A 62,391-nucleotide genomic window follows, 5' to 3' on the forward strand; every position below is an offset into this window, starting at 1 on the left:
CTGTCTTCGGTGGCGGCAGCTGAGGAGAGCTGGACCCGGCCCGGTGCTCCCGGCGTCCGTCCCGGCGGTCCCGGCGTCCCAGTGCGCTCCCGGTTCTGCTCCCTTCGCTGGTCCCGGCGGCCCGGCAGTCCCGGCCCAGCGCGCTCCCGGTTCCGCCCACTTCGCTGGGCATCAGGTCACCCAAGGCCTGCCAGGCTGTTCTGAAGTCCGCCTGCCCCTCCTTCTCGTGGGACAGCAGCACTCCATCCCGCTCATACGCCCCCAGCCGATGGGCACCCCCTCCAGGTCGGGTTCTTGGCCACCACCGTCAAAGGGGCTAGGAGTAGTTTTGTGCACGCGGGCCCTCTTCCCTTTCTCATGATTGCTTTGGGATACAGAGCCGGTAGTGGTACTTCTGGATTAAAGAGCGGGCAGTTTCGTAGCCCTGCGGGGATACTTCCCAAGTGCCCTCGGGAATGGCTGGATCCGTTACTCTAAATTGACAATTTCTTCCGATGCCCCTCTAAGGTGGGGGGAGGGGGAGGGAATCAACCACTTCCGCCACACCCAATAGGGCCGCCTCTTACGGTGGCCCCGCCCCTTCCTGCCTTCTTCCACCACCCTCTGGGGAGGGGGCAGGCTTTCCGATTGCTCCTGTGGCGTTCGGCGCAGCCTGGCTTGCCCTGCTTTTCGTTGGCCGATGGTCTCCAGAGGGCAGTTCTTATAGGCGGTTCCGCTTTGATGGACAGTCGTGGGGATCGATGGTGGGAGACGATGGGCCCTAAGCCTAAGGCTGGAGCGGCTAAGAGATCCCACGCCTGGGAGGGCCCCGGCCTGGGGGCGGTACTCTCGGCGAAGTGGGGCGGAGCCGGAAGTTGGGGCGGGGGATGAGAACGAAACAGGAAGAGGAGCAGGGAAGAAGGAAGAAGGGGGAAGAGGAGGAGAGGGAGGAGGAAGAGGAGGAGGAAGAGGAGGAGGGTGGCTGTGGCGGCGGTGGAGGAGCAGGAGCCGGAGCCGGAGGGTGATGGAGAGGAGAAGGTTCCTGGGCGGCATGGCGCTCCTGCTCCTCCAGGCCCTGTCAGCCAGGGCCGAACCCCCTCAGGTAAGGGAAGGGGCTCCAGAGGGAGGGGGCCCTGGGCCGGAGTGGGAGAGCGGAGGTGGGCGCCGTGACGAGGGGGGAGGGGGTTCCCGGAGGGGCTCGGGTGTGTGTGCCCGGAGAGTGGACGCCAGGGGCCCGAGGAGCATCGTCGGAGTGGGGGAAGGGACCCCGAGGGGCGCTGGTGCCGGGGCTTCCGGGAAGGGGCTCTGGTGGGTTTGAATTCTAAATGGGGGGTGGGGGATGGGGGAGGGGCTCCTGGGACCCGAGTCGTGCCTCAGTTTGTCTCTCCCCTCCTCCCCGATCCCCATTTAACAGATGAGGAACTGAGGTCTAGCGAGGTTAAGTGGCCCGGCCCCGGTCCGCACAGCGTTAGTACGGGCTGCTGCCAGGATCCGAATCCGGTTCCTCTGACTCCGCATTTCCCATACTATTCGTGCTGGACCGCCCCATGGCCAAGACCCCGCAGGCGCTTTGGTGCTTTATCCAGTGGGAGGAGGTTCCGAAGCGGGTGTAAGTCCTGCTCTGTACAGGCCGTAGAGTATGCGGTGTATATGTGTGTATGTGTATATATATATATATGTATATGTATGTGTATATATGTATGTATATATATATATATATATGTATAGTAGCATATGCGGAGTAGTATACAGGGCATGCCCATGAGCGGCTGTGGCTGGTGTTTGAGGTGAAGAATCCTTGGAAGGTGGTCAGGTTGGACCCTTTAGGTAACAGGAATCCTGGGTGGCAACTTTGGGACATGAAAAAGCCCTTGCTGGATTTCCATTTGGCACTGAGCTCTGGGGCAGGGCTGCTGGTGCTGCAGGGTTTTGGGGGGAGAGGAAGTTGCTAAAGCTAGTGAGTGGGGTGCCCTAGCTTTTCTTGCTGGGTGACTTACTTGCTTTCCCAGGAGAGAAGTTGTTGGTTCTGATTTCAGCCAGGGATGGCATTGCGAAACTGATGGGAGGGGTGCTTGCTAGTGCCATCTTGGGTGGGGAGCAACAGGGGGAATCCTACTTTCTGTCCTTTACTTTTGTTACCTTGTGTGCTAGGCTAGTTTCTTCACTTTTTATGTTTTGGAAAGAGCATAATGGCAAACTTCATGGTCAAGACTATAGAATGGGAGATTTCTAGTAAATATACCAATTCTTTACCTACTTCTTTTAGGTATATTCAAACACATCTTTACTTGGGCTTTTCCTCTTTTTTTCCCCTCTTCCTCCTCATTTTCTGTCTATTGTGTCTTCTCTAGTGTAGACTACAGTGCTCTTCATGAAGTAGACCCTTACTAAATGTTTGAAATACATTGTTAAATGGGTGAAGAGATCAGAGAAGCCAATTTTTTTGACTTTGGGTCCCTCGACTGAGCCCCTCAATTAAGATTGGATTTTTGTTCAGTTAACACTTGGACTGTCTTAATATTATTGCTTGGTTGTTTCCATTATGGACCATCAACAGATAACGTCATACCCTACTTCATCTGGAAAAGTTAAATCTTAATTCATTTCAGCAGTAGAGAGGAATAAGAAAATTTTGAGATATAGGAGAGAGTCAAAGTGAACGGCCCTAATTATTGGAGTTTCCCTGACTATGCTAATACAAAAAAAGAACAAATAATTTTGCTTTTACTTTGTGACTTGTTTTTCTGGAAATTTCTAACATTTTGTTCCTAATATCCTAATACATTAAAGTTTTCAGAGAGTTGACTTGGGGGTGCACTGCCTTTGGGTCCCTATGAATCTCTAAGATATCAGGAACTCTGTTACCACCTGTTGGTTGTATCTCTCGGTGGTGTCTTGTTTTTGTTTGCAGATTGACAGTAAGAGCCAGTGGACCTGTTGTAGGTTCTGTACTTTTTAAAGCCCCTAATCATGACATTATAGATTAGGTAGCAATCTATCTGCATCTTGGTTTTGGTAACTCTAGGCAGCTGTCTTATGTTCCTGACAGTTTCAGAAGGTGTTTTGGGGATAGACTAGCTCTTGGACTTTGTTTCAAATGGATGGATTTTGGTTTCTGTCCAGTAACTATTATGTAGCTTCAGTGCTACCCTAGAAAAGATTGAGTTGTGTAGCAGGGGAATCTCTTCATTCCTTCTTCTCTGCAATCAAGTCTCTCAATGCATATATGTCACTGCAGCCCAGTTTTAGATATCTATATCCAAGACTCTATGTTTTTAGTTGTAACCTTTGGAATGAAAAGTGCTCAATAATTATTAACTGAATACATCACAATCTAGTTGATTTTGAATGCTGAGGGTTTTTTGTTTGTTTGTTTGGGTTTGTTTTTTTTTTTTGGTAGAAATCAGTAAACTAGAAAAAATGCCTCAAAGATAATTTTGGCAGACACTAATTTTCAGGTACTCTTTGTTCTCATTTTAACAAGTGACCTCCAGCTGACTGTCCAAGTTGAGAACTCACTGTACTGGTTGCATCATTGTTAAATGGTATGGGTATCTCATTGCCTTCTGCCTTATGTGTTCTTGTCTGATACAATCCTTGTTTGCAGATTCAGCATCAGAAACATGAAGAGTATTAGGAGACTTGTTTCCTCATTATCAGCTCTGCACTAGAACACTTATTTTCTCCCTTCCATCCTCAGAGAAATTGGTCATTATAGCATAACCTGCCTGGTTTCCTGTGACTGTAGGCCCAGCTCTCCCAAGAGTTGTCTGTGGCTCAGATCCATGATTTCTTTGAATCTATTAAGAATAAGAGTTGACTTTTTCTCCTTGGCATTTTGTCTTCTCCAGCTCAATTACTGTTAGGATATTTCTAGTTTTCCTTTTCCTGTTATTTAAAATTGTGCACTTAGCTTCCTAGATGTTAATTAAAGAATGTTTTAGTAGTACTTTCCCTTGCTTCATAGTGTGTGTTCGTCCTTCATTGCCAAGGAAGACCAATGCCATCATAATAGTGACCTAATAAGCATTGGAGACCACTGCTTCTAATTTTTCCCTCTGTCAAGTCAGGCCTTTGATTTGGATGAGTGACGGCAGCACCTCCTCTCCTTTCTTCTCTCCTGCTTCACAGCACAGTCTGTACTTGTTTTATCTTGCAGTTCCTGACCAGTGATTCCATTTCTATTTCTTGTGTGTTGTGTTGTCAGTTGGGTAACTCTTGGTGTGGTCCTTCAAAGAACTGTGAGTTGCAAAGCATCCAGATTCTAGACTATTCTCTTTACTCTCTTACTTAGTGGTCATCCACAAATCATCACCTTGTATTTGCATGAACCTTTCCGTACAGGAAAGCCTAAGAATAATAGCCCTCTAACTCATTTGCCTTTACAATATTCCTCGGTGGTAGACTGGTAGCATCTCCAATTCTCAGCTCAGAAAAACTGACATCTGAGACAATGAAAGTGACTTAATTCATTTGATTTCTGTTTTGTAATCTAGAGACCAAGTTTTTCTCTAATACTTGTCAATTTAGTAATATTTCTTAGGGGTATCTTTGTGTGTGGGGTACTTACTGCCTTCTTCATTCTAGTTCAAATAGAGAACTTTCTTCTTATATTGTCTTTAATGATTTCTCACATGTTGATTTCCCCCTGCCCCCCCCCCCCCCATCTCTTGTCTTAGGACAAACGAACCACTGTGACCAACAGGTTTCCTGTGTGATTGTTAAATGTCTTTAGTTATCCTGAATTTAGTTTACTCTTGGATTTGGTGATATTTGCCACTGGTCAATATTTTGTCAGCTAACAGTGACCGTTTTAGCTTTGAACAAAGCCCATTTGTACTCTGTAGTTTGATTTGCAAATTATCTTTCATCTTCTCCCTTCTAAGTGAATTTTGTCTGATTTTTCTTTTATGTTCTCATTTTCAGAAAAATCTATTGGTTTTTTTTGTTAATAGGAGAAAGAGGTTTTTCTTTATTCTATTTCTTTACCTTATTGGCTAATGAGTCTCTCTTCCTCTCTACTCTCTTTGATGCAGGGAAGTAGTTTACACTAACTAAAGAATGGTCTAGTTATTTTTATTTCTTTCTGCACTGTCACAGTGGACTGTCATAAATCTCAGCTTGTACATACTAAGTTCAAAGACACTTTTGAATGTTTTCAGATTTTGTAGTCCCAGGGAGAACTGGACTCTCCTGGATCTCAGTGACCCCAAAGTGCCATTTTGGGGGGATTATCTGCTTTTAGCAGAGAATTCTCATTTCCCATACCCTAGGGGTAGGTGTTACTCAGCAGCTGTAAGCATATAGTGTCGATTATTTTTTGAAGATCCCCACATCTCAGGTCCCTCAACTTCTCCATGCTTCTTATGGGTTTCCAGGAAGTACTTTCTAGTATCTTTCCCTCCCCACTCTTCTCCTGGACCAAGTCATGATGCTACATGGGGGTGATTTTCAGGTCCTTGAGTTACCATTTGTGGGTAACACTTGGAGTCATTGATCTCATTGTACCTCCTTCCTGTAACACCTCTCTATGTCCTTTACAAGTATCAGGGGACACGGACTTGGAAAGGATAGTTGAAGAGAGAAGTTAGGTCCCAGTCACTTGTCTGAATAGTGACATTCAGTCTGCCAAAGCTGCCTTCTCACTGTGGCCGTCTTCAGCAGTTCCACTAGGTGGAGCAAAGACTGGCCTTAACATTGAGAAGTGGGCTTAAGAGGTGGAAATGACAAAGAGACATACAAATATGCATATAAAACTTTGGAATATTAGACATGATAAATATTAAACTGCTTTTTGGAAACTCCTAAGTATTCTTAAGTTCTTATGACACTGTTGTCTCCTAGTTCTCCTCAGTCCAAGTAGAAGGTAAGGACTTTCTCATTTTTTTGTGTTTATATTTTCAATGCTTAGCACTCAGGCACATAGTGAGCTCTTCATAAATATTTATTTTTTACTTAGTCTTCCGTCATACCTGTCTCACCTCTGCTTGGTCTTGCGGGGTCATCATCCCTGTCCATACTCCCTCCATTTCACCCAGGTGTAGAAGGATCATATTGAATTCTTCCTTCTCCTTAACCTTGCTTCCCCATCCCAATGCCAAAATAGCCAATTAATTGCCAAACCTTAGGGACCCTACCTCTACAACATTTCCCATCTTTTTCCCACTACCACAATCACCACTTTAGTTAAGTCTATCATCATTACTTGCCTAGATTATTGCAGTAGTCTCCTAATTGGTCTCTTTTCTAGTCCCTCACTTTGAATCCATCCTCCATACCAAACTGACAATCCCGAATATCCATGATGACACCAAACACCTATTTAAGGAGCATCAATGACTTCCTATTACCTCAAGAATAAAAAAGCAAACTCCACTGTTTGGTCTTTCAAACCCTTCACAATCTGCTTTCAACCTCTCTTTCTTAGACTGATTTTACTTTTTTTTCAGCCAAAGAAAAAAAAGTTTATTTAAGATCTGCCATTTTGACCAGACTTAAGAAATCTGACCATTTGTGACACTTGTATTGATAAGCAGGCCAGATAGAATCTGAGCTAGATTGAATCTGACCATTTTCATGGAGGCAAGATGGGATCTTATGTACTCAAAGATTGTGGGAGGGATCTAGGATTGGTCAAGTTTAGACTGATTTTACATTACTCTACTTGATGCACTTTACATTTCAGCCTAGCTAGCCTACTTGATGATCCCTGTGTATGACATTCAGTCTTCTGTCTCCACGTTCTCCCTCCTTTCTTTGTCTCTGACAATTGTCTCTGACAATCCCTAGCTCAGTTCAAGTACCACCTCCTGCAGGAGGCCTTTACCTCTTCTTTCCAATGTTAGTGCTCCCTACTTCTCTGAAATGACTTTGGGTTCTATTTTGTGTGTTTTTTATTTACAGTGTACATGTTATTTCTCTCCAGTAAAATGAAAGGTGCTTGAGGACAGAGACTTTAATCTTTGTATCTCGATACTTAGCACCTAATGGGTTTATTTATTTTGTGGGACGCTAGATTCTCTTGTAGGTATACAAATTGGTGACATCATTCTAAGGCCAGGTTTGTTTAGGAAGTAGGCAAAAATGAAGGTTAGAACATTACATGTAAGAATGTTTGTGGTTTCAGAAGGTGGCTTCTAGAATGAGGAGTTGTGTCTGTTTTGATCTTTAACTATCAAACATCATAGATCTTGTGTTGTAATTCTTTTTATTACACATTTTCTTAGAGCAGCATGTGCTAGTATAGTTTAAAAAATATTCATGGTTTTCACAACACTGTGTTTTTTCATTCACAGTCTTCTTATCTGCTTCCCTTATTTAAGATTCTACCTGGCATTTCTACTCTAATTGGGAAAAAAAAAGGAAGACCTGTTTTGTGAGGTTTATATATTTATTATTTTCTTTATTAGTGGTCCAGTTGGGGGAAGAATTGCATGATTGGTTATCCCTAATGAGAAGTTGAAGAGAAATATAGTACCCTACAGAACTTGCTTACGGAGGCAAATGGAATGTGAAATCCATTTTGGGTACTTTTGTTTTCTTTTTCTTTCTTTTTTTACTTTTCAGCCTTTTGATTTCAGACCTAGAAATTGTTTTACCATAACTGGCTGGGCAGAATAGGGTGTACTGACAGATAGTTTCTTGTGTGAGAAGGTGAAGGAACAACATGACCTCATTGTTTTCTTATCTTGGGGCTATTTCTTGCTTCTCTTGCATAATATATTTCTATATTTCTTAGTCTACGGATTATACTTCAGGGTGAAAATTTTGTCTGTCAAGTTTTCCCTTATATCCCCATGTTCAGTTTAGAGGAAAAAAAAATCTGGTGCTTTGAAGCTTTCTTAGCCTCCAGTTATGAATGAAAGGGCCATCTCTCTGCTGTTGCCACCTCATCTGAAAGTCTGTTTATTCTCCTAAGAGAAGCAGGGCCAACTTAGGTCAGATGGGGCCTTTGACTAGAGAAGCTTAGGAAATGCCAGGGTGCTGAAGGAAGTGGTTTGTGACTACTCAGCAAGGTGTCAGGCAGCTGGCCTTCAGCTGTTGGAGAATTACAGGTTTGGACAAAGTCTCAGAGAGGAGCAGGACCGGTGGTTGTCATGAAAATAAAGATGTTGAGAGCTTCAGAAAGGTCTCCTGTTCTTCCGCTTCTTCAGTTTGACATAAAGTCTGTATCTGGAAGGAAATTTGGAATGCTATTCTGGTGTCCCCCAGAGTAGAGTGTATGCTAATGATTTTCTCTACTACATATAATCACATCCTTATTCTGCCAGCATTTTCATAATAGGTTTTTTCCACTAATGTGTGTTCTGTCCTAAAGAGTGGCTGGGTAGGTAGGTTTGTGAGGCATCAGTTTGGGATATAGTCTGTGGTTCTATAAATTAATATTGATCTTAACAGAGCCATCGTAATAACTCTCAGAGTTACTTCATCCCATACCTGAACAGGAATTCCCTTTTAGAATCTCATGCAAATAGTCACCTTTTACATGTTGGAAGACATTCCTTGTTAGGGAATTCTGGTCAAGGCTGACCAGAACTCTGTAGTACTTTTATAGATTATATAGATTATATTGGAGAAAATTTTTATTTTTGGCTATTATAAAATCTAGCCAATTGTTTTTTTTATCAGCTTTGACAAATTATTAGACTTCTTAAGTTATTTAATAAAAGTTCCACTGTAAGAATCTCCAAATTATGTAGTAATTTTCTCATTTTAAATTGAGTTTAGATGATACAGTTTTGTTATTTATGACAGTGCTTAGCACATAGTGTGTGCTTAATAAATGCTTATTGATTGATTAGTATCCTTATCCTCTGTACTTGGTACATATTTTTGTCTATTCACTTTCTTTTAATCACAGTGGAGGGGAAAGATTAACTTTGCATATCTCTCCTTATCTACTGCAGAGACCATTTATTGGTGGGGGAGAGGGGAGGGAAGTGGTAGAATGGATGTGTGAAGAACAACCAAAACCCAAACCTGCTTTTGTCAGGGGCTGCACAAATGTTTCAACTAGACATGAAAGAACAAGAAAGGCTTGGTAAGCACATCTCCAATGTCAAGCATCCAGATCACTCGAGCCTTCTTCAGTGTACCTGGATGACTAATGGCCTGAGTGGAATGTCAAAGCAGAGAGCATTCAAAGAGCTGAACTGCTGGGGCAGCTTCAGGGGAATAGTCTTCACGGAGTGAGGTATATTCTGGCTTAAAGGAAAGTCTACCCCGGTAGTACCTTAGAATGAGCTTTGAGTTAGAAGTTGTGGTTGTGGTTAGGCTTGGCTATGTCACTTGCTGGCTGTGTGACCTGACCCTTTGCTTAACTTCTCAGAGATTTTGTTCTTTCATCTGTAAGACTGAGATAATGATACTTGCCCAGTTTATTCACATGGTTGATTTGAAGACCACATGAGATACTGGATATAAAGTGCTTTGAAAACAAACATACTATGAAATAGCCGTGATTATTATTGAACTTTCTCCTCAGAAGTTCTCCAGTGGTTCATTGTGGGGTAGGAGTGATCCTGAGTTCTGGAAGACTGTGCCAGAGAATTACAAGCCCTAAGCCTCTCCTGCCAACCTGAAAAGGTTCCAAGGACAGGCCCAGTAACAGCTTGTCGAAGGACCAGCCTTGTTAAATTTGGAGGGGCTCATCATCAGAAGACTGGCAACTGAGGTACTGAAGGATTTGTTGGCAGCACCAATTCTTGGATTTGATTAAGGTGTAAAGGAGGGAAATGATATATCCTTGAAGTATTGAAATGTATAATGGCTCTCACTTCCTAGCACTTCTTATTCTTTGGAAGTATTGAAGTAGGTAGGGCCTGTACTTATTTCATTCTCTTTGGTGTCACCAGATCACTATACCAACTAAACAAGATTTTTGTCCTGAATAATTGGTGAAGGCTGATTATTAACCCTATCCCCACCCCCCATCTCTACCCCTGAGGGTGCTGACCTTGTTGTTTCTTGTACTGGGGAGGATGGCTGCCTCTTAGTCTCAGTAATAATAAATGGTTTTCTCTTTGCTCTGCTACTTTCTCTGTGATCCAGGCCTCATCTTGAGTTATTTATGGTGCAAATTTGCTTTCTATTGTCTCTCCTTGTACCTCTCCCTTGTGTAAGGATGGTTGGATGGGGAAAGATTAGTTGCCTTCAGACTGTGTACCCCATGGCACTGTTTGGAACCCTCTTGGTAGTCATTGTTAGCCTGGCTATGAGTTGCTCCGTGTCAAGAATGTCACTATATAGTTGCTGCCCATTTTCTTCTCTTACCCTCTTTTATGCCAAAAAGCTGTCTTGGTTTGGGCTGCCCGCCACTACATTGGGCAGCCTTGCCTGCTTGCTTTCCTGCTTACAGGTAACTTCCTGTCTTTTCCTCCAGCATAAAGTTTATTTTATTAATGCATTTTGTTGCTATCTTTAGTTTTTATATCACCTAAATTTCCTAATATATCTTTCCCTTTTCTCTCCCAGAGAGACATCTCTTATAACAAGAAAGGGGGAAAAAATCAGTTCAACAAAACTAACCAATGTGTTGAAAAAGACATTACATACAATGTGACATTCCACACTCATAATCTCCCCACTCTGCAAGTAGGAAGGGGGGTGCCTCCTTGCATTTCTTATTTGAGACAAATTTGGTCATTAAAATTCCACAGAATTAATTTTCATTTCATGATTATTTTTGTTGTTGTTTTGTCCTGTTTTTTTGTTTGACCCTTGTCATTTATATGGCCTGGTTTTGCTTTACTTTGCATCAGATCATATGAGACTTCCTTCCTTTTTTAATATCATATTTGTCATATCCTTTAGTGTAGTAATACTCTATTACATTCACATATCACATCTTTTTTAGCCATTCTCTAAACTCTATTTCCAGTTTTTTGCTACAGCAAAAAGTGTTGTTCTAAATATTTTGGTGTATGTAGTACCTTCATTTTTGTCATTGATCTCCTTGGAGTATATGTCTGGCACTGGGCATATACCCCAACGTATGTATAAAGGATATATGACCACTGTCTGCCCCAGTTTCTTTGACTGTAAAATGAGGGTAATAATTATACTTACCTCCCAGGGCTGTGAGGATTGAAGAAAATAATATTTGTAAAGTACTTAAGAAAGTACACGTAACAATCCCCCCCCTCCCCTCCCTGGCTTAAATGTATTGAGATTTTAGTTACTTTCTTAGCATAATTGATTTCTTGTGATTCTCTTCTGTTTTTTGTTTATCATATGACCTTTAATATTCAGATCATATATCCATTTGAGTATGTTGTAGCTATATGGTGCCCAGTGTTAGTCTGCTTCTAATTATTCTAGTAGTACAAAGTTTAAATAAAAGTGTGTGATGAAACAAGCCTTTGTAGTGACCCAGAGAACCAGCTCTTCTCATTTGAGCTTCCTGCCCAAGTAGTGCTTGGCTCTGATTAATGTGTCTGCTTGTTGATGAAACTTGCCTTTATCCTGTTCCCTTTGTCTAGTTTTTGGACTGTAGGACTTTTCATTAGGAGATCCAAAACTTGCCCATTGGAGATGATCCGACCCTGAAGCTTGCTGATCTTTATGGCATTATTGGACACATTATCCCATTTGATTTGAGTTAGATTATTTACACGGCAGGGAAAATGAACCAAATGTTTTGGTATAGAAACAAGGCTGCCTTTGTTGCAGCCAAAGTGGTAACTTTATGGAACAAGCTATTAATTATCTGTGATAGCTAACTCTCAGGGGCATCTTTTACAGTCCAGTGTTGTCTCTGAGAATAGAAACAAAAACTGGTTGTCAGAGTTATAAATTTTTGTGGACCGATCAGTTGTCACCAGCAGAAGGATTTTCAGTTCCATGGCATGTTAAAGTGGGAAGGAACGAAACAGAACAGGGCAGAGAACAAAGAGGTTGTCCTGGTTCAGTTTTGACTCTCTTTATTTCTCTTACTTAGTTCAGGCTTTTGTGGGTATGTCACTGACTAGGGGCCTCACAAATTCCACTTTCCTCCCTTCCAAAAAAGAGAAACAAAGCAATCCCAGACTTTATTATATACTATACAAATGGGAAGAATGATGTGGTAAGATACCTCACAAAGTAGAGGAATTCTCATATGTCCTTTTTGTGTTCTTATATCTCTCCTGCTCTTGAGAAGGGTCTTTATTCTGGTCAGGGGGGAAATGAAGCCAAACAGGTATTCTGTAAAATTAAATATATAATGGGAGGCAGCATGGCAGAATAGGCAGTCAGTATAACTTGGCCTCAAAGACTTCACATACTTATGGGTCCCTCTCAGTGGCCTAACTTTAAGACTAAGTTGCAGAGCAAAACAGGAGCCTATCTGCTTTGGTAGAGGGAGTTTACTCCCAAGAAGTTCCTCATACCAGTGAAATCACAAGTCATTCAGCCCATCCCCAAATATATTATCTATGTATGTATGTGAATCTACATATGTACGTGTCTGAAATGACAAGTTAGTTCTCTGCCTATCTTCAGTGCTCTTCTACCTTCTGGCTTCCATCTGTCTCTCAAACCATATCTCTCGGCACTCCCTAGTGTCTTAGGGACTATCTGCACTAGATAGGTTGATCTTTCTTCGCTGTCCCCCATATATGTGCTTTGATTAATACCTTGTCTGATCCCTCACAGCGCTTTCTCCCATTATTTAGCTTATCCATAGCTTATCTATTTGAGGCCTAGTTCAGATCTTGCTATGATGCTTTCTCTGCTTGTTCCAGGCCATAATGATTTTGTTTCTTTGACTTCCTATATGTAACACTTTTGCCTATGCTGCTCACTTAGTATTTAATCGTACTGTTTCAGAACATTTGGACTTTATGTTCATTTCACTTATCCCCCAAATATGTTGGAAACTACTTGAGGGGTAGGGGGTCATTATCTTGTTTCTTTTTTAATAAGATTTTATTGATGTCTATTGTTGAGTTTTTTTATATCACCAAATAGTTCCCCCTAGTATTCTTCACCTTTCTCTTCCTAGAGAACCATTTCATATAACATTATTTTTTTAGAATGAAGCAAAAGAAGAGGAAAAAAGCATAACTGATCAGTATATAAAGTCAGAAAATATGTACAGTGATAACACTTGCAGATCTCCCATTTCTGCAGAGTGGCATATTTACTTTTTTATGTCTCTTACAGAAGTGAGCTGAGGGCTACTCGTAGAATAGTAATTTTGAATGTTTCCTAGATGAATTAAAGGAATGAATAACTTTGTGTAGCTGAACTGGACTAAAGGGAACCCCCTCCCCCATCTGCTTTTACTTTGTCTTTTGTCTCTGTAATGTGGAGAGAGAGAAAGGAGTATCTCAGGAGAAGATTTTGACCAAGATTCCATCCCAGATTTCCCCTCCTTCCACTACTTCTCATTTTTCAGCTGTAAAAGAAAAGCTCTAATTGATGTGGAAATATTGTTTCTTAGTGTACATTCATTCTTTTCCGAAAAGCTTCTGTGTCTGCTTAGTGATGGGAAAGTTACAGTAGAATATAGAGCAGAGTGAATAGTGAAATGACAGCCGTAGGTGTTCCTTTTGGAAGTGGCATGTCACTTTCCCCATACTGCCCTGCACATGGGAGAGGTTTGCTTATTCTTGCATCAGCAAGCCTGGCTCACATCTGCATTGGCTCAACCCCAGTACACACATACTGCCAGTTTTTCTTAGTTTCTTGCAGCCAAGGAATTCTCAGCATCAAATGCCTTTCCAGTCACCAGACCTAAGTTTTGCAAATCTAGTCTTCCTGGGATTGGAAGAATCCCTTTGGCATTCCTGCAACCTGATTACTTAAGAGTTTGATGGTGCCCAAGTAAGGCTTAGTCTGCATTTATTGTCACACAGGTGGATTTAGTGTTTGCTCTTGAATAGGCCCAAATGAGAACATTTTCTGAGTGGTTTGAATCTCTAGCTAAGTTGTTAGCCATTTTAATTCATTTTTGCTTAGTTTTGTACATTGTGGTTTTAGGCTTGCTTTTAGTAAAAAATACTGACATGGTTCTGGAAAGTTTTGATAGAGACTTGTTGGTATTTTTTAATTTGAGAGTTTTCTGCTATTCATAGATGTTCCTTCCCTTCTAGTCTACACTCAAAGCCCTTGAAAAACTTAGGACAGGATGAACAGTCTTTCTTATTCAAAACCCTTGATTGCGAAATAAATCTCTCCAGTATTGAGTTATTACTTCCTTCAAACAATGTGTAAGCCAAATGTGTGTGGATGGAAAAAACTTAGTATTTCTATATTTGGGGGCAGGGGGAGGGGACATATCAAATTCCAGCTATTTAGGATCAGCAGATCTTCCACAGTCCTCTTTGGGGGGGGGGGGTGTCAAATGGGGAACTGTTTTTGTATATGGAACAAATTGATAGCTTGATATTCTTTAATCTCACTCATCTGTATTCAAGAATGGGGTCAGAATGGGAATTTTGGAAGCTGAGTGCCCTGGCATTGGCTAATTCTGATCCCTAAAACATCAAAGATTTCACAGATTAACAATTTTGGAACCCTGGTTCTAGACTGTTAAGAAGGTTTGTTCCCTTTCTTTTTTTCTGACCTCATTAACGTAATCCATTTTTGTGGGATTTTAAATTTTCCTTAGTGTTATGACCTCCAGACTCTTCAAATACTACATTTTTCCCCAGAGTTGGAGACAAAAACTGCCTATGTACATCACCCTCATACATTGTTGTTGTTTTTAACCAAAAGAGCCCTAGAGGAATATATACCATAATGAAAAGATAAGTGTGCCTCTCATAGGTAGTTGATCATAGTAAAAATTAGTTAACCTTTCTGCCACTGTTTTGTTTAGGGTTATATGAACTGGGGAAGAAGAAAAGCTGAACTGGATCACAAGAGTAAGACTTTGAAATATTTTAGGGGTGATGAGCAATTGTAAAATTGCTACACGTCAGTAGAACGTAATTCAACTTGATAATCCTGTGTGTATTTTCCTTTAAAAAGAGGTTAGTGAATTTAGCTTTGTTGCAGTTTGGTAGACTGCTGACTAAAGTTATTTGGGGAAAGATGTGACCTACCTTTGGCACATCATGGGTATGAGCCCAGATTTCTTACATAAAGGAACCTTTTTTCAGGAGATAAGAAATTGCTGATGTTTATCCTGTCTTGTGAATTCCAAAACTGACTCCATCTGTCACTAGATGGGGCATAGCAAAAGGTGAATCAGTGTTTGCTGTAACAAGGTATGTTTTCTGTTAGCCTGTCCTTTTCTGTCATAAGACTGTCACTGTCAAAAACCCTTTTTCTTTTCTTTTGTGTGTGTATAGAGTATTTTTTAAAAATAAAATTTAATTTTTTATCAGTCAGCAAAAATCTTCTGTCTCTCCAGTGACTCGTCCCCCATTGAGCAAGAAGGAAAAAACAAAACCCTGTTAGATACAGGGTCAGACAAACCAAATCCCCACGTACACACATACATACTACATGGATTTATGTGTATGTACATACATATACACACATGTGTATATGTTTGTATGTCTCTCTGTACTTTAAGTCCATCATCTCTCTGCCAAGAAGGTAAGTATCTTGTTTCATCATGAGCCTTTTAGAATCGCGGTTGGTCATTCTGATTAGAATTCCTAAATCTTTCAGAGTTGTTTGTCTTAGTGATATTATTGTAATTTTATACATTATTATCATGGTTCTGCTTACTTTGTTCTGTGTCAGTTCTTACAGGTATTCTCATATGTCTCTGAAATAATCCCCTTCATCATTTCTTATAGCACAACAGTACGATATCACATTTTTATGCTATAACTTGTTTGGCCAGTCCTCAATTGATAGAGATCCCCCCCTCAGTTTCCATGTCTTTGCTGCCACAAAACTATTGCAATAATTATTTTTTCACATCCATGTTTCCATAACTTTCTTTGATCTTTTTAACATAGAGATGATGTAATAGTGTTATTGTTAAATCAGAAGATATGCACAGTTTAATAACCTCTTGGGCAAGATTCCACATTGCTTTCTTGAAAGGCTGAGCCAGTTCACACTTTGTATAGAGTGACTATTAACTCTTTCGGTTCAGTTTTTCATCATTCCTGTAAGGGCAAAGAATTTATTTACTGAATCAAGTTTGGAGTGCTACATAAAGCAACTAACTGATTAGTATTCTTGGAAAATGAGAAATATTATATGATACTTAAGATTATCATCATGATTCATTTTGCTCGTAGGAGTATATGACACTGTATTAGGGCCTATGAATTTTCCACAATTTGTTAGATACGATTCATTTCCCCAGGGAGAGTTTGGGATAGCAGTATTCAAGTATCCTACTTTTACTTATATAGATCCTAGCACAGTGCTACTATCATGAAATCCTTCTTAAATATTCCTTGATATTTATTTACATATTATATATGAAACTATAATATAGAAATACTTTTGGCAGATGATAAAGGAAGATAAGACTTGTTCATAATGCAAAAGACAGCTTTTGGAGCTTGAAAGATTTTGAGAAAAGAAATTTAGGTTTTGTAAAGTGTATTTGGCTGTCTATCTGATACCTGCAGAAAGGGTCATGTCTACTAGTCCAAGCCAGACTGTAGGAACCCTTGTCTTATGCTACGGTTGCCACTGGGGGGGAGCTGGGGTTTTGGCAAAGCTTATGCGTCTTGAGCATTAACTGAGGTGGAAACGAGAGCAAAATTATGTAGTTGCCATGTAGGGCTGATGGTAGGTAGAGTGCTGTTCTCTCTCCATGGATGAGAAAAATTGCATTCAGGAGAGAAAGCACAGAAGTCTTTTAAGATGATGAATATTTCAGAAGCAACACAGTTTAAATTTAGTCTGTGTTTTTCTGGCCACTTGGAAGCTATGGTGGGACTTGCTGTACCTCTTATAAGGCAAGTGAAGAAAGACATTGGCATCTTGTACATGCTCAGTTTGTTTATGAAATAGGAGCTGCCTGGGGAAGAGAGGACCTTAGAAATCAGTGTACAGATGGAGCTCAGCTTTTAGGGGCTGGCTGTATAGACACTGTGGTGGAGATAAGGTACTTTCTAATTTCCTCGTGGCCATCTCTGTACCAGCCCTTTGGAAGGTTGGGGTAGGGATGATAGCAGTGAGGACTGCTATAAGAATACTGCATTTTTCTTCTTAGAAATATGATGAGAGAAGTTTTTGTGAAACTATTGCTTAACTTTTTTTTTTTTTTAGGAGAAACAATGACTCAAGTTATTCTTTTCCAGAGACATGATGGCTTTTTGTAGATTTGGGAACTTTATTTAAGGTATATCTTGATTTTTCCTAAGCTAAAGCTACTGAGACTAGAAGTAGCTCATGACTTTGTCATGTTGCAGACTTAAATTCTCCAGCAGGACCAGGGGCTGGCAGCTACCTGGGCATCTTCAATTTACAGCACATCCTCAGTGGTATTCTGCAGCAGCTGTCTGAAGTGTTTTTTTAATGTACTTGAACTGATGTCATTTCCCCTTTGGCAAATGGATTGAAGGCTTTGCTGTGTCTGAAAGATGTCACGAGAAGGTGGGGGGGGGGCAGCAGAGAAGGGGGAGTGAGGAAATCAGGAGGGTGGGAGGGAGTCTGCTTGGTTGGTCCCAGTACTGTTTACTTAATATTCTTTGCTAAGGAAGTCCAGTTCAAATAGGATTGCAACCACAGTCTGCGTGCATTAGATGAGACATAGTTGTTAAAGACTTTTTATTTTTAAGAGCCTTTTGTTCTTAAAGTTAAGTGTGTGGACGATGCTGTTGCAGAATGCCTTTCCTTTGGGGTCTTAGACAGGTAACTCAATTGGTTTTGTATTCTGTGTTTGGGGATGTAGTGAGGGAGGGAGCTTGTTACTGTTTTGGGTGGAACAAATGTTTTAGAAAATGTCTTCCAGTTTGTGACAGGCCAGCTACCACACAGCAATTCCTAATCTTCCCTTCTTTCCCCTACTTGGTACTCATTTCCTTATGTTAACTCTCAAATCTACTCTAGTCATGGACTGGTTTTAACTCTGCCATGTACCACCTCTTTTTGATATAGCTATGATAATGGTAGTCCTGCAGATCCCACACACACAAAAAAATAGCCTGTGAAATGAGTTTGTGTGGTTGAGGGAGAGAAATTAGTAATAAGGCTGACAGTGAAAGCCTTTCCTCCTCCATTTTTATTTGACTGACTACCAGAAATCACAGGGTCACAGTATGCATTTTGAGAAGAGGTTCTCTGTGACAGCGTCTTTCTTTATTATGTATTGGTTATGCATTGGTTCTTGTTTACAGCTTGTAGTGACAGACCTGGAGTTTAGTGGTCACAGGCAGATGTCAGAAAGGGGGAATGTGGAAGTGGACACGGAGCACTCACAGCACTGACTTTCTAAGCAATTGTTCCTCAGTTGCAGAGACCAGGAATGAACTGCTTTGTGAGTTGCTGTCTGAAGAAGCAGCCCAAAGTTATAGCTGGTAACCTAGCAGGGAATGAGCAAACTGACTGGCTACTGCTGTTGCCAAAAATTTGTCCAAGGGCCTTCTGAGAATTAGAATCCTTTGCAGGCCACCTCCCCTCCCCGCCTCACTCCCCTTTGGTCTGAGAAGCATGGCTTATAGGCATGTGTAACTCTAGCCATGCCCAGAACTATGAAGGGCAGGTCGGAACTGGACTTACAACTTGAGCTGTGTTCTTGCCTTTGCCTGTGATAAGGAATATCTGCAGAAAGGCCAAGCAGTAGGTACAAACCAGATGAGTTTAAAAGTGACGCAGTGAGGTTGGTTGGGTTTAATTTTTCAAAAAAAAAAAAAAAAAGTTTTGTCTGCACAGGTGTTGGTAGGATTACCTTTCATTCTTTATGGTTTTCGTGAGAAAGAATAAATTTTTGAGAAGCTTGAAATATGCCTTTGACGTTGTTGTTAATTCTTGGTAGTGTTCCTTCTGTGGCAGCCAACAGGCAAGTGGTGTTGTTGGCACTCTTCTGTACTCCCCAAAAAAAGATGCCTCTTTTTTTAAACCTGTAAGGGAGAGCAGAGAGGTCATTAGCAGGGCTGAGAACAGAATGTAGGTGTGGCCCAAGCCTTGCCCAAGCCTTGTTCAATCCACAGCAGATGAAACCCCACAGTAGTGTTTCTGTCTGATAGCCACTGTATTTAGGACACAAGTAAATGCACAAAGACAACGTGACTAAGAGGGCTGCTTCCTCTAGAGAGGGCAGGGAGGCTAGTGATCCAAAGCCTGCAGCCAGCTGGGGGAGATCTTGTGTTTTGTGACTTATGAAAACCATTTGGTATCAAATCTCAAAAGTTATTCTGAACTTCAGGGTAACTGTACAGAGAGTTAATTTATATCAACTGACCCTGGTGGCCAGGGAGTGGTAGGGGATTGATGGTAAGTTCTAGGAATAGCAGTATATGTGTATATGGAAGTTATTCCTGGTTTGTGAACTTGGCTTCAGATGAGACTGTATCTCCATGTAAAATCTAGGATCTTAGCTTTTTGGAAAAACGAAATTGAGAAACAGTTTCAATTCAGCACACATCTGGTTAAGAATGTTGTTTTATTTTTGACATAAATTTGAAGGAAAGCTGCCTCTTAATGATTCAAAGTAGAAAAAGGTCAGGTCAGTGTTAGATTTGTCAGGTCTTGGATAGTACCTTGCCTTCCTCTCTGTTGATAGATTTTATGGACTGAATGAAATAGAAAATTACTAAGGATAATCTATTTAATGTATGTCCTGTAGGTTCAGCATATATAAGGAAAAATAGGACATAAAACTTTTCTTCAAAGAGAGTCTGATGTTCCATCAAATTTGAATCTAGCCTTCTTCTTCTGGGACCTGGGTTGGCAATACATAAGGCTAGCAAAAGACCGGTTCTTCACTATGAATTTCATCCAATAAATATTTCTTGATTGTTTGCTATATGTAGAGCCCTGTGATAGGCGCTGTAATATATACAAAGATGATCAAGGCATGGTTTTTGCCTGCAAGGAATTTGCCATCCTGTACTATCTAGACAAGATACGGTACCATTTTCAGTAGAAAAAAATGTTTTAGAAAATGTCTCCCATTTTATCAAAGGCCTGTTTCCACACAACAATTCCTAGTCTTCTCTTCTTTCCTCTATTTGGTATTCAATTCCTTATCCTAACCCTCAAATCCACCCTCAGAAAAAGACATTCTTTGTACTTGTATCCTCAGCAACTGGCACATAGTAGGTACTTAATAAATGCTTGCTTGATAAGAATCACAGGCAAACAACTATGAGAATTAGAGGAAGGAGAGAACACTTCCAGCTGGAAGAATCAGGGAGGTCCTTGTAGAGGAGATGGAATTTGCGTCATGACATTAATATCAGTTGTTTTTGTATTTTTGTTGTATAGTGGCTCAGTTAAGTGAATTTCTATTGGTAGAATACTGGTTCAGCTAGATAGAATATCTTACACAGCTCACCTGTGAAATGTTTCCTTTCGCATTGAAACTGCCTCTCCCCTGCCAAAGTATCTAGATTGTTCACAATGGCCAGTTTCCTGAGGCCAGAGGTAAATAGGCAGTTAAGAGGCTAGAAGAACCAGGGAAGGCTGGCTATCATTGTCTGAGGTGTAACCTTCCCGAGAAAAAGACATTATTATATGCCTTTATCATAAAGAAGACTTGGGACTTTTTTGTGTGTCTGAAAAGGTATCTCTTGATGATTTGCTGCTCCTTTGGTCTTTTTCTCATTGATGACCAGGCTGATTCTAATTGGTGATCAGGGCAGCAGATCGTTCTAGATCACAAGTGAGCAAACTACAGGTTGAGGGTGAAATGCAATAAAATTTTGATATAAAAAGGTAAAAACCATTCTTAGCTTGCCTGTTGTACAAAAACTGATAGGGGGTCTAATCTGTTGGACAGGGTGTAGTTTGCTGATTCCTGTTCTAGATCAGAGGTATCAGTCATATTTTGAGGCCTGGAAAATTGAGTGTGGCCCTGAAACAGATTAAAATGTAATTGGGAAGTGTTTAACAAAATAAATAAAACCACAATACAGCACAGATAATGTTAATTTGTGGTTTTCTAAGTCAGTGTGTGGCTTCAGAGATCCATTTCTATATGAGTTGGATACCCCTGCTCTAGATCTTCAGGAAAACATTGTGATAACAACTATGGTTGCCCACATGGCCAGAAAGGGGCAGTCTTCTTTCTAAGAAAAAAAGGAAGAAATGAAATATTCAGTACAAATGTTATTTTTGTTTTCTGGAAGAGGAAACAGGACAGGGAGTGGTACATTAGAAGGAGAGTACCAGATTTGGAGTTAGAGGACTAGAGTTTGAATTCTGTCTTTTTGCCTAAGACAAGTCAGTGAAGTTTTTTGGACCTTACTTTCCTCATCTTGTAAATTGAAGGAATTGGACTAGGTAGCTTCTGAGCTTCCATTTCGGCCCTAAAACTATGCTCCTATGATACTAGGTAAAGTTACTTCTTCAGAATTACATAGGTAAGAGATGGATTTGAAATCATGTGTCCTGACTTCAAGACTATCACTTTCTCCTATATCTGTATTTCAGTGACCATGGTATATATAGCCTTAATACCAGGAGAATTACCTGGACCAAACATGATGGTGTTTGCCTGTAATCCCTTCTACTGGAAGCCAGAAGATGTTGAGCTTGGAAGGTTCTGATCTTCAGTAGGCTGAATGGATGAGCTGTCTGTACTGTCTAGTACTAAAACAGTAAAATCCTCAGATCAGGGGCCCGCCAGGTTGCCTAAGGAGGACAAAACTAGTCCAGGCCAGAACTCCAGATGAGTAGTGGGATTGGGACGGTGAGTGGCCACACTATACTTCCAGCCTGGGGTAGATAAGACTTGGTCTCAAAACCAAAAAAGAGAGAATAAACTGACTTCTGTCCTGCCCCCCTCTCCTTTTTTTATTCCCCTGAGCCAGGGTGGACTTTGTGGCCCTGTTGGGCTTTCTGTCTTCCTTCACAATTCTCTCCTTGAGGTATAACATACAAGTGAAGTGAGAGCCTGGCTTGGAGAGGACTTCGATGTAATGCAAACAGACAGCAAAGAGGATGTTATTTGCACTACCCAAGGTTAAAGCCCAAATCTTTTGTTGAATTTTTTTTAAGTTCTGTAAGTAACACAACTTTAGAAAATATATAGATTCTTTTCTTCCTCCTCCTTTTAAAAATAAAAAGGAGAGACATATTCAGACCCGAGTCCTTTTGAATAATATATGTGAATTCTTGAACTCCAACCAGGTCTGCTGAAAGAAGCTATTTCAGAGGCCCAAGTCTTGTTTTTCATCACATTCCTGTTATCAGAGTAAAGAGAATTCAGTTGACTGAAGAGTAACTCAGTGGATAGGAGGAATGTAACTGCTGATTTTGAAACTTTAATCCTGGATGGAGCCAAAGAAAACAATCACTTCCTCCAGCAATAGCCTGTATGTTTAATGCCCTTCTCCTCCCCCTTTCCTTGGAGAGGTAAATACATATCCAGTAAAATATAACAATTTTGCCCTAGTTTTTAAAGTAATGCTGCATTAAAAACTCTTTCCTTTACTCCTTCATTCTTTGGCTCACAGATAACATTATTACCAGCCTTCCTCCTCTTCCTCTCCAGCATGTTCCCAGCATTTCTGGACTTTCTGTTGATTTAGATTTAGGAGTATTAAATTGAATTGGGACCTACTGTGTTGCTAGCTGCCTTTGTGGCTTGCTGTCTTGGGCTCAGCCAGGATAGAACCCTGAACTCCATAAAAGTCTTAACTTCTTGTAGTTTGATTTAGTTATTTGAACCTGGAAATTGAATGACACCTGACCCTGAACCATCCCCCCCCCTCCCCCCACTCTGAATAGGAACAAAGCAGAGATACAGAAGGAGTTGTTTACATTTGTCTCTAGTCAAAGAGAGACACTTTCAAGGATGTCAAAAGTATCAAGTGGAGGGAAGATATGGGTGGGCCACCTTTAATTCAATTCAACAAACATTTACTAAATACTTTTCGGATTTGAGCCACTGGACCAATATGTGTACTTCGCTAATTTTAGGCATTAGTGGTTTCATCGATGTGAATGCTGCCATCACTGGTAGCCTTGATGTACACAGATAAATAATATGTGTTAGGTGTAATGCAGGAAAAATAATAGATCCAAAGCACTGTAGGTAACTTTAAGGAAGCAAGCCAATTCCTTTCTAGAAAAATAGTGTAAGACCTGCTTGGGCTGAATTTTACAAAATTGGTTCCCTCAGGATTCAGTACAGTAGAAACAGCTATTTTGCCATTCAAGCCCCTCCCTATTGGATGTCATGAGGTTTACACACGTGCTTTAAAGGAGCCTACCCCAAAACAGGGCCTCCTGGCTCAAAGTCCTGTTTTTAAGCATTGAGCATTTTATCATGTGGTTCTCATTTAGAGTTTGGAGATTGTAGTTTAGCCATAAGCCAGTAGTGCTCTTTGAAAGCTTCTAGAACTTCCACCGTGGAGCTAATGGGTATGCCTCAAATAGGGACTATCACCACGACTAGGCAGATTTCCAAACAGAATTTGTCTGGAAAGGTGTCTGCTTTGTCTTACAAGGTTCTAAGTTTTAAGAAACAGACTTGTAATTTGTCTAGTTCTTAAGAAGCTTGCTATGCAGTGTTTGGGACATCTCATGTTAGGGTCAGAGAGCCCAGGAATAGGCAGACTGTGTGAAGTGCTGTAAAAAAAAAAAAAAAAAAGGGTACAGATAAAGTACTGTAGATGTTAAGGAAGGAAGGAATCACCCTGGGAGAATCAGGGAAGGCCTCATGAAAGACATTACACTTCAATCAAAATATTATTCTCAGCTGCAGCTAAAGCAATTGATAAGCCAAACTAAAATCACAATAGATACAGCCCAGTCTTCAGTTTGTAATGTGTGGTTAGGAAGCAGGAGCTATTTTAAGGAGAGTTCAACTGTTGGGTCCTGTTGTGTTGTATTACTTCATTATCAATCAGTAAGTCTTTCCAGAGCCCTGCAGCCCTGGTCTAGATTACACCATGGCAGCAACTGAGAAGTGGGTTATTCTTGTCCTCGAGGAGCTCCCAGTCTGTTGGGGAGGGCACAAAACAAATACAAAATAATTAAGGAACAGTATAAGGCAGGACATAATTAAATGTTAAAATGTGTGGTATGAGACTTAAGTGTTATTGAAGTTCAGAGAACAGTGATCTCGGTCAGTGTTGACTAGAGGAGAAAGTCTGGATGAACAGGAATCTGTACTATATGGGGAGAATGAGTCAAGGGCTGGAAGGGAAGGAAGGCTGAAGTGCTTTCATAAGTGGAAAACAGGTCTCTGATGGAAGTCAGGGTGTGCTTTCTACTGTCATTCCAAGCAATGTGTTTGTCTACTTGCCTCTGTATTTATAAGCAGCTCAGTGGTTTGGAATTTTAACTCCTAAACCACTCCCTCAACTAATGGCCATCAATTTACAACTTATCCTGTTGGAAACAGTTGGCAGGCAGTCACTTTGCCAGCAGGTAGATGAGATATAGCATTTCTGGAAGACAAATTGTCATTTCCCTCTCACTGGACTTTCTCTTAGAAACTATTAAGCAGCAGTTCTTGAAAATAGTGCCAGGTTTCTGTTGTAATTCATGCTTAAAGTAACTCCCTTTCTCTAGCAAGGGAAATAAATGTCTCTTCCAAATAATCTGAAATCTTTTTAGACTTGCAAAGTGCCAAGATTTATAGTTAGGCACTTTTCCCCCTTTGATTAATGTTATTAGTGTCTGTTGAAGAGAGAGCTTTTAGTTTCTGAAGTCTGATATTTATCCTCTATTAGCTTGCATGAAAAACATTTTTAATGTGCTTCTCTCTATAAAGCAGAAGTAAACAGTTTTATAGGATCATAGATTTAGAACTAGAAGGGACCTTAGAAGCTATCAAATCCAACCTTTTCATTTAACAGATGGGGAAACCAAGGCAAGAGAGTGATTTTGCCTAGGGTCCAAAAGCTACTAAGTGTCTTGAGGCAGGATTTGAACCCAGGTTTTTCTGATTTCAAATTTAGCACTGTTATTTCACACTGCTTTCTTGAATTAGTCTGAAATTTTTATTAACCATAAATCTGGTGCTGTCTACTACTTTGCACTGCTTTCTTGATCTGGTCTGAAGTTTTTATTGACCATAAATCTGGTGCTGGTCTCCAGAGAGAAGGTTGTTGAACACTGATCCTTTGACCCCAAACAAAGCTGCCAAAATAGAATAGTATTTCTAAGGAAGAAGGCTTAAATGAAAAATTACCTTTAAAACTAATAAGGTCTTAGAGGGCACTACCTAACCTCACTCCAAGGTGGTATGGTAAAATGGTATTGTTTAAAATTTTATTAAAATAAATCTCATAAAAATAAACCTGCATTATTTCTTAGTATTTCTTAGCTTCTTAAAATGTACTTCTATGTTTTGTTTTACCAGGTGTCCTTTAAAAAGTACAATACAATTTCAGTTAACTGAAATAATATTAATAGTGATTTATTCTTATGTAGAGGTTTTTTTTGTTTTGTTTTGTTTGGAGGTTATTGGGGTTAAGTGACTTGCCCAGGATCACACAGCTAGTAAGTGTTTGAGGCCAGATTTGAATTCAGGTCCTCCGAACTCCAGAACTCTATCCACTGCACCACTTAGCTGCCCCTTATGTAAAGTTTTAAGGGTGACAAAGTGTAGAGTAGCCTTGTGAGTTCAAGTAATTTCTCTCAATTTTCCATTAAGGAAAAGGAGGTAAACTGAAGTGATGTGCTCAGAATCAGCACCTGGCATGGTGCTAAGTGTGTTAGAGCTGGAATTTGAATTCAGTTTTCTTGACCCCAAATCTCTTTCCACTGCACTCCACTGCTTCTCGAGATGGAAATTGTAACTATGACTTAGGAAATCTGAGTTTTAGTCTTCATTTTTTCACTAACTTAGTGTTTGACTATAGGCAAATCTTTTAATCTTAATCTTTAGATTCTTTATCTGTTAAATGCAGGTTATAACTACCTTGACTACCTACTTCACAGGGTTATTGTAAGGAGGAGATGATATCTCTATGAAAAAAGCTTCAAAAAGCAGCTAGTATTACATAAATGTTGGAGGTGACAAACTTTTGAAGGAGTGCAGAGATCTTTTCTGATGATGTCAGAAAGAAGGAACTATACCTGATGTTTGGAAAAATTGCAGACTTTAATACCAAAAAAAGGGGACTGAAAAAATGCCAATAACTACCAAGCTATGCACTTACTTTCCCATCTCTGCAAAATCTTTATTAGAATGATCTGCACATGTATTGGGACGAGAACATGCAAGTTTTCCACTTGCTGTATAGTGGGCCATTGCCTTACAATCACTCAGCTGACTGAAGTGGAGAATAGAAGATCCTCTTATATTCATGAACTATAAAAATATTTGATTCAATAAAGCAGAATGCCCCCAACAACTTCTTTTACTTATATATTATATTCATAAAGATTCCTTGAAAGCTTTAACATTCAGCTGTCTTCTGATTACTAATATCAGAAACCATAAACAGGGAGATATCTGCCCAGTAAAGTTGTTTGCTACTCTTATGGAGGATTACCAGTACAGAATCCAATTTTAGAAGCATTCCTGATAGATGGTAAGGCTCCCCAGATGCTCCTTTTTGTATATAACATTGCGCTCATTGCATCAGAATACTGTGGATGAGATTCAGAATCACTTAAAAGAATTCCAGACTTGTTATCCAATATAGGAAAAACCAGGTGGATGAAGAATGTATATATTGTTCAGAATAGGATGTGAAGTTGGATGGATAGATTAAAGAAATAGTCCATCAATACCTATATCTTTGGCAGGTACTATGAATAGATAATGAACTGGGACCAGAAATGAATAGAGGAGGAGAGTGGACTGAATTACCTTTGGAAATTAATGGGTGATTTTAATGACCTCACACTTCTTCCTGAAACAAAAGCCCACGTTTAATGGCAGTACCACTCTTTTGTTCCTGTGTGACCAGCTGTAAGTGGCATAACATTAGTCTCCAAAGGATTAAAGTTGTGGGTCACCTAAGGGCAGTGTAGAGGCACATGATGGGCACAAGTGGACTGTCATGTAAAAGCTGATATCAGAGAGATGGTTGACTAGAAAATAATTGAGATTGTGGAACAAGAATGAGGGATAAGAAATAGCCCTTGTAGTAGTACATCCACACAGTGACAAGAGAAGGCATACCCCTTTAGAGGAATCTAGAGAGCTCAGGAACCATAGTCAAGCCACATGCTGACTGAGAAATTGGGAGTGGATTGTCAGACAAGCATTAGAGGAAAGACACTAAAATTAAGAGGGGTTGGGGAAGACTTCCTTTAGAAGATGACATTTTAGTTGGAACTTAAAGGAAGTCAGTAGGCAGAGATGAGGAGGAAGAGCATTCCAGGCATGGAGGACAGCCAGTGAAAATGCCCAGAACTGAGAGATGGAGTGTCTTTTTTGTAGAACAGCAAGGAAGCCAGTGTCGTTGGAACTGAGTATTTATATATTGTGATCTATGTTGTTCAATGGAGAACCCCACAATGATGATTACCAATCCGCTGACATACTGAAAGATGTCATAAACATTATTAACTGGGATTCTCAGTCAGAATGATGTTTCTGTTCTTGACTTTTAGAAAAAAGAGGCAAATAATAAGCATATATGACCTTTATTCAAAACACAATATGAAAATCAAGGTCCCCATGTGTCCTGAAAATCATATATATTTAGTTCAATTTCCTTCATTTGCATAATATTCTACATGATAATTGGTCAGAATGGTCACCTAGAGAGCCTACATTTTCCTGAATCATCAAATGAAAAAGGGAGTTGTACTCAGTAGTCTTGTATTAACCATAGCACAAATAACACAAAAAACATTGTTTAGAAAATAAAGGAACAAAAATGAGTTGGCTAGATTGGGCATAGTAGTATAATGAATATTTGATTTTTTTTTACACCTCAAAGTTTTTTTTCATTAAATATTGTGATTATTGGAGGGTTATATTGTTTACCAAAATGTATTCCTCATCTATGCCCCTTTTTGCTCTAGACAGCTTTCCTATTTTTTTCTCCGCTTCATAAATTATAGTTACTTAATCTTTTACTGTGGAGAAAAAGAAGACCAAATGACTATTGTATATTTCTACTGAAATGAAATTTGATCATTACCTTTTTTAGTTCTTGTGTTAGAAATTGGGAGGTGAGAAGGAAGATCCCATAAGCTATGATAGTGTGAGAGGGACAGAGTGTGTGAAAGTGAAGAATAGGTTTGGGTAGGATTGGGCAAAGCACACTCTGATGACCGAGTTAACAGCCCCTTGCTGCTCTCCAGGCTAACCCTCTTTGAGGTCTCACCTTGAGTGACTGGCCCCTGCCAAATGTGCCAGTCTGCTTGATGGACTTCTTATGGGACAGAAGTGGCTTTTTCACTGGCAGCCCAAGCAATGAAAGTGAAATGTTAACCCATGTAGAGCATAGGCATGTGATCAGATATCAAATTGCCATTCTCTTTGCAACTGCATGTAAGACAGACCCTACAGGCTTAGCAAAATCCTACATTTTGTTAGGCTACTAAGATCAAGGAACATACAAATAGAATTTACTCATCAGCTAGAACTTACTTAATATCCTCATTTTATAGAGGAGATGCCTGGAGAGGTGTTATGATTTGCCCAAAGATTTCCACCTAGACCACTGACCTCTCCAATACATGTGACATCCTAATAATGGAAGCACTTAGTTTTAGCTTTTGTGTGATTGTTGATAGCTATCACACAATCAGAGATTTAGAGCTGGAAGGGACCTGAAGATTTCATCTAGTTTACAGAGAAGGAATCTGAAGCCAACATCACATAGGTGCTGTGTATTGGTTGAAATAGGTTGAACTGTATTTCCTGTTGCTTTACATCATTGGCTAAGTGTTCACAGCTTCCTTTTGCCAAATTCAGCTTAACGAAAAAGGCTTCACACTTGCTCTGCCATTCAGCTTATTATAATGGAGTTTTGGTTAATAATAACTCACATTTATAAAACACATTAAAATGGACAAAGTCCTTTCCTTACAACTTTGTGAGGTAGTGCAAGTATTATTAGCCCCAGTTTTCAGTAACTTAGAAAACTTAGGTCCAGATGATAACCGTTGAATATACAAAGGTTTAAGCTTTACAAATACTATCTTATACCATACAATTTAAACACTTAACTGCTTTACAATTGTTTCTGGGCTGTTAAATTTTGCTTCTCCTCCATGTGGTAGAAGGCCAGGTCATATGCTGCTTCTTAACTCTTACCCCTGTACTGCCATGAGCTTCTCCACAACATTGTGAAGTATATATTACATATATTATTAGGACATTTTAAAATGAGGGTTAAAGTGACTTATGCATTATCATGCAGTTAGCATAAGAGCTAGGACTTGAACTCAGGTCTTCTGACTGCTAAGACTTTTGCTCTTTCTGTTATACTTTGACTGTTGGTAGTGTGTCACTTAGCAGAGAAGATGAAGTTAGAATTAGTTAATGAAAAAGTATTTGAGGACCTACTTTGTGCCCAGCTCTCTGCTAAGTACTCTAAGAGAGTAGGAGTCCAGAAATGGGCTCCCCCTTCTGGGAGGACAGGTAAAACTCACACAGGAAACAATTATTGAGCAGGTCAGAACATCACCCCCACTGATGTACAAACAACAAATTGTATGAAGCAGGTTAAGTGCACATTAAAGAATGGTGAGTAACTGGAATAATCAAGGAATGCTTCATGGAGGTAGGCTTGCTCTGGGCTTGGAAGGAGAAATGATGTAATAGTTGACATTTATATTACTCTAAGGCTTGTAAAGCATTTTATGTACACTTTAGATTGGTGGGGAGGTAGGAGAAGGATTAAGGAATAAAGATTAATTAAGAATTAAGATTAAGGAAAAAATCAGGATGTTTGAGAGGAAAACAAAAAAATGAAGTCTGTTTAGAAGACTGAAAGATTAAGTTGGATAAGGTTGGGCCAAACTATGGAGGGCCTTGAAATCCAGACAGAGAAGTTTCAGCTTGATTCAGGTAGTAGTGGAGAACCATTTTAGGTTCTTGAACGGCAGGGGGCAGGGGCGGGGTGGTGACCTGATAAAGCTCATGTTTTGGGAAGATCTGCCTTTATATTAGTAAGATTAGTAAATTAAGAGGCTTAGCTTTCATATAGATGAGTATAAGAAAGACTCATTAATAGGACTTACAGAGGGAACCGGAAAAGGGGCTCCTTAATGGGTATCATGTCTAATTTTAAACATACTAATTAATGACTTGAGTCTGGCACCATAGAGATTGCTTGGATGGAGAGCTAGCCATTCCACTCTGATATATTGGCTTTTTGAGTGGGTAAGTCCCCTTAACCTCTCGTGATCCAAGCCAGAGATATCAACTATGCAGACCACAACATTACCTATCCAGATTAAAATGCAATTGACAAATATTTAACAAAAAATAAATAAAAATACAATAGAACACAAAAAATGTTAATATGTAGTTTTCTGAGATAGTGTATGGACAGCAGAGTTTAATGGCCCCGTTTGTATTTTAGTTTGACGCCACTGATCTAGGCAGTTCTTTAAGACTGTTATAAAGTAGGTACCAATGTGCATCTGTCAAGAAAATTTCTTACCAGAAACCAGTGGAATCACAGGTAGGGTCTCTATCCTGGACTATGAGTAGAGAGCATCTCTGGTTTTCCCTTATGGGAGGAAGCAAGAGAGAGATTAAAAGTAAGAGAAACATACTTAGGTCAGAATGGTAGCTTCTAGTTTCTCAGTGTTAAAATTCAAAGCATATATCTAAATTAATGTTTAAAGTCATATTTAGTAGTTTTCAGTTCACTTTGGAAATATTTGTGGAACTCTAAAAAAAAAACTGTGTTCCTTTAAGATAAGCCCCTCATCTTGGTTTCTCAATCATTCTCCTCTTCAATACAATTAAACATTTATCGAGTGCTCCACAATGTTCAAGGTACTATATGCATGTGCTGGAAATATAAAGACACAAGTGAAACATGTTTACTCTCAAAGCACTTACATTCTGCTGTGCAGATAATAACAAATACAAAAGGAAGCACCAAGTAGCATGAAATAACCACAGCTAGAGAAAACCTGATCTTTAAGGTCCTTCCTAGCTCTAAATCTATTATCCTATGAATTTAAAGAATACTAACAATTAGAGCAGCTAGGTGGCACAGTAGGTAGAGACCAGGCTTGGAGTCAGGAAGACCCATCTTCTTGAGTTAAAAATCTAGCCTCTGACACTAGCTGTGTCATAAAGTCTATTTGTATCCAAGTCTTCTGACTCCAAACCCAGTAGATGTTCCCCTGTCCTGTGTTACCTTTACGATAAATTCCACAAATCCTTAACATGTTTTGTGGTAATGGAATTTCATTAAACTAAAATTCATTGCTTGAAACTAGTCATATCTCCATTCTTCTGCTTTTAGAAAGTTGAGGCATAGTCTTTCTGGGTAAATTAGCACATAGATCTTATGTCCACCACCCCCTCCTCAAACCTTCTGATCTTTTTGCACATCTCATTTTCAGTTCAAACCAGCATTTATTTAGCACCTCCTTTGTGCATTGGTTGAGATAATTTTTCACTTGGGCAGGGGGCCTTTACCAATGAAATCATGTAGGTCCTGTCTTTATCCCCCTTACTTTTACACAGTCTGTATTTAAGCCAAATTGGACTACAAGCTGTTCCCTGAATTCTGTCCACACCTCCAAAAATTAACATAAGCTCTTCTCCATGGCTGGGGAAGATAGACTCCTTTATAACCTTTGCCTTGTCTTCCTTCAAGACTCAGTTCAGGTGCCCATTCTTGGAGGTCTGCCTTCATACTCCCATTTACTATGTTTTTTCTTTCCTCAGTTTATGTTGTAATTGTCAGTACACGTTGTGTTCTTCAGTAAGATCCTTGATGTCAAGGAATTTTCTTTTTTTTCTCTTTTTTTTTCTCCTCCAGCATTTCCCATTAGTGCCTTGCACAGCATATGTTCGATGTTTGTGGAATTGACTTGTTTCAGGTTGTATCTGGACTACGACCTTCCATGCAGACTGCACGCTAAAAGGTTCTTTTATTGAAGACAGCATTAATTTGCTAAAGATCAAGAAAACTCTTGTATGAGAATGTTTGGATGTAGTGAATCCATTATAACTAGATCAACCTAAGTTACTGTTACTATGGGGCATATAAATTGTTTTTATTTTAGGGGGCGGCTTCTTTGAAATGGTATTCATTGTAATGGGATATAATAACTGTTTGTATTTCTGATGCAAATGATCAAATGTGTATCTGCCACATGTCCCTTTTGCCCTAATGATACATGATAACCTCTTATGTTTGCATTTTTAAGCCCTTTACAACCTGGCCTCAATCTGTCTTTCCAGTTTTATTATACATCAAAAGGCAATTTTGTTACTACTTTATTAAATATAACATGTAAAAAAAGTTTTATATTCATAAGGTTAAAAACAGACTAACTAGAAGTTCACAATTTCACATATAGTCAGTTCTGTAACTTGACATATGCTCCCCCAAAACACCACAAAGTTGTGCAACAAAACCCACAGGCTTATGGGAAAAAAGAGGGACACAATGTTCAAACATTTTGTCAGTGACACGTTAAAAAAAAAAAGTTCCTTGGTGCAGAGGCCATGGTGGTCTATGGTGATGGTGTATACCAGCCCTCTTTTGCCTACAGTTCCTTCTGCAGAAAACACATAATAAATATGGTATTTTGCCTTGAAAAAGACCTTAAGTTTGCTTGGGGGAGTAGACATTGGAAGGCTTGCAGATTGTGAATTACGTATTTTGACCAAGAAATAATGCATTAGCAAACCAAAGTTTGAATTATGCTCAACATGTTCTTTAATATATCCCTAATACAGATTCATTTATTCAAAGCAATCCTGCTAGCAAAATTATCTGTGCAATCCTCTTTTTTGTTCTTTTGTATTTTGGAATGTTTGTGTTCAAGCTTTCAAAAGGAAAATTTAAGAAACAAAAAGAAAAAACACGGGAGTAGTTTAAAGAGCATATCTAACTGTATAAATACCAAAACATTTCTGTTTTATTAAGCTACATTCTCTCCTCCCATTCCTACTGTGTCTTTCTCTCACCGCTCCCCATGCTTAGAACAGTTCACACTCCCATAGGGGTTACTAAATAGGAGCGGGTGTCTTTTAGCTGGAGGTAAGAGGTGCCGTTTGGATGGGCAGTTAGGTTCATCAAAAGGTCAGCAGTGGTCCTTTTGTCCTCTCTTAGATGGTCTGCAAGTTGGCCCCAATACAAGTGTAGAATATAGTGGTGTGTGGGTGAGGTTCCTATCAGCATAGGGGAAAAAGACAAAAGAGGACTATTCAGAGTAACTTTGCTAGAAATTCACCAACCAACATTTTGAGATCATTTTTGCAGAATTATCATACTGCTGTGGGTGCCAGCTTGAATAAGAAAGGATGTAGTTATACTTTACCCTCTTTCTCTTTGGATGTAAGTGCCCTGTAAATGCCAAAGAAGGAAGAAAAGTGGAGGACACAGAAATAGACCCCATACTCCTTGGGCACTTTGGGGATTTGAGGGAGGGAGTGTGTGTGTGTGTGTGTGTGTGTGCGCGCGCGCGCGCGATTACAGTGAGAAACTGGTAGGCTAACTAGTCTTTTACTCCACTGGAAAGTCTTGGCAAATGCTAGATTAGAGGATCCTGATGATTATAACCCCGATCTTTCTGAGAAGGAAGAGGTAAAGCAGAGACAAGTCAGACGCTGCTGTCTTAGGAGGAGGGAGGCAAAGGGAGCAGCTGACAGAGTTGTTAGAAGGATGTGATTTGTTGAGATTTCAGGTTTGTTCCGGTTCATGCTAGTCTGCACACACTCGGGAGCAGTTAGCCAGCCTTTATCTTTGTTCATGAGATTTTTTCCTGGGGAAGCAGTGTCACAAGATTCTTTCATGTGTCACAGAATGTGAACTCTATTAGAATTTGTGTAGCCACTTTGAACTGGACTATTATTAATTGGTGCCAGAAGGATGGCATTTGGAGAGGATGCTGGGCTTAACAGGAATATTGATGCTGCCTGAAACCTGAATGTTTTGATCTGAAATTAGAGTTTGTGTGTTCTAGCAAAATCAGCAAGCATGGATTTGCTTTCTCTAAATATAACAAGAAAGTGACTCAGCCTTAAAGGAGGCATCTTATGGAAGAGCTTCAGATTTTTACACTTGAGGCCAGCTAGTGACAATAACCCCAGGTTACCTTTGGTAGACCTTGTTATATGTAAACTTGTTGACCTCTGGGCCTTGATTTCCCCATCTGTGAAATGAGGACTTTGGACTATGTGATTTTTAAGGATTGTATGACTTTTTAACCTTCCAGCTTTAAGTCTCTGGATCTATGATAGGCACAAAAACTTCTGACTGACCCTTAAGTTTTATTGCTTCTCATCTTGAATTTGGGATTTTAAGATCCTGAGCCTAGTACTTCAGCTTTGGTGTATTCTCTGTCTAGCTGTGTGTTCTCTCATTCCCTAGCTATGGCTTATAGTAGCCCAGTTTCACTAGATGGAAATCAGCAGAAGTGACTATTTCTGTTACTTTTTGAGCTGTTGATGGTTGTTTACCAAAATATTCTGGTTATGGTGTTTGCAACATTTCAGAGTAGGAGATAGACATACATACATATTGGCACAGTGGGGTAGAGCAGTGGAGTGTGTTCACAGAGAGGGAACTTAAGCTTTCATGGTCTTAATGTCCTCAAGTAAAATGGGGTTACCAATAATTCTTAGATTGTCTATTTGATAGGGTTGTTATAAGGGTTGTGCTTTGTGAGGAGGTGGTGATCACGGTTACTATTTTGGTTATTTCCTCTCATTGTACAAATGCTTTACACATTTTTACAAATTCTTCTCATCCCTATCTCCCCTTTTCAAACACATCCATCCTTGGACTTGTGAGAGATCTGAAGCTGAGGAAACTCCTGAGGGTTGTCCTGGACCAGCAAGGGGGTGGGGAATCCATAAGACGGTACAGTTGTTTGTACTCCAGTCCTCTTCATTTAATTTCGGAGAAAGCAGAGTCACTACCTGCACTATAGCCCCAAGCCCTAAAAACTGTAATTCTAATGGTTTGTTTATACCATTGGCCAAGTGGAAAAGTGTAGTACAATAAAATAAGAGCTGGAGCTGAGAAACCCATCGTGTGACTTAAGTTTCCATTGGCAGCCTTCTCTGGATGTGTGGTATGTGCAAGGTCAGCTCGGGAAGGAGTCGCAAACCCAGTGCTGTCATTTTGTTTTCCCTTCCAAAGAGGGCTATTTTCTTTAGGATTAGTGAAGTAGGCAAAGCTGGAGGTATTAGATGACTCTGTGGAATGCATCATGCTCAAAACACTTTGCAGTCAAGATTAGTTTAAGAAATCTCTTGCATCCTAATGGGGGTGTGATTTTTTTTTTTCTCCCTCCACCCACTAGTGCATTGAAATGGAATATGGCAGCTGTTCGACTGCTGCTTAGCAACCTTTCCTTCACAACAGTCCCAGACAAGCGATGGACATGAATCCTGGGACCAATATAGACTTACGGGGTATTTTGATGAGGAAAGTTCAGATTGGAATTGGGCCAGGTCCTTAAGTGTGAAGAATTCCGGTGGCAGCAGGGTTTTTGGCCTTTTTTGAAGCAGATTGCCATGTAATCTGTAGTGTAACCCAAGTGATCAGGTTGTATACCTAGCATCCTTCCTGTCTGACTAGACCTTAATCCTGGAATAAACATGAGTGAATATTCCAGGAAGTTTTACAGGGGAAAAACTTTCCTTTTAAACCCTGCTTATTCTATCACTATACCACCATTCTGTTTAACAGTGAAAAATGTGAGATTTTTACTTGTGCTTAAGTTGACTATGTCATTCCCCCCCACCCCTCTGTGAGAATGCTGCTGTTTGCAGATATGCTTTGTGCCCTGGACTTCTTATCTTAGGAAGCCACATCTGTGCTTCATTTTCTGTAACTTCAGCACTTCTGGAATGAACTAGATGTTGGGATAAGAGGGTTGTGGTGCTTTTATTACCTGGAGCATTTAGTTGAGAAGCTTATTAAAAGCTGTAAAGTAACGTGTTCATGTATTTTGATCTTAGGATAAGGAAACCTGTGTGGGGATCAACAACCAGAGCTACATATGTGACACGGGACACTGCTGTGGACAGTCTCAGTGCTGCAACTACTACTATGAACTCTGGTGTAAGTTCATGCTTTTGGGGTGTTTGTTTCTTACAGTCCATATAGATAGACTCCGGTGTTGTGGGGGCTTCTAGGCTCTGTATAGATTGTTCTTGATGAGCCTAGAGGGAGGAAGGGGTTGTCTGCACAGTCCCAGTGGGGTGTTCCATGCAGCTTGGGAGGGAGGAGGGCAGTCTTTAGGCTGTGTAAATAGGGATTGTAGAATCCCTTTGTCACGTTGAGAAGGTACTATGATTACTTCTGACACTGTGATCAGAAAGCTGAGGGAGAAAAGGAGGAAGCCTGCCTTAGAGGACTGTGCTGTGCCTTGAATCTTACTTTGATGTTGTGTTGGCTTGAGCTACACAGACCAGAGGCCTGCCTGGGAACTGCTGCTAGTTATGTTATCTTAGTTATGTCTGATGTCCTGAGCTTCCTAGTGTCATGAGGAGGATGGAGGGTGGTTATGATTTAACAGCTTCTATTCTGTGAATATGTAGAGAAGACTGTGGAGGGGCCCAGAGGCAGGATTTACTCCTTTGGATTTCCTCCTGTCTGCATCTCCAAGTGCTCAGCTTTACCTTCTGTCATTGAGTAAGGGAGGCTGGCCACACACACAGACCCACACACCCTTTTCTGCAGGTGAGGACACATGCACACAGACACACACACACACACACACACACCCTTCTCTGCAGGAAGTGTAAATACAGTCTTAGAGCTCATAATACTGTTTGGCCTAATTAACAAATTAGAAAATGTGTCATATGCTTTACTACATTCATCTGTTTCATAGGGTTGGGTTGGAAACAGCTTACTGCTCTTAACTGTGGCCCCTAACCAGGCTATGGCTGGAGCCAAACAGCAGGCTAAAGACAGGACAGCCAGGAATCAAACAGAAGCTTCATTTCAAAGTGAGGGAAATGGTTTTGAAGCAAGGAAAGGATCTAGACACATGTGCCAGGGCCTCGCCCCTAGTAGTAGGACCCAGGCCGCATGGGGAGATCTCAGTACTTCTCAATGGTTGTGCAGTGAGCTGTAGCTCTGACAGTGAGGGATAACAGCCACAATGTGACAAGTTTGATTCATAGCAGGACTTCATGACCAGAACTTGTCCCAGCTTGTCTGAGCTCAGAGAACACCTGGTGCTGGTCAGAGCAGTACAGTGATTGTGTGATTGTGCCAAAGGGTAAGTGCAAAGAATTGTTGTTACGCCAAGCTTAGAGCACAGCTTGTTTGCTGGTCCTTAGTTCTGGAAAACAGGGTGTCTCCTAATGTATTGACATTACCTTGACTGAACGCCTTGGTTGCAATCTTTAAATTTTGGGGCCCTTCTACATAGATGTTGCTAATATTTTGGTGTATACGTCTGAAATGTTAAATAGTGGCTGTTAGAGAACTTCCCTTTGCTAAAGAGATAAGATCAGTATAGAAACAATATTTATGGGGAAAATTTTGGACTTGGAATCAGGGAAGACCTAATTTGGAATTCCTTTTCTGATACTTACTGTGTGACTGTGGGCAAATGACTTAACTTCTCTGGGCTTCATTTTCCTCATCTATAGAATGGGGGTAGCAATAATGCCTGCCTTACAAGGGCATTTTGAGAATCTAATGAAATGATGTATGTGAACTGCTTTGCAAACCTTAAAGAAGTACATAAGTATCATCTATTGTTAAGACCATCTGTGGTGTCCAGCCCTTTTCCAGTTGGTGTAGCAGGAAAAGTAAGTATAGTCCTGGGAGTCAGAAAAATCTTGTTTCTAGCCCTGGTTCTACTTGATTTCCACCTTCCTGGCATCACTTTTGTCATTTGTAAAATGAAAGACTTGGACTAGATGATCTTGATTCTTTCCAGTTCTAATTTATGTGTAAGTAAAATGCATGCATTTTAATTAAAGTGAGTTACATTCATTTGGTCTTGAGAATTTGAATTACTAGCTTAAATACACATTTGGCAGCACTAGTTAAGACTCTTCTCTCCAGGACCATCTGTGAGGTTGTGTATGGTGTGGATAGGTAGAAAGGAGAGGAATTTGCTTGACCCTTGGGGTAGTTGCATCAGTGCCATATTTACCACTTACCTAATTTTGAAAGGCCAGCTGCTAAGAGTATCTAGCCTGAAATTCTACCTCTGCTTGACTCTGAACTGGAAACATTATATAGGTTTTGCAGAATGTTCCTTCAGAGGGTGAGTAATTTCACTCTCTTATCCCCTGAAATAGAGAGGCCTGTGAACAACCCCAGCTGAGTTTGGAGCTGGTGGATCACCTGGCTGCTCTAGTACTGCACCTGACAGTCTTTCAGGGTCTGTGTCATGTTGGGGTCTACCCTTCCCTTGCTTCCTTGCCCCAGAGCCTTCATCTCAAAGGATTGTCATCACTCACCCAGGAATCTCACATTTGTTGTTTTTTTTTAAATTCAGTGTTTTATTGATGGCATTATCTCCTCTTTTAGTCTTTGATGAGGAGGTGGCCTATTCTCCTCAAGGTAAAAATATATACCCTTGATTTCATATCCTCTCATTTTCTCACCCCCAACCCCTACCTTTGTCATCCCCATGCTCTAATCTTTAATCTCTTCCTATCTACTGGTTCCTTCCTGATGCCTACAGACACTTCAAGGTCTTCCCTGTCCTCAAAAATGTCACTTGATCTGATCATACCTATCTGTTCTCCCTTTTTTAGGGAAACAGTTTTCTCTTATAGTCTCCTTTAAAAAGTTGTCTACCTTTGTTGCTTCTTTCCTCTCCTCTCATTCTCTTCAAAACCCTCTGCAATCTGGTTCACTGTTTCATCACTCAACCAGAACTTCTCTTTCCAATTGCCACTGATCTCTTAAAGGCCAAATTTAGTGATCTTTTCTCAGTCCTTATCCATCTTGACTTATCTATATCACTATTGACCACCCTTTCTTCCCAGATATTCCTTTTAGGTTTATGTGACACTTCTTTCTTAGTTTACCTCCTGCTGTTCTGCCTTCTTTTTCATCTTCTTTTCTGGTTTCAACATTCTTTCCCTCCCAGTTCACTTTCCCCTAGTAAAGAAAGCAAGAGAAACAAAGCCTGTTGCAAACATGTATAGTCAAGCACAGCAGATCCCTGCACTGGCCATTTTTCTGCTGGCTTCTGCAATCTTTCACAATGCAGCCTCACTTCCTACCATTCCAGTCTTCTTACACATGTTCTTGGTCTTGCTGTTGCTTACACATGACCCTCCACCTCCTGACTCCATGCCCGTGCATTGGTGGTCTCCCCTCCAGCCTCCCGTCTTTTCTGACAGGCTTTCTACAAGACCCAGCTCAAATGCCTTTTTCTATGGGAGGCCTTTCCCAGTTCTCACTACTAGTGCCTTCCATTTAGATTACCTCCCATTTACATGACATATGTCTTGTAAGTACAGTTATTTGTGTGTAAGTACACATTTTGTCTCCTTCATTAGAATGTGAGTTCTTTTAGGGCAGGGACTGTGTTTTGCCTTTTATTTATATCCTCAGCACAGTGCCTGGCTCATAAAAACCTCTTACTAAATGCTTGTTGACTGGCTGAAGGACATTCTACCGGAGGCTTTTTTTGGTTATCCCTCTTCCTCCTCCCCAATCTACCCCCTTCTCCCCTCCAGTGCTTTCCTTCCAGAGTGACTTTCTGTCCTTGTTCAGTCACTTTAGTCTCATGTCTAACTCTGTAACTCCATGTGTGGTTTTCTTGGCTGAAATAGTTTGTCATTTCTTTCTCCAACTCCTCTTACAGATGAGGAAACTGAGGCAAACAGAGTGAAATGACTTGCTCAGGGTCACACAACTTGTAAGTGTCTGAGGTCAGATTTGAACTTTGGAAGATGAATCTTCCTGATTCCAAACCCAGTGCTTTATCTACTTTTCCACCTAGCTAGCCATAACTTAAATGCTGTGTGATCTTATCAAAAGATAGTAGTTGTCTTAGTTGATAGAACATCTAATTGCCCTACCTACTTTTTATACCATTTGCTGATTAGTGTGGATGGAAGAACCATATATTCCAATTCTCACTATTCAAAATTATAATTATGTAAAATATGGGGATTTCTAGCCCAATAGAAATATGCCTTGCAAATTTGAATAATGCCATCACTTCTAGGGATTCATTATTTGAACTAATTAAGCTTAGCCACTCCCTTATTAGAATTGTAAGCTCTTTGAAGGCAGCGACTGTTTGGCTTTTTTTTTCTTTGTATTCCTTGCATCGTTAGTACTTAATAAATTCTGATTGACCATTGATTGATGTCTTCTGTCTAGATTTCACAGTCCTTTCCTACTCATTTCTTCCAGATTGAACCTAGCCTAGTGACAAGGGAAGACTATTAAGCAAAGACATACCGTGTAGTGTGACTGGTATGTAAAACATCCTGGCCTAGTAACCTCCCCTGGTTCTGGATTGGAGGAGTGGGAGCTATCTTTCATTATTGCTTCTCCAGGATGTTTAGTGTTTTCGATTACTTAGCATTCAATGAGCTCATATATTTCAGTGTTCTCTTCTTTCCTCTTCAGTTGTTGAAGCAAAGAGATACCTTGCTTTGCCCATTTGGGTAATCAGCAAGTGCCTAAGTTGTGGGTGAATGAATATCAGAGTAGCCCAATAAGCAGATAATGAGAAGTCAGTCCTCACCATGCCAGTGTTTTGGGTGGTAACAAGCTGTTTTGAGTCCTTATGAGTTATTGGGAGACAAGTTGTTGTTAGTACTGAAAAATTCTTCAATGTTTCTAGAATGCTGGCCTTTCACAACATAGATGAAGTAATTCCAGATGCTAGTATTTAAATGGAAATTTTAATTTTTACTTTAGATTAGCCCACATAAAGAATGGGGAAAACCTCATGGGATCAGAGAGAGGTTACAAATAGTGAGCTGGGCTCTAGGCTGTTTGGAGGAATGAAATTGTAGACCACCTTCTTATGTAACTCTGTTCCATCTTCTCCTCCTTCCCCTTGGAAACAATCCTCTAGGGTGTTTGGGGGTGGGGAGGGTTTGTTTGTCTGCACCTAGCACACAAAAGCATTACTCCCTACTCCATCTTTCCCTCTCAGTGAGCTGGAGAGAGGGTAGCTTGAAAGGTCAGTTATTTGGAGTAGAAAGAAAATTAAGCTCTTAACTGGGATATATCTCCCTCTGACATTCACCCTCATCTTGTAGCCTATGGGAGTGGTTCTTGCATGTAGGACCTCTTCCTCTTGCTTCCACTTTGAGAACTGATGGGAGAAAAAGCCTTGAGTTTTCAGGAGAGTTTGGTACTTAATATGAGGTATGTGAATGGACTACCAGAAACCAAGAGGGAACAGGTACTGTAAGATAATCCCTACTAATCTTACAAATAGGAAGCAGAAAAGGGGGAAACAAGTATTATTTTGAAAGACTTATAGACTAGTGAATATAATATATGAAGCAGGTAGACAAATTGTATTTAGATGTTTAAAATGCAGCTCTTTTTCTGGGTTCATGTTCTTCTACCCTGACACAGAACAGGCCTTTTTTCAGTTTGGTTTGTTTTTCTAGGTCTCTATGCCCAGGTGGTAGCAGGCCTTGAAAGAAGCAAATGAAGCTGCTGCTTCCTTTCAGATAGACAGACCCTCGAGGAACCTTGGTTGCCAAGCAGAGGAGTCCCTTGTTCCCAGAATTCAGCTGTCAGAGCCAGATAGGTGGAGAATATGGTAGCAGAGGGTCACAACCACCTGGCATTTTGTTTTCAGTTCTGAGGGAGATTTAAGGATAGAAGCTTTTCTTGGTATACCCTCTCCACCACAGCCAGGGGTACTCTCCCTTCCTTTGACATCCCTTAGCAGCTTGCACCTCTCCTGTGTATTTATTACATTTGGTTTTTTTATGATGTTTAGTTGTATACCTGTCCTATCTTCAACTAGGATGTAAGCCTGAGGGCACGGACCATATCTCATTCATCTTTGTATCAACCAGGCAAGAGAATGGAGCATGATGTAGTGATTAGGGAGCCAGGAAGACCTGGGTTCAAGTCATTCCTCCAACTTATATGGCTTTGTGACCCTGGGTAAGTCTTTTAACCTCTCTCTTCCCTCGGCAGCTCTCTAAGACCAAGTTGCAGAGATGCCAACCTGCATCAGTAGAAGTAGTTACTTCCTCTGGGAGTTACTTATACTAATGATGTCACAGATCTTATCCCTACCCAACCCTGTTCAGCACAGGGTCCTGCACACAGTAGGAGTTTCGTAAATGTTTGTTGAATTCAGTTGGATCTTCTCTTTGACAAGTTGTCTGTGAAGGGAGCAAACAAGCAGGAAAGAAAACAGTTCATCTTTTGCAGGGATAGCAGGGATAGTTTGTAACTCTGACATTGGCCCAGATTTCAGAAGGGAGTCTTTTCTGCTGAAGACGACTTCCCCATCAGTCACCAAATTCCTGGCATTTCACCTTCTCTCATTGAATCTGCCAGTGTTTTTCCTCTGTAATGTTGTCCTCTTGCTGAAGAAAGCTTTGCATACAAGCCCCACCCCAAGGAAGGAACGTGGAATTTGGAATAGAGCCCCTAGTTCTCATATCCACCCTTTATGACCTTTGCCATTTTGAACCTACTTTCAAGGAGAAATGGTAAGAATTTTTTCCGTTCTGATGACAGTGGGGGAGGGAAGCAGGAAGATTCAGCCAGGAAGTCCTTGGTAGACTTCCTCTTAGAGTGCGTTTCTAGCCCTTCGTAACTGCAGTTAAATACCGAGCAGTCAGCCCCAGCAGTCTTGCTGCTTCTTGTCTTCCCTCATCAGTTCATTCAAGTTAACTGGGAACAGTTAACTCCCTTCCTCCTTTGCCCTCTGGGGCCTCATTCCATTGTCCCTTCCCTCTTACACACAAGGAAAGGGGGCATCACCAGCCCTGGAGATACCTTCAGGTCTGGCTCTAATAAGACAGTGTTCGGCAGTGTAGGGTAGGACTCCCTCACGTCTTTGGGCTACTTACTTACGCCCAGCCTTACATAAATGAGGAAACCAAGACCCAGGAAGAGGAAGTAACTGATAAGTATTGAAGTGCTTATTTTGGGCCAGGTGCTGGGAATCCAAAGATGAAAACTTACCCAAGGACACACGTAAATTGGCTTTTAAAGATTTGATTTTCAAAAACATTCTGCCACTTACTACTTGCATGACTTTGGGCAAGGCACGTAACCTTTCTCTGCCTCAGTTTCCTCTTCTGTAACATGAGGGGATGAGACTGGATGACTCTCTGAGATCCGCTCCAGCTCTAAATCTGTGACCTTATGATACAGTGACTCAAATTTGTAGAGAAGTAGATAGGAACTCTGCCTGAATAATCACAGATAAATCTTCTTTATAGAGAATTTTACCCTGATTTGCGCATTAGTGTGAGAGTTGGGGGAGGGGAGCAGGGCAGAAGAGAGAATTTTCCCAGGGAATTTTCCAAAGATCACATGAAGCATAGTATTACTACATTCATTTAATGACTGTAGTCCCATTATATTTATCATCAGTTTGTCTTAAGTATGTCAGTAGGTCAGTAGTGTTTACCTCAAAATTAGAATATTCTTTCTGGGTCATTTGTGTATATCATTCTGTAGCCTATTCCAGCTGTGACAGACCTTTGATTGGTTTTTCAAGACACAGACAGAAATGAGAAATTGTTCTTGACCTAAATTCTTTGTCATAGGTGGTGATTTTTGTGTTAGAGTTTTAGGTTAAAAAACATTAAAAGAGACTTTTTTTTGTATCCCTTTTTGATCTGTTGTCATTTCTACAATTTCATTTCTACTGGCAAGTTGTCTAATAATTTAAGTGAGTAATCAACCTCCTCTAATAGTCTGAACTCCCCAAGAACTAATCTTTGAAGGGGAAAGGGTATTGTGACAGTTTGAGGTGCATTGCCCAGTCAGCATTGTCAGGAAGTCTCGTCTGAAGTTAGTGGTAAAACTTGGTTTCTGCTGAGTCTCCGGGGCCTTTTGCACGCTGTTTGCCTCCTCTGGTTGCCAGATAACAGCCCCCAAGACTCTCAAGGAGGTATACTTTGGCTTATTGGTGGAGCAGAGCAGTGACACTTTCCTAAGCTTATAATGAACTCTGAGTGAGGTGCATGACCTGGTCCTTTACATTAGGTTACGCTTTAAAAACATGCTTTTCATTCCCCACAATGAGGCCACAACTTCTAAAGCATTCATTGAAGAAGGTAGTTTCTGGATCTTTTTCATGTTCTTTTGTTTGTTTAGTTTCAGTTTGCTCTTTTAAACTTTCTTGTTTTCCTTGTTTGTGAAATTCTTCTAGAAAAAGGGAATTTCATGAGAAGTTTGCATGATTTCACCGGCATCAGTCCAGACATTTCTCTTTCAATAGGACAGTGATGCCAACTTGACTTGGATGGGTTGCTTTAGTTAGTTTTGTATGGGTATTATCAGAATGCTTTCTGCTCTACTTCCCACATATTTCTAGTTAAGCAGAACCTGTTCTGTTTCTGCACATAGATTTGTGCCTAGTTATGCTGCTAGACCGGCTTTACTTTTGGTGCAGTTTCTCCCCCAAGTCTATGAGAAGCATTGTTGGTTGACTTAACTCACCCTTGCAAACAGGCACCTGCTAACTCGCCCAAGGCAAGCAGTGACATATGTTAGGCAACTAGAGAGGAATGCTGGCTTCTTAAGTGTTTTAACTACCAGTGCTAGCTCCTAAGAAGACAGATCAATTCAAAACAATTCCTGTAGCGAAAAGACCTTGGGAGATGGGTTTTTACAAAGCATGGCTGGGTTAACTTTGCCAGTTGTCGCATCCTTTTTGCTGTCTTCCACCCCTCCCCGCACCGGACGTGTCCTCCTCAAGTACCATCCATATCATCTTCCTGTATTTCTGCCCTAAAGTGTCAGATTGATAAGAATATTTTTTCCTTTTCTTCACAAGTCTACCTTGCAGCTTGTATGGGGAATATATTTAAGGCTTTGTCCCACTAGCTCATGTTTATGTATTACTTTTAAGGTTTTAAAGCACTTTCCTCACACCCTTATGAGGTAGGTAAGAAGTATTTACCCCCATTTTATAAATAAGGTTAATATATGCACTCAGGTTATTGTAGATATTATAACATATATTGTATTTATATTATATAAAAGCAGAAATATATTTTATATAATATATAAATGTATTATATTTTATTACATATTTTATATATTATAGATATTATAGACGCAGGTTAAATAATTTGGCCATAGTTGCACAGCTAGGAAGTGTTAGATTGGAGAGTTAAACCATGTCTTCTGACTTAGACTCCATTATGCTTAGTATGGTGATGCTAGAAATGAGAGACAGATTTAACTTTGGAATCAACTTGTCAAATTTTGTTTTAAAAGGATATAGAAATGTATGGCTTGGGAGATGATAATACCATTGGTTCTTTGATGGTGAAAATACAGGTCTGTACTCGTGGTTCTGTCTCTTAGAGCCCTCCTCCATTTCCTTGTTTTCCTCTTGACTCTTAAAATACCATGTGACTGTCACTCTGTGCAGCTGAGACTCCCAAATCTGTATCCCTACTCCTGAATTCCCTCTGTAGAAACTCTGCCCAGATACCCTGTTGCACTTCAACTTTGTCATATTCAAAGCTGTACTGATTTGCCTTGCTTAAACTGGCCTTCCCTAGTTCTTTTGATGGCACTATCATTCTGAGTTCCTTTCCTTCACATACTCTACCTTCTAGCCAAACTGGACTGCCCAGTGCACCTCACTTTCATTCTGCCCTCCTTTTATCTCTGTCTTTGATCAAACAGAAGTCAAAATCAAAACCACCTCTCTCTGTTTCAGTGTCTTCTTTCTCTCTGCTCCCCCTAGCTGCCCCTCAACCTATGATTCCATTAATATTCTTGTAGAGCTAGGAATATGTTGATTCTGATGGGTCCTTTGACATTTTAGAGTTTAAAGTCCTAGCAGTGGATTTGCTGTTTCAAAAGGTATGATCAGTTTTGCAACCCTTCTTATATCTTATTGGTTCCCAAAATAGTCGTGCCAGTTTATAATTCTACTAACAGTTGCCAACCCTAAATTTTTTTTTTTTAGGAAGATGGGGCCATTTTTGCCATTCTAGTAGGTATAAAATGGTGTCCTAAGGTTTTCGTAAGCTGCATTTCTCTGATTATTGGATAATTTGAGCATGTGATTACTAATGGTTTATAATTTTTCTCTTTAAAATTGTGGCTACCCTTTGACCTACAGGAAGTAATCTTTAGGGATGTTGTAGCTAAGCCTCTCCCATGACTCAAAAGTTAGAACCTAATTATATTTCACATTTCATGTAACACTTTGAAAGTTTGTAAAATGCTTTCCCCACAACAACCTTGGGTGCTAGCTAACATTATTTCCAACTTACAAAGAAGAGAACTGAGGCTGGGGGAAGTTACCTGGCCACTGAGCATGTAAATTTTAGAACTGGAATTGGAACCCAGGTCTTTTGACTCTCAATCTAGTGGCCTTGCTGCCGTGCCAACTCTCACACATGCTGCACTGGGCAAAGACTGTAGACTGAGGCAACATCCCTAGGCTTATCTTTTCAATGTCAGCAAAAGGAGTCCAGCTGTCCATGAGTAGAAACCCTTTCCCCACTCTGATGATACCAGGCAGAGAAAATTTGGTCCCACACTGACACCTGCTGATTAAAGTGCTCAGATAGGCTTCTTTCCTAGTGCCCGCTGATAGCTACTCGTTCATTGCTGTCATCCTTGGGTGTGTAGATGGGTAACTTCAGAGAGAGAGAGGAATCTACCATCAGCTCCTCCCTAAAGGGCTTTGGCAAGTAGTGTGAATCGACATTTTCTGGGGAGATATAATTTAGTAACAGGGCAGAGACAGATCCTTTTTAGAGTCTCTCCTTCAGAGAATGGCTATTTGCCTCTGGGGGAAATTAAGGATATTTCTCTTTTTATCCAATTACATTTTATTTTTAGTTGCAAATTATCTCTCTTCTACCTCCCCATCCCACCCTGTTGAGAAGGCAAGAAAAACAAAACCTGTTACAAATATATTGTCAAGCAAAACAAATAAGATAGTATTTCTTGACTTAGGACAGAGCTTCTGAACCTGAGATCCATGAACTTGTTTTTAAAATATCTTGATAACTATTTCAATTTAATTGGTTTTCTTTGTAACCCTATGTATTTGATACCTTTAAAAACATTGTTCTGAGAAAGTTCACCAGACTGCTAAAGGAGGGTCCATGATGCAAACAAGGTTAATAACCTCTGATTTAGGGTGTTAGCGAGGGCACTCTGGATTTTTGTTTGAGTAGCTCAGGCTTTACTGGGTAAAATCTGAAAATAGGAAGAACAACAGGAAGTGAGTTGCCTATCCAGAAATTTTTAAGGAAAGCCCCGGAAGGGGCTTGCTTGGGCTTGCTGCTAGGCTCCAAGAGCCCAGTCTGCTGTGAGAATTCTCTGTAGTGGGCGAGGAGAGAAGAGAGATGTTGGGTGGATTGGCAAAGAAGGAAGAAGAAAGAAGACCTTAGAGAACCATTCCTGATGTTGGACAGTTTTATTGTAATAGAATGTATCAGCAAAAAGGATATGTCTTGAGAGGAGTTGGGCCTGGGGCAAGTTAGATCTTTTTGTTTTTTACTTCTGGGAATTTGCTCTGGAAGGTGCTGACAGATGCCTGATAGATCAGATGAAGTATCAGACTGTCCAGCTCCATTTTTGCCACTAGCAAGTTGTGTGACCTTGAGCAGGGCATTTACTCTCGCTGGACCTTGGTTTCTTTATTTCAAAATTTGAAAGAGTTGTACTGAATGCTGGTTCTGTAAGGTACAGCATTAAGAAAAGTTCTTGTTTTTTGGAGACTTTGGAATAGCTAGGTGTGGTTCTTAAATTGAGAGGGAACTAAGAATCTGAAAGGGTAACTGGGTTGTGGGTTTTGGGTTTTATTTTTTATTTTTAATGAACATCCTCTATATCAGATATCTATGAATTTGTTTTTTGTTCTTAGTGCAGTTTTGAGCTATCAAAGCTCAAAACTTTTGGTACATCTATATTTTGATAACGATTGCAGTATAATTGGTTTCTTTTGTAATCATACATATTTTGTGCATTTAAAACATTATTTTAAAAGAGATCCATAGCTTTGTCAGACTGCTAAAGGAGTCTTGACACCAAAAAATTTAGAAAACCTGGCACTCCACTTCAGCTGTTGAAGAGTGGGTTTGGTTTCTTCAGATTTCAGAATAGGGATGAGGTTTGGAGAAGTCTTAAGAGCCTTCCCAACTCTGCCCTTCACCCCTCCCCCGCCAAAAAAAAGGAAAGAACATCTTGATAAAGTAACAGGCTACGGAATTAACATGACCTGTATTAATTACTCGTGGACTTAATGCTCCAAAGCATTGTATCCAGGGTGGGAATAGTAAGTGAGCTGGCTTAACATAATTTCTCTTATTCCAGAGGCTGTGGTGAACTTGGCCAGTCCTCCTTATCCAAAAAACTATTTGGAGTGACTGGCAGTTTTTTTTTTTTTGGGTCCCCCAAAGCTAATGGGGCTTTTTATACTGCTCTGCTATTCTTATCAACATGGCAAGAGTTTATGAGGTATGTCTTTGTAGTCTGGCTGTAGATTCACCAGGTGGGCTCCAGAGTCAATTTTCCTCTGGATGATATTGGGTTCTGTTTTCTCTGCCAGAAGGGGTTTGTAGCTTTGACATATGTTGTTTTGAAAGTTGCCTACCTCTTGCCAATATTCATTGTGTGCATGGCTGTTTGCCTCTCTCCCTCTTTCTCTCTTTCCCACCTTTGCTCCCAGGGTTCTGGCTGGTGTGGACTATTATAATCATCCTGAGCTGCTGCTGCGTTTGCCACCACCGCCGGGCCAAGCATCGCCTGCAGGCACAGCAGCGGCAACATGAAATTAACTTGATTGCCTACCGGGAAGCCCATAACTACTCCACGCTGCCATTTTATTTCAGTACGTACACCGATCGATTTCCCATCACCGCCTGGGGTCTCCAGGAGCCCAGCTCAGAGGATGTGGGATTGTGGGGGGAGTGGGGAAAGACTCGATGCACAACAGCAGCAGGGGTCTGCATCAGGGAGGGGGGAGTGCTCCTTCCCCACGGACACAGCTCTCAGAAATCCCAGGGCCATCCTAAAGCCAACAGTGACTGGTACTGCTGAGGAGTGGTTTCTCATTAGACCTCTACTCCTTTACCACATTTTGGGGGCAATTTTCACTGAGAAGGAGGTCATCTGAACCGTGATTTGGGTAAACTGAAATTTAGAATGCAAAGCTATCTTGTCCAGTATCAGCCTGACCTTCTGCTCTGACCCTAAGGATCTTCGTGTCTCTCTGGCCCCTGTTCCATGGGTAAATCAGGGTTCAGGACATTGTGGACTAGTTGGCATTTGAGCCTCCTCGAACAAAGAAGTTTGGTGACTCTTTTCTAAGAGGATGCACCTAATTTAGCTAAGACTTCTCCTGTGGCGAATGAGGATGGCTGACCAGCTTGTTCCCAGCCACCTTACAGTGCTTTAAAAAAAGAAGCGAAAGATAATTGTTTGAATCTCAAGTTTGGATAAAGCTCATCGAGTTCAGGCTCTTGCCCATACCATCCTGGAAAGATAGTTATCTTTTCCCCAACCATTTCTCTCAGCATCAGAGAGAAAGGAACAGTCTGAATTTCTGAGCCCTGTGTCCCCTGTGCCTGACATCTTCCCAGATCTTGGTCTCCTGCTATATTTAGGGGCAGGGCAGAGAATAGAATGGGAGTGGTGTGAGAGCCTTATGTTAAACTTCAGACTTAAAAGGGGTCTTGGCTCAAGAACATAACTTGGTTGAGGATTACCTGACTGATGCCCACATGGAAATGACTCCATTTAGATCTACTAGTATTGTGTGCTTACTGAATGCTTCCTTCATCACCATCAGGACATTTGGGGCAGGGTGGGGTCAAATGAAAGGACAAAAGGATTTCCTTTATTCTCATCTCAGTCCCCCAGAGCTGTGTCAGGCAGGACCTTTAAGACCTTGAAAAACCAAATCTCTTCCCACCCTTCATCTCCAGTTTTCTCCCCCTGTACCAGATTGCCCTTAGCCTTCTCTTCCCTCCCTCCCCTTCTCTCCCCCTATCACATACACACACACACACACACACACACACACACACACACACACTCTCACACTCTGTTACACACACACTCACACTCTGCCACATACACAGCTGAGTATTGTAGACATCAATTAGGGGTGGGAAGTGGTACACATGCTCTTTGCGTGTTGAGCTCTGTGCTGGAACCATTGCCCATGCAGTAATTTCTCCTCCCTGCCTCCCCGTTTTAGGGTTTTTGCCAAACTATTTACTACCTCCTTATGAGGAAGTGGTGAACCGACCTCCAACCCCTCCCCCACCATACAGTGCCTTACAGCTACAGCAGCAGCAGCAGCAGCAGCAGCAGCAACAACAGCAAGTGGTCCCTGTCTGCACTAGCCCCTCAGGCCCTGACCCCATCAGGAGCCTTCAGGAGGCACACACCAGCCCACTGTCCGTGCCTGGCAGCAGCAGGAATAGCACCAGATCAAGCCCCGAAGACCCTGAGCCTTCCACACTCCTGGTGGACCAAGAGGCTACCAAAGCCTCAGACATGGAGCCAGGCAGCTCTGGGGCCTGTCTGGGGGAGCTGGGTGACCCAGGGTCTTTCCTAGATAAGGACTCAGAGTGTAAGGAGGAGTTGCTGAAAGATTACAGCTCTGAGAGCTTGGAGCACAGCAGCGCCTTTCCTGATAGCAAAGACAAGACACCTGGGCGGCACCGACGCTTCACTGGAGACTCTGGCATTGAGGTATGTGTTTGCAACCGAGACCACCATGAGGACGACCTCAAAGAACTCAGCGGGCTCCTCGGTGATGCCCTGGACAGCTCCCTGGACTTCTGTGATAGTTGCCAAGCGAGGCCCCCTGGAGATGAGGAAGAGGGGCTCTACCACCTTTCTGAGGAGCAAGCCCGAGAGCACGGCCACCACCACTTGTCCCGCCAGCCGGCATGTGTCTTGTTGAACACGATCAATGAGCAGGACTCCCCTAACTCCCAGAGCAACAGTTCTCCCAGCTAGAGTAGGCTGGCCTCCTTAGAGAAGTGACGAGGGAGGGCAGGGGAAGCTGAGCCCAGAGGTTCGTAAAGAAAGTACTGCTGCTTTTTCTCCTGTCTGTACTTCTGCCCTTCCTTCCCACGATGTAGTTGGAGGTAGGATTGCCTCTCTCCTGCAGAAGTTGGGGGTGGATGGAGGGAGAGGGTGTTGCTCCCCTCACTGTATTATTTCCTACTCCATTTTCCCCTCTTCCTCCCTTTGGAGCTTCTTTTTTAAATCATATCTCACCCGCCTGCCCATGTCAGGTGGTGTGCACTTAGAAAAATTTGTTCAAGGGGTCAGGATGGGACCCTGCCCTTGTTCTTGGGGTAGAATGGTATCTGCTCTTTGATTTAGGTTTAGAGACCCATTACATCCCAGTAGGTAAATAGGCAACAGGGTTCTACCACTGGGAAAATTAAAAAGAAAAAACCCTGACCTGGGTTCCCGTGGACCATAGGCCTGGGTTCTCAGTAGTTACAGAGCTGGAATTTGATCACTCTCGTAAAAATCTTGTTATTGGGGGGTGGAATGGGGAAAGCAATTGTCTGGGATGTATGTGGGATTTGTCTGATCAAACTTTCCTAAATGAATGATCAGTGTCAGATGTCCTCTTGGGACAAGAAGTTGCAGCCTCTTTCCTAGGAGGTTCTGGCTGTTTTCAAACTAGATTAGCTTGAAAGGGTTCAGCTAGTGTTCTTTCTTCAAAGAACCACATACAAACTAAGCTAAAAAATATGAATGTACCTGAGTGGGCAGCAGAAGAGTTAGTTTTTAATAAGGGGTAGGTTGGGTAGAGGGCCTTTCTGGTTCATGCTTCTGAGGACCATGGCTGCACCTAAGCTAGAGGGAAGCTGTTCTATCAGGGAGATTGGAAGGTGCAGGGAGAAGTTACTTTTGGATTATTGCAGAGAGCATGGAGGGGGCTGCAAACTGTTACATGTGGAGAGTGCTGTGGTGGCCTGGAGGGGGATGCATCTGTTCTAGGGAGCATAGGGCCTTGCCTTACTAAGGTGATGATTAGTATCCCTCCCTCCAATCACATCTTCTTCACTTTCCCCCAGCCCGTGCATGGCCTTTGTGCCTTCACACTTCACCGGTATGCCGAAGAAACGGACAAAGCAGTCTGAGTGGCCCCTGGGAAGGGTCAACCCCAGACCCTCAGCCTGTTCCTTAGGCAGTATTTTCCCTTGGATCCCAAGATCCATTTTTTTTGTATTGACCACTTGGAAGAAATAACTGAATTGTTTGAGTTTGTTTTTCTCCTCTTTCTTTATTAAATGGTGGTACTTTGCTAGCATCACCAATGTATGGCCAGGTGCCCCCGCTCAGGTCTGAGAAGTTGGGCTCTCAATGAGTGGGGGGCCCTACTGCCCTCTCAGATCATTATTACTGAAGTTTGGCATCAGGTAAACTGAGAGAGTTTTGTTAAGAATCATCTGAGCAGATAAGGTAAACCAAAAACTGAAATGAACATTCCCTGACCCAGTCCTGTCCATATGAAGAAGGGTTTGCCTTTTTTCACCCCAGCTCTCAAAGGATGTTCAGATTAGATCACTGACATTATGAGAAGAAAGGGGAGGGGGGAAGGCTGTGGGGGTGAGCAAGCACCCCTGACTGTATTTGATAAAACCAAAATCCATCTTGAACAAGGTGAAAATCAAAATACACTGACTTTTTGAATAACCTGTGTGTCTGTCTCATTGTGTGTGAGCCACGGGTACCAAAAGCCCGTGTTTCTGTGAATATACTTTGAAGCAGCCATTGTGCGCATCTTAACCAAAATGTTTGGAGCAAATTTTGGCTCTCCCAAGGGAACTTACTTTAAGCATTTATCTGTTTACTGAGCAAAAGCCCTAGGCAGTTCTTGTATGCCTGGGGGTGTTCAGCAGAGTCCTCAATGGCAGCCCGCTGTTTTTGCCAGAGAAACTTTGCTGAATGTAGAGGTTTTACTCTACCCACGGTTGCAATTTGCACATCACTGCATTAAACCCCGGAAGTCTGTGTTCTGTTTCCAGTAAGTGGAATCCTGCTCTAGATGTGTCTGCATGAGCATTGTTTGCCAAGCTCCCATCACCCTCTGTGCTTCCCCTGCTGCTCTTGGTCCTCGACTCACAGGCCCCACTGTGTGGTGCTGATGACTATGAGGGACAGAAAGCAGGCCTTGAGTCACGAACTGAAGTCGAAATTGGATTGTCAGTAGCAAGCTTGGCCTGGTTGTTGCCCAGACATCTGACTTTACCTGGAACTGCCAGGAGAGTTGGCAGAATCCCGTGTGGAGCTCCTGTCACCCTTGGATGAGGCTTAATCACAGTTGAGCAAGTGTATAGATGAAAGAGCCATGACAGGTCCTCGATTGCCTTTTCATCTTTTTTTCCCCAAAATAACTCACTAAAATGTCTGAACAGCAAGCAAGTTTTACCAAAGTGAATCCTGTTTCAATCAAACAGGACATTGGGATGCACTGTGATCTCCTTGGGTTTTTCTCCTCAGATTGGAGTAGGGAGCTAGAACAAGAGTTTACAGTTGATGTCACCTACCTGGAGATGTAAGGAAAAAAAAATTGAATGGTGAAACTGGGCCTGATTAATCAACAGTGACCAGATTATGGTCAAGGTTTCAGAGCCATGACCATCCTGAAGGGTGAGCTGGTTGATGATAGAGTGGGAGCTGGGAGGGAAGAAGGAAGGAGGTTGGACTTATTAAACTTACCTGCTTCCTCTTACCTCCCATAGGTAGAGATCTTGGTTTCCTGGTGAATGAGGACAATGGGTGTGAGTTGGGTTTGGTGCTACACTTAGAAGATTAGCCAAATGCTGACACATTCCTGTGTGTTTGCATGTGTACAAGTGTGTTTGGCTCATTGCCACTTGTTGGGTGTAGTGAATATTTGTATTTTAAGCAATAAGATTCAGCTGGTCAGATTTCTCTGGGCAGCCTTACTGACACTTTTCCTGTGATGTGATTGTTTTGAAGACAGAGTGGCTCCTACCACTGTGAGATGCCCAAATAAAAACCAATCCAAGACCTATTGCTCCTTTTTTTTTTTTTAAAGAGATTTCTGTTTATCATTCTCTGGGCTCAGAAGGGATAAAAGCATTTCCTGATCCCCACACAGACAACTTGTGGCCACATGGCCAAGGATAAACCATTGTAGGGTTGAAGGTGAACTCTATGTCCTAGTTGTCCCAACTCTTTTTTAAAGAAATCTCTTCAAACACTCCATCAAGATAGGGATGTATATAAAATAGATATAGTTCTGATGTGTGCAGTACTTTGCAAATTTGCACAAGCAGGTTAAAGCCAAAAACAAATAATTGTTAGATATTCTGCCAGTCCTTCCCAAGTTTTGGAAACATGATATTGTTAAAAAAAAAAAAGGAAATAAATGCTTGAATTATTAATTTGATGGAAAATTAATGGATTAACAAGCATTTACTAAAGCATCTATGTTTGGGACACTGTTCTTCATATGAAAGACAAAAATAAAACAAGCTGTACTCTCAAGGATCCTACATTTAACTAAGGAAAGAGCTTAATTCTGAAATTCAGCTCAGTAAATATTAGAATTCCTGCTGTTTACCCAGTGCTCTGCAAGATACTGAGGGTCCTCACTTCTACTGTGTTTTATGAAACTTTGCAGTTGGGGAGGTAAGACATCTTATTTTAAATGATTAGGAACAATGCTAGGCCATTAAATATCTGAGAGAGTAGAATGGACAGTAGGATCATAAGATTTAGAGCTGAATGCAACCTTAGAGATTAGTCTAATCCTTTCATTTTGCAGATGAGGACAATGAGGTCCAGAGGAAGGAAATCCGAAGTAGTAAGTGGCAGTCTGTTTTTAAACCCCCATGCCATTTCCATTGTACGAGGCTAAATGTTGTGACATTTTAGAGGAAGGGGATAAATCGGTGCTGGAGCAGTCCAGGATGACTTCATGGAAGAGGGGGTAGCATTTGAGTTACATCCTGAAGGATGGGTAAGATGTGGCTAAACTGAAAGGAGGAAAGCATTTGTGTGTGTGTGTGTGTGTGAGTTCAACACTGGTGCCATAGTGCAAGTTCCAATCCAAGACATGAGCTGTGTGACCCTGGCCACGTCTCTTAACCTTTGCCTCAGTTTTCTCCTCTGTAAAGTGGGGATAACAGATCCTACCTCGAAGGACTGTTGTAAGGAACAAATGGGATAATAAAGTGCTTTGCAAACCTTAAAATATTTCCTAAATTCTAGGCAATGATTTCTCTCCCTCACCTTTTTTTTTTTTTCTTCCTAAGTAAAATCATACTGTTCTCAGGGCCTTCCAGTAAAATAGGTTAGAGACTTTGGGGCTGGGACAAGATTCTGAATTCTGCCCCTAGCCCCAGGTTGATGATCTCAGATAGTTATTGTCTTCCCCTATCTCTCTAGGTAACGACCATGGGCAGCATGCCACTTGCAGTGCTGTATTGCATGAAAAGAATGACTTGGAGGACCTCCAAGTTTCAGAAATGAGATAACATGTAGAGCACTTTGCAAACTTCTAGTCTCCGTGTAATTGTTATTTCTGACATTCCCTCCTCTCCTCCCCTTTTCAGCAGTCAGGTGTGAGGGGTAGACTGAGGAATCAACCGAGTCAGTGAGAGATGTAGTTGGCTGGCAGCTAGTCTGCCCCATTGCTGAAGATAGGACTAGGCTGTTCTTTATAGACTCTTGGTTCCTGGGGCCAAGAGCCTTACTGGGAGAATCGGGAGAGGTGGGAAATAAAGATGGCCAACCTTTCTCAGCAAGAAGTACCATTTAATGGTGCTGGCAGTCTCTCTTCTCTTACAAACACACCTTGTCCTGTCTCCTTTTTCTTGCATTCTACAAATCAAGTAAACAAGGATTAAGTGCCTGCTATGTGCCAAACACTCAGCTAAGCACTGGAGTTACAAAGAAAGTCCTGAAACAAGGTCTCTGCTAACAGTCTAATGGGGGAGACAGCCTACAAACAACCCTATATCTATCAGGCTTTTTAGTTAGGTAGTCTCAGAGAGAAAGAACTAGCACCAAAGGGGACTGACAAAACTTATGGAAGATGGGATTTTAGCTGAGACCTGAGGGAAGCCAGGAGTAGAGAGGAGGAGGGAGAGCATTCCAGGCATGAGGAACAGCCACAGAAGATGCATGGAGTTAGGACAGAGCATCTTGGACAAGGAACCACACAGAGGCCAGTGGCACCAAATGATAGAGCTCGTGGAAGTGAGTGAAGTATAAGAGGCCTGGAAAGATAGGAAGAGACCCCATTTATTGAGTCTTAAGAGCTAGAGACACAAATCAGATGATCCTGGAGTTACTGGGGATTAAACCAGAGCTTAATGAATGAGTGGGGGAGGGAGGTCTGTAGGGTCTAATATGTGCAAAGTGCAGTGCAACTTCTTGCCTTATATTCTGGGAGAATTTGACATTTACACAAATGGCTGAGTGCAAGATAATTAAAAGAGGGAGAGAGTATTAATTCAGGGGGAAGGGAACTAAGGGGAGGAGAGAAAGAAGGGCAGTCCAGGCCTTGGGGGCGACCTCTGCCAAGGAAGCAGAAGATTCAATGCTCTGAGTTGAGAGAACTGAGTCCAGGCCGACTTGACTTGGATGTTCATAAAGAGGAATGCTGCGAGTTCTCTCTGGAAAGGGAAACTAGCTAGATTATGGAGCATTTTAAATGCCGAACTAAGGTGTCGGTATTTATTGCAGAAGTAATAAGAGAAACCTCCCCCTCTCCCAATATTTTTGAGTGACATGCCTATGCTTTTACAAAGACTTGATCATGAGAGGAACAAGGAGACCAAATTAGCCATTGCAAGACTTGAGGCAAGAGCCTCTAAAGAGCCTGAATTAGGGAAGTGGCTTTGTGAATGGTGAGGAGAGTGTAAAAAGAGGTTGAGGTTTGTAGCAATGGAATGAAGAGTCCCTTTTAGTATTCCTCTCTCTCACCCCATCATCTCCCCCCCTCCCCCCAGTCCTGATTGGGAAGAATTCTGTAAGGAATTCCCAAATCATAGTTTAGGATTCTTTATGTACCTGCCCATTCTTTGTTTCTTGCCCCCCAACTCTTCTACCATTCCCTTTCCACTGCAGCATCATGGAGGAGATAGGATGTTGGACATGTGCCAGAAAGCTCAGGCAAGAAATTTAACCTTTCTGAGGCTGTTTCCTCACCTGTAAATTGGACTTGCTTTGCAAACCTTAAAGTTCTGGATAGGTGTAAGTTGTAGATGCACTGATGGTATGTTCTGGCACTAAACCTCCAAATGAGTCATTAGGGCTAGGGGAGTTGCTGTGGACCTGAACCATGATCTGAGACACCATGAAACGCATGGCGGAGAGGGGTGTAGTCTCTGATCTGGGCTGGCAGCAGTGAGGGATTGCTATGGCTTAATCCTGACACCCCTTCTCCCCCCCATCTCCCCACCCAAAGGCACTAAAATCTGGAGACAACAAAAGTAAAGGCTATTTTTGATTTTGTATCTTCCTGTAGAGAATATTTTTCCCCTCTTGCTAAAACATAAAGTTAGTGTTCTTTGGTTTGTAGGAGAGAAAGTAGAGTGTTTTAAACATAAAATTCCTCTCAGCCCATACAATACCCCACCACCCCCCTTTTTATAATCTTGTTTCTCCACTGCAACATCTGAAGAAGCCAAATCCTGCTGGAAAATATTACACATTGCAGCCACTGAGGAGCGCTTCCTTACCCAAATCCTAGCTGTGCAGCTACCCTTATTTTGGTTGGCATCGGGGACTCTGAGCCTGGAAAGGGAGCCCCAGGACAAGTATGTTGGGAGTGTCCTCACCTGCCCATCCAAAAGACTTCTCCCTCTCCTGACCACAGAATCAGATAAGAAAGCTTATGCTTTTGAGAAGGTTGTATTTGTTATTAGGTGGCTTTAGATAATCTTAAGAATCCTCCTGTAACACACTTCAAAGTATTTTCAATATGTGTTACTTCCCTTAATCCTTAACCTCGTGGGGTAGTCAACTCTGGGACCCATGAAGGTGAAGAAACTTAACTTGATCACATAGCTTTTATATTAGTGGTGGATTCTGACTTGACACCCAAATGGTCTGACTTACAAACTAAGGCTCTTTCCACTATCCCACCCTACCTTGGAGAGTCAAGTACCATCTTTGAAACATGATACATTAAATGGTGTTCTCTGTTTCTGAAGATGATGTTCTTGACCCGCTGCTGGCTGCTCAGAAATGTACAGGGCACTGCGTACCTATCCACGAAATCTTTCTTAGCCCCTTGTGAACCTGGGTAAGATTAGGGAGATTGTCTCTAGTCAATGGGGGATGGGAGTGCAAAGATTAGAACCAGGGCCTAATTACCTAATTACCATGTTAGTTGTTAAATTGTCCCCAGCATCTCATCAAAGGAAATCACTTCAGAGGCCATCTAATATTCTCTGAACAAGAAAGCCTCTCTACAATGTACCTGACAGGCAGCTGATGCTGTTTGAAGACCTGTAGTGAAGGAACTTGTTCCTTCCGGAAGCAGACCTTTTCACTTTTGGATAGCTCTAATTGTCAGGAGACTTTCTTTTCATCAAGTCTAAATCTACTTTCTCAAAAAGGGGTGAGTTCTGTTAAATAAATTAAAAAAAAAAAAACAAACCCAACAACAAACCCTGTGGACTGTTAAAGTGGAAGAAATCCCAGATCCAAAAATGTGAACCTGGAATGAGCCAGAATCTGATCACAGATTACAAAGATTGTAAATGCATTTATTGCCTGAGAAGGAGCTTGCAAACTGGAACAGTGAGATATGTTTTCATCTGAAGAGGATTTGGAAAGGGTGAGGTATTTATACTTTTCAAACAAAAGAAGGCAGAGAATTGGGGAGAAAGGCAGAAATTGAGCAGGTCCTAGAAAGGAATGAGGCAGGGAGCCCCATTCCCAAGGGGAGAGGGAGATCCAGGAAACATGGGGAGTAGTGAAGAATTCCAGGTATCAGAGCTGTGGCCCTTTGATACACAAATCAGAAAGCATTCTTGGTGATGAACAGTCTTGACAGTTCAAGGCTTGAACACAAACAATGATATAAGGGCATGTCTTCCAGAACCATAACATGGTATATGTCCAAGAACCCTGTAACCAACAGAAGAGTCTCTGAAGGTAAGAACATCTCTCCAAATGTCTCAGGGTCTGCTTCAACGCTGGTATTAGCTTAATTGGCTTCGGAGTTGCTGATTTTCTGCTTATGTTGGGTTTACTCTCAGTCACTGGAAAGGATTGTTGGTATGTCAAGCAGCCCTGTATCTTAACTAACACAGCCAGTCCTGGATAATTGGGGAGCTCAAGCAAATCAAGGTAGTTAGTAGATCCATTTTCATAGTTCTGTACCCTGACACTGCTGTTACAAAGGAATTCCATTGTCCCTACTTAAAACTAATCTGTCAAAACTATAGCACAAATTCACTAATTCCAGCAAACACTTATTAAGAGCCTATTATGTACATGCCCCCATGCTTGGCTGAGCTTGTGAAAGATGAGTCTTGGAGCAACTCTGGAGATAATATATTGGGACAAGGACTGCGTACTTCTAAGGGGTTCAGAGAGCAAGCAGGGCAGACCATTTATCCAATGCAATTCTTTATGCTCTTAAGTCAGTCTTATAATTTTATTAATTTTAATGTTTATTATATATATTTATTATATATATTATATAAAATAAGTTATTAAGTTTAATAAAGTTTACTAAGTGACTACTATGTGCCAGGCACTAGAGATAATGAAAAACAAAGAACCAGTCCCTGCTCTCAAGGAGCTCCTAGTCTAATGCAGAAGACAACATGCACAATCTATAGAACAAAGAGGCAAGATAGAGGATAAATTGGAGGTAAATACAGAAGGAAGAGCAGCTAGGTGGCATAGTAGATAAGAGTACAGGGCTTGGAGTCAGGAAGACCTCAGACTCTTGCTAGCTGTGATACCCTGGGCAAGTCACCACCCTGTTTATCTCAGTTTCCTTATCTGTAAAATGAACTAGAGAAGGAAATGGCAAACTGCTGTAGTATCTCTGCGAAGAAAATCCCAAATGGGGTCACAAAAAGTTGGTCATGATTGAAAAAAAATGACAATCTTGGAAGGAAGACACTAAAATAGAATTCTATTTGCTTCTCTGCCTCCACACTAGATGGATTTCTGTTACTTTCTGGAAGGATGAGAGCAGCTACACCTGCTCATCGGCTTTCTCCAACAAAACTCCAAGCCCAGCCCTGTCCCCTTTTGAGGCGACAAAGGGAGGAGGGAGGGAGAAGGCTGTCTGTGAACAAGTTTTTCAACACTAGTAGAGGTGAGAGAAGTCTAGTAGCATCAAGGCTAGTTTTTAAGAGGATTTTTCCCCTTTCTGACCAAGGCAGGTGGGATCAGGAGATGGAGTCCCCAGAACTTGCGGCCAAGTCTGTAGTTTTCTAACCTTATCTTCATATGGGGATCATGTTAACTGACATTTATTTAATGCTTCAGCAGGTAGCATGCGAGCTAGGCCTGAAGGAGTAAGGGTTAAAGAAGGTGGGGATGGAGTGTTTCAGTCTGCTGGTTGGAAGAGAACTGCAAGCAATCCAGTTTGATTTCAAGGTGTAGGACTTAGAGGGAGAGTCAGTCAACAATGAGCATTTATTAAGCACTGAGGGTTTATTGGAATTAGTGAATTTTTCCAATAGCTGGTGTCATTTAGAACCTACCCTTTCCAAGAAAGCAGATTTAGACTTGATGAAAAGAAAAAAAACTTCCTAACAATTGTAAAAAAAAAAATAAAAAGCTGCTTCTGGATGGAACAGATTCCTTCACTAAAGGTCTTCAAACAGCATCTGTACAGGTATATTGCAGAAAAGCTTTCTTGTTCAGAGGTTTCGATGGCCTCTAGAAGACTGAGAACCAGATTTTTGCTTAGTATGGAAATCACACAACTAGTGTTAGGAGCAGTATCTGAACCAAGTTTTTCCTGATCCCAGGAGCTGCATGCTATCCATTGTGCTGTGCTGCTCTGAGAATTCTAGCCTTCGTGCCTCTCTGAGTTTCTCCAGTTCCGCGGTGATGTCTGTTCAAAAGCCCATTCTGTGACTACTTTGAAACAAGCTTGGACCTATGATTTCTGTAAAGCCAAAGCTGGCTACCTGCAGGAGTACAGGGTTCAGATAAAGTGGGAGATTCACCACTACCACCACCACCTAATTCTTAGGTCTACTTCCCAGGAAGAAGTATAATTCTCTCCTGTTCACACACCCCCTCTCTCATCCCCATGGCCTCTGAATGAAGGAGACTTGGAGACCCTGGAATTATTGCTGAATTGTTTTAGTCGTGGCCAATTCTTTGTGACCCCATTTGGGGTTTTGTTGGCAAAGATGCTGGAGAAGTAATTTGCCACTTTTTTCTCCAGCTCATTTTTTTCACAGATGAGGAAACAGGCCAATAGGGTTAAGTGACTTGCCCAAGGTCTGAGGCTGTATTTGAACTTAGGAAGAAGAGTCTTCTGGACTCCAGGCTTGGCACTATATCCACTTTGGCACCTAGTGCCCAAGGAGGGCCAGGTATGGGTCAACCCATATCCCCAAGCCCAGGGGCAGTCAGTGTTCATGACCCTCAGGGTTAATTCAAGTGCCCTTTGTCTTGGTCTGGTATATCAGAGCAATGGACAGTTGTCAGAGCTGGACTGGGGCACTGCTAATGCAGAGAGTCTGCAGTCACTCCATGGGGGCCAAGTAGCAGATAAGCAAGGGACCAACCATACTGAGACTATATTTTTGTTTCAATTTCCCCTTCACCCCTGGGGCTATGTTAGAGATTGGTGGAGTTGGTTGGGTGCAGGGAGGAGATGGGAATGAAGTTAATTTATATCCAAAGTAACAAATATTCCAGGTGATTCAGACTAGAGTGTGGTGTTGGAGACAGGAAAGGCCTCCTCCCTCTGAAAGTGGCTGCTGGAGCTGTATCTTAAAGGAAGATGGAGATTCCCAAAAGCAGAATTGACCAAGGAGAACATTCCAGGTAGGGGGCACAGCCAGTGCAAAGGTTTGGAGATAGGACATGGAGCATCATATATGAAGAACAGGAAGTAGGCCAGGGGCCCTAGAGTGCTGGGAGATGAATAATATGTAAGAAAATGAACAATTTTCCCTTTTCTTCAAGT

At 41.4% G+C, this 62,391-nt stretch overlaps 1 protein-coding gene across 2 annotated transcripts; it reads left to right on the plus strand.

Annotated features, from left to right (window-relative positions):
- The first annotated feature begins 590 nt into the window (after nucleotides 1-590).
- WBP1L (WW domain binding protein 1 like) lies at nucleotides 591-52,928 on the plus strand. 2 transcript variants are annotated; one of them, XM_072621223.1, is made up of 4 exons: nucleotides 591-1,081; nucleotides 36,080-36,182; nucleotides 48,925-49,086; nucleotides 50,458-52,928. In XM_072621223.1, the coding sequence occupies exons 1-4, from the start codon at nucleotides 1,004-1,006 to the stop codon at nucleotides 51,225-51,227; spliced, it is 1,113 nt and encodes a 370-aa protein (XP_072477324.1). In that variant the 5' UTR covers nucleotides 591-1,003; the 3' UTR covers nucleotides 51,228-52,928. The 2 variants fall into 2 exon arrangements, with proteins under 2 accessions (XP_072477324.1, XP_072477332.1); XM_072621231.1 differs by lacking the exon at nucleotides 591-1,081 and adding an exon at nucleotides 17,535-17,736.
- The last annotated feature ends 9,463 nt before the right edge of the window (nucleotides 52,929-62,391 follow it).

This window comes from Notamacropus eugenii, chromosome 1 (genome assembly GCF_028372415.1).
Source record: "Notamacropus eugenii isolate mMacEug1 chromosome 1, mMacEug1.pri_v2, whole genome shotgun sequence".
In the NCBI taxonomy this organism is placed as follows: Eukaryota; Metazoa; Chordata; class Mammalia; order Diprotodontia; family Macropodidae; genus Notamacropus; species Notamacropus eugenii.

Coding starts and splice junctions, on each gene's coding strand:
- WBP1L (XM_072621223.1), top strand. CDS start 1,004: ATGGAGAGGAGAAGGTTCCTGGGCGGCATGGCGCTCCTGCTCCTCCAG. Junction 1,082..36,079: donor CCAGGGCCGAACCCCCTCAG/GTAAGGGAAGGG, acceptor TTTTGATCTTAG/GATAAGGAAACCTGTGTGGG. Junction 36,183..48,924: donor CTACTACTATGAACTCTGGT/GTAAGTTCATGC, acceptor CTTTGCTCCCAG/GGTTCTGGCTGGTGTGGACT.